This window comes from Lonchura striata, chromosome 1A (assembly GCF_050655825.1).
Source record: "Lonchura striata isolate lonStrDom1 chromosome 1A, ASM5065582v1, whole genome shotgun sequence".
Taxonomy (NCBI): Eukaryota; Metazoa; Chordata; class Aves; order Passeriformes; family Estrildidae; genus Lonchura; species Lonchura striata.
Window position 1 is genome coordinate 43941615 of NC_140741.1, and position 72089 is coordinate 44013703.

The 72089-nt window shown below is 38.1% G+C and overlaps 2 protein-coding genes across 5 annotated transcripts; one reads left to right on the plus strand and one right to left on the minus strand.

The window, feature by feature from the left end:
• Positions 1-17973: 17973 nt before the first annotated feature.
• Positions 17974-38070, minus strand: RPAP3 (RNA polymerase II associated protein 3). Of its 3 annotated transcripts, none has more exons than XM_021547383.3 (17): positions 37935-38070; positions 35724-35882; positions 35006-35146; positions 34474-34596; positions 32873-33000; positions 32164-32285; positions 31762-31832; positions 30620-30751; positions 29127-29254; positions 27420-27541; positions 25923-25993; positions 25644-25760; positions 23707-23915; positions 21734-21929; positions 21045-21142; positions 19555-19655; positions 17974-18465 (listed from the first exon to the last, which is right to left on the minus strand). In XM_021547383.3, exons 2-17 carry the CDS (start codon positions 35874-35876, stop codon positions 18374-18376), a joined length of 2004 nt encoding a protein of 667 aa, XP_021403058.2. In that variant the 5' UTR covers positions 35877-35882; positions 37935-38070; the 3' UTR covers positions 17974-18373. The 3 variants fall into 3 exon arrangements, with proteins under 3 accessions (XP_021403058.2, XP_021403057.2, XP_085425504.1); XM_021547382.4 differs by lacking the exon at positions 37935-38070 and adding an exon at positions 37649-37873; XM_085569378.1 differs by lacking the exon at positions 37935-38070 and adding an exon at positions 37293-37704.
• Positions 37824-44236, plus strand: ATP23 (ATP23 metallopeptidase and ATP synthase assembly factor homolog). Of its 2 annotated transcripts, XM_085569379.1 has the most exons (7): positions 37824-38040; positions 39257-39302; positions 39420-39501; positions 39774-39911; positions 42214-42297; positions 42819-43018; positions 44027-44236. In XM_085569379.1, exons 1-7 carry the CDS (start codon positions 37857-37859, stop codon positions 44097-44099), a joined length of 807 nt encoding a protein of 268 aa, XP_085425505.1. In that variant the 5' UTR covers positions 37824-37856; the 3' UTR covers positions 44100-44236. The 2 variants fall into 2 exon arrangements, with proteins under 2 accessions (XP_085425505.1, XP_021403062.1); XM_021547387.4 differs by lacking the exon at positions 44027-44236 and having other exon boundaries at positions 42819-43355.
• The last annotated feature ends 27853 nt before the right edge of the window (positions 44237-72089 follow it).

A 72089-nucleotide genomic window follows, 5' to 3' on the forward strand; every position in this document is an offset into this window, starting at 1 on the left:
CATCGTGGGAGTACAAGAATTAATAAGAACAATTTTAGACAAAGAATCATCCATTAGATCAATCCCTCTATTATGTAATAGCTCTCGATTGCTTTTTTTTTTCCTGTAGTTTATGTCATGATATATCAGAATAAATTCAGTCCAACCTGCATGCTGATTTAACTCACTGTAAGAGCCACCAGCAAGTTGCACTGGAGTGATGGAGGGTTTCCTCCTCCTCTGCTGCCACCAGGTCTGCCATGGTGCCAGGCATTTCCTACCAGATGGGAAATAACTAGGGATCTCACTGCTATTTTTTTTATTTTTCCCTTCACTCTGTGAGTGTGGGTGGTGATTTGCACGTACTCAAGCAGGTTAAAATGCTATGGTTGTGTTCGGTGCCTATTCACTCACCAGCCCCTCTCGTGGCCATGCCACCTCTATGGCAACAAGTGAACCATGTGTGTAGCTCCAGACTGTCAGCCCACACAGCCAAAGCAAAGCTTCTCATGGGCTGTGTGAACATGCCGTTCTGGAGGCTGAAGAGCTTCAGGACCTGCTCTGCATATGATGAGATGCTCCTGCTGAAAGAGAACTTTGTCTAATAGCTCCTGGACAGCATTATCTGAAGTCCTTTGGAAATAAGCTCTCCATCCTATTGATACTCACAGAGGTATCACAAATGTTGGCGACATTTTTTTAACAGTTTATCAGGTCTGATGATCTGACTGGAAGAAGTTTGGTAGCACATAGAAGTTTTCTGGCTTCATTTCTCATATTTTACAAGACTGACATCCAAATATATTTTGTGTTGGCACAGCAATACATTACTTGAGAGCAAACCTGCTCACACTGAGACCATTAAAAATTCTGAGTTGTGGGGAATAACTCAGGAATGACATTTACTCCTTCAATAGTATGCTAAAAAAGTTGCAATATGAGGACTGAAAATAACTTTCAAAAAGTCAAAGCAATGGCTATGGAATTGCTTAGGGTTTTTTGGTCAATGTTGCAGATTCTCCATCTAGAAAAAATACTAATCTTGCAGATAGTTTAAGGAAATAAGGTTTCAGTTTTAACAGCATAATATTTCAGTATAATTTCTGTAAGGCTCCCTTCACAATTTATTTCTGCAAGATTTTTGACATGAAAATAATATACAGAGAAAGTGTCTCTGATATGTTTTGGGAGCTGTTTATTTTACTCTGTTATGTGAAAATTGCTCATGAAGTAATCTGATAGCATCACATATAACAGAAATGCAAAAACACTTCTAATGGGTAAACTATGTGTTGGTGAAGGGTAAGAGGTACAAATCAGATCTAGTGACAAATTTAAGCCTACTTGCTTGTTTTGTGGTCTGGTTTCTTTTTATACCATTATCTGTGTCTGTGCTTCCAAATTATGTTACTTTAATTAAGCAGAACTATTCTGTTAGAAAGCAGAGGGTTCTTAGCCTGTCTCAAAGTCCTCACACCCAAAATAACTGAGTACAGTAGGATGCTCTTCTAAAAATACTCTTATGAATGACTTTTCTTTAGTGAGATTTTTCAATAATTACTATATTACAGCACTAAGTATATGGAGATGTCTTAGTGAGAAATTTGCTCTTGTGATGAAGACTTGAACAAATATATTCAGTTTCAGGTCTTATCGGGGAGTAATGAATCATCTGACTGGAGAAAAAACTGGAGAAAAGCTCCAGCCAGGCTGGGAAGCATGCAAAGATGACCTTATCTTCTTTTTTTTTTTTTACTCAATTTTTCTGAAGTGAGAGGGTCACACGTCACATGAAATCTCTAGACTACTCCCTGTTTCCTCTGAGGAAATTCAGTTTTCATATCTCATCTGATCATCTTTTTCATATCATTTTCATATCATCTGATCTGAACTATGAACCACCTTGACAAACAAGGCAGAGAAGGAGGTTCCTCATCTCATTTTTAACTACATCTCATTTCAAAAAGTGTAATTGAAGCTTTATTAAATGAAAGGAAGAGAGAACAGTTAGACAACAAGTAGGATATTGACCTGGAAATTATGAGAAATTGTTTTCAATCCTTACCTTGCAGGCCAGAGGGAAGATTCTAGATTCTGCTCTGCACTCCATCCATAGAAGATTGTGTGTTTGTCTTTGGCATGCCTGTGGGAAAACTCTTGTAGGCACCCAAGTCTGAATGAAGCTCATGGTGAGGAAACCAAACCTTCAAATGGAAGGAGAAGGAGTGAGAACAGAAAAGTTTTCTTGGTCTTTTCTGTGGCTACTGAGGATCCCTACCAACCCTTTGCAAGGCATTGAACAACAAACTCGATTGGAAAAAACCTGTAGTTTTTCTGATGCTAGAAGAGAACCCCAGTAAAGTACTGTCTTTTTCTGGGTTGATTAATGGCATGTAGTTTAATTGACACAAAATGTGTGTGTCTTTCCAGTACTATCTTCAAAAAGAGAGACTGAAAACAAAACTTTTTGTTATACTGCTTGTTTTGTGGATAGGCAGAGTTAGGGTTACTGAACCTGTCCCTGAAGTGTGTTATTTTTGTGCTACACTCAGTTTCCAAAAGATTGAGGAGACTACCAAGGAGGAACAGAGCTATGTAAACACAAATCTGGCTTTTGCAGTGCCCCCAATAAAGATACAGAAAAGAGCCAAACAAATCAAGGGTGATAATGGATAGCTTGTTACAACTTCTACTTCCATTTGCAAGAGCACTCCAAACTGAGTGCTTGCCTGAGCTTAGCTGCTGCTATGGACCATCTCCTGAATCCAGGAGAAACATCCCAGCCAGCCCAGCTCAGCTCAACACAAACACATGCACATCCACACCCACACTCACATCTGTGTGGCACTGTGCATTCAGATAGATTTCAGCCAGAAGACTGTGCCCATGCCAGCTGGCTGTTCTTGCCAGTGAAGATGATGGTCTGGGCTGCAGAGCCAGTGCTATACATTTTTGGTGTTTGCCTGGTCTCTGCTAACACACGGTCTGCTGTCCTGCCCTGCAGCTTGGTGTGGTGCAGCTGGGAGCTAACCCCACCTGAAGAGACACAGTGATGGCTCTTAGTGTGGAGACAAACTCAGCACAATTCAGATTATAGACACACTGTCCCATGATATATGTCAGCTGTGCATCTTGTGAACCAAGAGAGATGTTTAAAAGATAGGCCTCACACTAGTCCTGAGGCTTTTAAGATTGAATGCAACCAAATATGTTTTAAACTTTATACCTTATTTAATTTCTCATCTTATATTCTCATACAATAAACTCAATTTTCTCAATGGTCTTTTTCAACCTAAATGATTCTATGATTCTATGCTCCCTGACAAGTAAATCTATATGTTGAATATCAAAATGTTGTGGTGAAAGAAGCGTTGTATAGAAACACTGTAGAGTGCTCTGAAGCCTTCCAAACTTGCTAAGATAGTCTAAAAATCACCAGTAAACACTTTGGGGAGATGAAAATTACAGGGACTTTAGAGTTCATGAACCTACCCTAATAAAACTAATAGTGGAAGTTAAGCTGTACTCCAGCTAGAGCTTAAGTACTACTAGAACTTAGGAAGTAATTTTAATAATGAACTGGAATTTAGAAACCACAACCAAAGAGCAGGCAATTCTCTCTCTCCTGCCATCTCCAGATCACATCCAGATGCTGTCATCTGCTCTGTCTGAATGTAATTATTGGTCTTGATACAGAGACAGGAAAGATAAATCAAGTTTCCTGCATATGGGATGTCTCATGGGGTGATAGGAAAAACAAGAGCAGTTCTGAGGCACACAGCTGCAACCTCAGTAGTTGAGATTTACTGGAATGAGGTGCAACCTTGGGAGGAAACTGAGAAGAAACTCCAGCCAGATGTGATGATGGACATGGCTATGTAATGGTGCACAACAAAGAGATAGACACTCAAGCCTACAGTTAGACTTGCTGAGAGAAATTTGGCAGCTGCCTCTGACTCCCTGGGTCAGAGTGCTGTACTTACACAGCTTCAGGAGTTAAGGTAGCACTTTTGGAAAATACTCATGTGTCTGGTGACTACCTTCTTTAAAAAGGTCAATATTCCCCTTATAGTGCAAAAATTAGATAAAACTAATCTTGAATTTATATTGTTTATCACATGTAAATAGAGATTAGAAAACAAATTTATCTAGCAGTAAGTGAAAGTCCTCTGCTTATTTTTCATACTCAGTTGATGACTAAATTTCACCCACAATCCTATATGCATTTTTAGAGGGGTGACAAGTAATGGTGGGCAAGGGGAGAAAGAGGCTGGATGTTTTGGCTACCACTGCTGTTTAGAGCCATTCTTCTCTCTTCACAATGGGTTACAATGGATGCACATGGAGCAGAGCATGCATTTTTACTAGGAGGGATATATTCTTGCCTCAATACATTTGTATGTGATTTTTTTTTCAATGCAAACTGCAGTGTGTGCCTAAAAGATTAATCAAAAAGATTAAGTAATTCTAGCATCCATTCAGGAAATACTACATTAATCACATATTTTTATTTACATTACAAAAATAAATTGTCTGAGACCTGACTTTAGGCAATCAGAATTTCATATATTTGTTGCCAACAGTCTAATAAAAAGATCAAAATTTGTTATTTTTTTTTCCTGTTTTTCCATGCCAGTTTATTTCCTCAAGGCAGTACCTGGTTCTTATACTTAATATCTTGTATTTAAATGAATATTTTTGTTCTGCTTACATTTGAAATAAAATATTCAAAGACTTGACCTATTCTTCTGCAAAATGACTGCTTCAGATGTCTCTATTAAAATATTAATAAAAATATAACATTTTCTTATAACTATGACTTTTGTCTGCACTTTTGATTCTAATTAAAAACAGTAAATCTGCCAGAAAAATCTTATTGTATAATTCTAGAATAGTCATAAAAGTGGGAACATTTCATACCTCAATATTGTTTTCCAGAAATTCAGCTTTAAAATAGGAAGCAAAATAGTTTTAAAAGACATCATTATGAAGAATTAATGTTAGTTCTGTTCTTAAGAGTTCATTAATAGTAGTTTTGCATATAAAATCACCCGTGGGTTTTATTTGACACTTTTTTGATTAAGTTTGTCTATCTGAGAGTGCAATGAATTGAGGCAAAGTGAAAAAGCCCAATGTGTCCACAGTAGCCATAGTCAGTGAGGTTTTAGATAATATTTTCGACAAAACTTGAAGTAAACCATTCATTGTACACAACTTCTATGATGTTTGAGGGGAAAGGTGCTTGGCGGGAGAGTTGCTTCTCGTGCTACCTTGTTTTGTTGCTGCTATGTATTTATCATCTCTGACTCTGGAGAGTTTTTCAAAGCCAGAAGGGTAGATGTGGAGCAATACTTTCTAGAAACTTGACACAGAATCATAGAATTATTGGAATGGAATTATTGGAATGGTTGGAAAAGAACTCCAAGACAATCAAGTCCAACCTTAGATAGAACACCACTATGTAAACTAAACCACAGCACTAAGTGCTGAATCCAGTCATTTCTTGAATACCTCCAGGACAGTCACTTCATCACACCTGTGGGCACCCTTTTCCAATGCTTAATCACCTTTTCAGTGAAAAAAAATTTGTCCTGATGAGTTCAAGTGAGTTATATCTACTTTTGAGGCACATCCCACTTTTCTGGCCTTACCATTCAGACTACACCTCCTGAGTTTGGCTACAAGGAATTTTGTATTCTCCACATCAGGAAGTCTGACTTCAAGAGAAAAAATGGAAATTTCATCTTCCCTTCATGAATTTCTCCTGTTTCTTTTAGTCTTTATTGCAGATCTCTTACTGTGAGTGTTGTAGCCTCACAGTCTGATATAAAAGGTGACTGGCAACATAGATTTTTGCTGTAATTTTTGAATGAAAGAGACTGTGATTCTCTGCTGTTGCTGTAAATCCAGGGAGGTCTAACTACACTTACAGTAGTAAAGACATCTGCTCACTGTGCTATATTTGAGCTATATTGAGGCTCTCCCACGCATTGAACATGGCTTTGATGCTGTGGTATTTTCTCTCTCTGATAATTTATGTCTATGCACAGATTCCTACTGTGCCTACAAACACATTGGACAATCCATATTCTTTCTCTCCAGCATCTTGTAGTTTTTCATCAACCCTCTTCCTTCACTTCCTCTTTGTGTTGTTGAACCTCCAAAAAGCTCTCTTCCCATCATTATTTTATGTGGAAAACCCAACAAGACTGAAAACTGATTTCTTCTACTGCTGAGAATATACATATATCATACCCTTCAAATCTCCAACATGATGTGGGACTTGCTAGTTGTAAATTGCAATCATTTCAATAATTAAACCACAGAATTATTAAACAACTTGAGAGACTCCAGCAGGAATTTTAATGCCTCAGGATAAAAAGCCTTTTTAAATGAGGATGTGAAATAGCAAGAGTTGTGCTCATGAATGCAAGTTGTACAAGTCAAGAGTGTAAAACGGTTTGAAAAGGAAAATGCCAGACTTTATTTCTACCTTCATTTGCATTCAAAGACTGGGCTTTTGGGCACACTGTACAGTGCTCAGCCTTTTTATTGGTTTTATTGCTGTTTTCATTATGCCAGTTTTTCTGCTGGTGCTTTTTTCTTTTATTTCAAGATCAGTTTTTTATTGGAAATTTTTATTTATTATGTTTATCTTCTTATCTATTTCTTGAAGAAGATTTAGAAAAAAGTTACAGGCTACAAATGTAATTAGGAGGCTGGCAGTCAGGTTGTTTTGACTGGACGTTCCTCTACACCATAGAGAGTTTATTTTCTACACCAGGGTTAATGTTGGCTTTTCCAGCACAGCGTAAAAACCAAATAGAAAGTCACAGTGCACTTGGTGTGATTACACACACTTAATCTCATCTTCCTCTTTTAATTTCCCTTTGGTGGAAGCTTTTTGAAAGTGTTATTCATTGCTTTGCATTTCTTCCATTAATGTTCCCACATAAAAGAGCATTATGAGAAAAAAATCAGTGTTGCTCTAACCTTGTTTTTCTTTGTGTTGTGAATAAGACTGCAGTGTGAAGTCCAAAGAAGCACCAAAGAGTCATGAAATATTCATATTTGTCATGTTTTCACATGGTGTCTTTAACTGAGAAAAAGTGATGTTAAAGCCAGAAGGAAAATATGTGTGTTGCATATGTTGTTGGAAACTCTCAGCCAGTGGGGGAAATGGCTGACACAGCTCTATACCTGAAAGCAAGGTTTTCATTCTGTGTTTCACAAACTCACCTTTGCACAGGAACAATTGCTATGATTTCAACAAGTTGTGGGGTACAGAAAAGGTTGGACACTTGCTGCCAAAGAGAGGGTCCTGATCCTTTTTTTTATCCCCCACCATCCCTTGCCTTCTGTTCTCACTGCTTCTGTTCTCACTGCTACATTCTCCATACAGAAGAGCAAACACAGCCTGAGAAATGCTGTTTATGGCTTTCTTCCAGGCTCTGTTTCATGGACAATGTGCAAGAAGTGCAGAAATTTAGGAAAGGCATTTTTCAGCCCCATGCAGCTTCATTCTTGCAGTTTTCCATCAGCCTTTGCCTATTTTACATAACATTCATTCTTGTGGCATGTCTGGTCTAAATGAAGTGTATTATAGCTAAAGCCAGTTGAAGAAAACTCCTTCAAGCAATAGAACTGCATTTGCTTCATTTGCCTTGAATGAAAAGCAGGGACTTTTGCAAATCAAGCAGGGACTTCTACAAATCCAACATCCATATTTTTTTTGTCTCTGCTACACAATGACTCACAACAACAATTTCACTTGTTATTATATTAAAAGATTTTAATTTCTCCAAATGGAGGTCCATTTCTATTTTTCTTTCCCATTTTTTTATGTTAACACTGTAAAGACTTCAACATGGGATCTTTCACTGAAAAGGCATAAAAAATAAGGAAACAGTGTGAATTAGATTATTTCTTCAGTGCTCTCTTTTGCCCATTATGTTGCAGAACATAAAAGCACTGAAGAGCTATTTTGTTTCTGTATCTACCTGAAAAAGAAGGGATGGAGATACAGATGCATCTCATTTTCTGTTATTGTAGAAGCATCAAATCAACCCATTTCCCTCATTTTGCTTTTTTCCAGAAAGGACTTATCCTTCTTCTCCATTTACAGTGCCTTTCCTGTGAAGCTGCATGAACCTCCCATGCACCTCCAATTACACTAGCTCCACATCTTCCTGCCGAGCTGCCTCTTCCCTGAAACATTTTCCCTTTACTCTGTCCTCAGACATTTTTCCTTTTTCTTAGGTGAATTTTTAGGGGAGTTTGGAGGGCCATGTCACAAGGCAGAGTAGGCAGAGCCTCAGGAGGTCCCCAGGAAGCCCCTCTCCTCCTAGCACAGTATCTGTGTTTCTCCTAGCAAGGTACTCACCCGTGGCTGCTGTGTCTGAGCACCGCTGCTCTGGCTGCTTCCAGGCTTGATTTTAATTGCACAGCTCCGGCAACTCTCCAAAGGGCTACTCAGTGGAGCTGCTCTCAACCTGACTGACACAAGGAGATGTGCTGCATTTGGCTCAGCTGGAAGTGGCTTTTTTCCAGCAGTCTTTTAAGGTACTTTCACAAAGCTCATGGCTTGTTCATTAGAAAAACGTTATGGCTCATAGGCACAGTTAATTAGTACTTATGAATAAAAGAAAAGTAGGAAGGAAAATTAGACCAGTAAGAAAAACAAAAATTACATTAAAAAACCCAAAAAACAATAAAGATCTATTGGTGCAAGATGCCCAAAAATTAATAAAAAATATATTGATGTTGTAGATTGAACAGTGATTTTTCATTTCCAGTCTAACATAAAGCAAATATACATTGGCATGTGGTTCAGCTTAACTGGCACACGCACATAACTGTGTGCATGTCTGTCAGACAGGTGGTTCTCTGGTGCCAAACAGCCAGGAAACAGAGGAGTACTTAAAAGGGAGAACAGGGCAACTGTGCATGACTGTCACCGATGCTATCAAGAAACTTATAAAACTCAGCTGAGGGAGGACCACTAGTTTAATTTTACTTTGCTCCCTGTGGCTGCAACTCAGCTAGATGTTTTTGAACAATTGTATTATGAAATGCATAAAAGCATGAACTGTGCTGCAGAGAGGCCAACCTCTCAATGGTTAAATGCAGGCACCAAAAAAATCTTCCTGGAAAAAAGCTAATGTTTCAAACAAACCATCCATGTTTGCAAGATAAATACATTCTAAGCATGGCTGCTAGAAGGTAAGAAATTTGGTGAAGCATGTAATTAAATATTATAGCATCATATGAAAAATACACAAATAGACTGTATAAAGCTAAGTATCATTTTGGGCATTACTGGCAATTTGAGCCTTTTGACTTTGCCATTCTACTTCTATTCTTTTAAGAAGTATTGTTTCCACATCTGTGTTCAAACAAGATCAGGCTCAGTACAGCCAATGCATTCTATTCATTCATAAATCAACACATACTATATTGAGAGAATGAATCGGTGACCAGAAGTAATCTGCATCAGCTAGTGTGGTATCTTAAGGATTCTGGGATAAATCAGGGCAGAAAGAACAAGGAGCTATGGCAAAGATTGCTCTTTCCGTCAGAGCAGAAAGCTGGGGCTGTCTTCTGACTTTTTTATTGCCTTTGAATAGCGCCAGTTAGTAATTTCAGGAAAGAAAATCTTCCCTTGAGCCAACAGTAAGACACTCCTGTCTCTTTCTATCTGTTTATCCTGGCATTCACACCCTCCCTACATGCCTAACCCTCTTGTGCTGCTCTTTAATACCAACAGCCATGTCCCAAGACATGCTGCCCCTGGAAAAAAAAATTCCAGTTTTTACCCTACCTCTCTGGTATCTTTCACCAATACTGGATTTTAGGCAATTCCATGAAGTTTCAAAATTTACTGTCACAATATGTCTTGCTGGTAGGCTGTTAAGTAAGGAGGGGATTCAATATTCTCATTTTTAGCATTAGATAGAAGAGGAAAAAGGAGCCATAATCCTATACGACAAGTCAGATAATCCAGGACCGGATGATAAGAGACAAACGCCAGGATGGGACTGAAATAATTGAAGAGCCAAAGGTTTTCTTCACTGCCAGAAATAATTCAGTGACAATAAAGGCCTTGTGCGCTCTTTCCCTCATAGCATTTCCGTTTTGCCAAACTGGGTCAGCTTCAGAGCTTGTCAAATAAATTAAACAAATCAAATATAGTTCATAGCTTTCCCTTCACAAAATTCACTTCAAAACTAGTCCACGGATTTTCTTGACTCATTATGCCAGCTGTATAATTAGGAAGGAAAAAGGGTATTTCATGTAAATTTCATCAAATATAATCTTCAATGAGTAGCCCTCCTAGCTGTAACATGAGCCCAAATGTTGCTCTAAGCTTCTTCCTTCTAATTCTCAGAGGCCAAAACTCTCCCTCACTGAGAAGTTCAGTGTACCTCCCTTTGCCCTGGGCCTCCTGCAGACCCAGAGCTGCCTTCCCCATCAGAAAACAAAACATTTTTACCTTTTCCTGCCAGTGAGGAGAATTTAATCTCTACATTTGGACAACAGTCTCCTAATTATCTCTGAAAGCCTCAGATGTTCCACCTAAGCTGGTCAGAGCATGACGCTAATAACACCAGGGTCTTGGGCTCAATCCCCTTATTGGCCATTTGCTTAAGAGCAGATTTCATGATCCTTCTGGGTCCCTTCCAATACAGACTCAGATTCTATGATAAATTTCACAGGTGACAATGTGCTTCTAATGGAGCAGGGAGAGCACACAAGTACAGCTATAGTGACAAAAAAACCCCCAAAAAAACAACAACAACCCCCCACCCCCCCCAAAAAAAAAAAACAAAACAAAAAAACAGGTCTTGAAATTACAGGACAAACTATTTCCAGGGAGGAACTTGCCTGAGATATGAGGCTATGCAGAAAAGTGGGACAATTCTCAAAATGAGGCAATTCCCTAAAATCACAGAATATAATGATGAGTGGCTTGGTCTCATCACTCACTTCATTGCCCAGTTTCCCTTCTTTTCCCAAGGACTGATTAGTCCAAGTGTGCCTGTGGCCTGCAATAAAACTGTAAACCTGGATGCAGCACTGCTCCCATAGGCTCCATAATGCAGCTGTTTTTTCCTGAGTTTTAGAGGCACATGGACATTTCATTGTCACATGTCTTTAGCAGTGTCCCAACAGATGTTCATCAGTTTGGAAGTATCTATCTTGTTAAGTTTTGAAATTTGTCAGTGTGCATTACTGCTCATGGGGGAATCTTGTACACAAGGATATTGAATACATTGAGGTGCCTGAGAATACTCTTTGGTCTATTATTCTGATTTAATTCCACCCATTCAAAACATCCTCCTTGCTCTGACAAACACATATTGTATTCAGTCAGGAACTGGCAGTGACAGAGAGCACAGGCAGGCTGAAGTATGGCAAATTATCAGCACAGGGAATTAGCAGGGAAAAGTAATGAAGACTAGAACAAACTCTGTTTTATGCATTAAGCAACTGGGAATGATAAACATCCTTTATCAACCTTTTTAAGCTTGAGGTCTGAAGATAAAGAGCCATATATTGTAACCCCAAGTAGCTGAACAGGAACAAACAATCCCCCTCATCAATCTCTGAGCACAGCAGCTGATCCCCGTGATATTTTGCATTGGCATTAGTGCAGTTGGAGGAAGGAGCCCTGGAAGAGCTTGGAAGGAAGGAGCTGAGACTGGAGCTCTGGCTGTGTGGTACCATGGCTTCCTGTCTCTACCAGCACAAACCAGCTAGGAGTACAGTCAAAGCCTGGCTGCTTTATATGCAGCATGTGGGCATTCTTATTGAGCAAAATTTCTTTGCATCTGAAGCAGCAGAGCTGTCCTGATAAAGTCCAGTAATGGGAGCACTGACTGCAGGAATCTGTCCTCAGTACTGTTGGCTTCACATAAACCCAGTATGTGAAAGGCACAAGCACAAAAGGACAAAGACTAAGACAAAATGTAATTCTGAGAGGAAAGATAGTGGAAGTTACTAAAAAAGGGTCAGTGGAGTTTGTTCTCCTGTTCATAGCTTCTCCAAATTCTATGTTAAAAACATTCATCAATTTTTAGATTTTACTGAAGTAGAGAGAAATGTTGAGACTGAAATTCTGAAAGCTTGAAAAAATATCAAGATCTTGAGTCTTGTGAAAGGGAAATTCACTTATCCTTCAGCTGCCAGTCACTGAGTTCTTCAATTACATGGGAGACTCTACATCTGCATCCCAGATGACATGTGTCAGATGATGGATCTGTTTCCATGAGAGCTCAGAGAGATGTCCACTATCTTGCCTTTCTCAGGTCAGGGGTGTCCTGTATAATGTTTTTACCCTTCTTTTGAAAACACACACACTTTCACTTAAATACTGCATTTAGTATGATGTAACCTGTAATAGCCTGGCTAATTTTCACAGCCACCAGAATCCAATCACAAAAAACAAAGAAATCTGAACATTAAGGACAAAATTGGACTCCTCAAGCCTCACATACTACAGTGTTACACACAGGCTCTGGTGTACAGCAGTAGCTCATTACTTTTTGTTTGAAACATCTGAACTTCAGTCTATTTTAGAAAGACTTAGCAGCTTTTTCATTTTCCAGTGAAGGCTCTGGAGTACATTTTTCTCAAGTCAGCAGTGTTTACTGATTCTTCCAAAAGTGATAGCAATTCATTTTAAACCACTCTCTGTTTCAACACTGTAGACCATCCTCTACTAGAAGGCCCCAGAAGTCTGTAGACCATCCTCTACTAGAAGGCCCCAGAAATGTGTCTGGAGGCACTTCAAGGGTCTTTGGTGGTTTTATGACACATCACTGTTTCTCACAAGTCTTTTCCCTTATCTGGCTCAAAATCCAGCTTGTTGCTGAACAGAAGTTGGTTTGTCCTGGTCACCATTCTCTGATGATGGATAGCACCCTCTTGGTGTGTTATAGGTCAGAAGTTTCCCACCACACAGAAAACCCTCTCTCTCCTCCTCCCCTTTGGTTGGGGATACAAACCTGGCCTCAGCAAAGCACCCTTCCAACTGGCCAATTGTTTGAGCCACTAACCAGTAACATTTCAGTCTCTCACAGGGATTTCTGTGGATATCCTCACTTAGACTGATCTGATGCTTAGCTCATTATGGAAGACCTGTCTATATAAGGACTTAAATAGTTTATACAGAGCATTAATTTATCTTATCAGGCATCAGGACAAGGAAGACTTTTGTATATTCAATTGTTGGTTAATGTAACACTATTCATACTTCATGGTACATTTCTTGCTTTAAAAACCAGGTAGACTCACTTGGGACAAGGAACCAAGTCCATCTTTTACGCTGTCAGCTTAAACTTCATTAATGCAACTGCCAGAAGAGACTGAAGGTCTGAAGTTTGAAGAAAGCACTATTTTCTGCTATTATTAAGACACCAAGAAACTTTGAAGCATTCAGCCACAATTGAACTCAGCAATCACTTGAATAGAAAGCAAAAGAAAAAAGGAATTTGTTTGGGGTTTATTGCTTCAATTTATAAAGCCAGACTTTAGAGTGGAATATTTCTACAAAATGGAGCTTGGAGAAGCAAGGTGATTAGAAGGAGCCTTCAGAAACAAAGAGCTTTGAGCAGAAATATTTAAAAACTAGAAGGGGCCTTCCAATGACACTTTCAGAAGCTGAGTTGCTTGCAACTAATGACAGGAGAGAGGAGGCAGTGAAGAATACAATGTTTTGAATAGAAAGGGCTCAGTGAAAATGAAGATATTCAGAGAGGGAATCAGCACATAGTGACAGATGAAACAAGAAAGATCTGATACAAATAGTTATGTGAAATATTACAAAGAAAAAGCGATAGATGCACGAAACCCAAAAAACTTTTACTATTTCAATCATTCTGAACTGCATGCTGAAGAGAAGACACAACAGTGAAAAATACACGTCCACCTTTTATCATAAAAACTGTACCTTCCCTAAGCCTAACCAGCAAATACTAAAATTAAGTCAGAACAATCACTAATGCAATTCCAGATCATTTGACAGATTTGCATGAAGACTAGATTCTAGCTAAGAATGTGTTCCTTACAGGTCAGGCTAGTTTCCTGCTCTCTCAAGGATAATCACTAACAAAGGATTTTGCAGGGAAATAGTGTCCTCTGAATAACACAACCCTTAGAAATTCACCTAAAGGAAGTCAAAAAAGCATCATGCAAAACTAACAAAGATAGAATGCAATTCAAAACACTAACTGCTCTCTAAGACATGAGAAAGTGTGGCTTGACAGCTGCTCCAAAAGAAAAGCTACAGGGTGAATCTTACCTGGGGAGAAGTAAGAGCCAATAAATGTGCAGTATTATGCTATTATTAAGGTCCTTTTTGCTACTCCTAGAAAAGCATGGATTTACTGAAAACAAACAAAACCTAGTGCCAGAAGAGACTGGCACAGACTCCTTGCCTCATAGTTGCTCCTACATGGGACACAGGCAAAAGAGAGAAAAGAGTATGTATATTTAATGCTCCACACTCTTGGATTCTAACACTGAGAGTAGAGCAATCCCAAGCTGCCTAGACACCACAGCACCTAAACACAACTTAAAAAACTTCATTTCCTTCATCTTCTCTCTACTTCCCCTGTTTTAACATTGCTTATTAAGGTTTCATGGGAGGAAAGTAAAAGGGCTGAACAGGGTACACTGGAGTTGGCAGCTAACAAATAATATCAAGATAACAAGCTCAAATTATAGCAATGGAAAGGATAGAAAGTGTGAAAAGGGACCAACCTGAACAACAAAGAGCTCTTCAATGATCTCAAAAGAGAAAAGCATGCAATTAATAGAAATCAGGACAGATTGTTTAATAATTATTAAGCAGCAGTAACACGAAAACATAGAACCATGAGAGGAAAACAAAATAAGCAGTAGTTGACAGGAGTAAGAAGAGACTGCACTGGCAAGTGCATTAAAACAAAAACCCACCCTGAACAATGGACATGTTAGTCATGGAAGATGGAAGAAAACAAGTGACAGCTGATGACACTGGTAATGAGCTGTTCAGTATCTGTTTCCATTTCAGTATTCCCTAGTGATGGCAACTACAAGCAATTGCATTCACATCACCAACAAAGAAAGATCTCTGCTTAGTAAAGGAGAAGAATGAGCTAGAACCGACATTTTCTAAAACTGATATTCACATGTTCTCTAGACCCCGAAGACTTATACTCTTAAATATCAAAAACTGGTGTGTTAACCTTACACTAATATTAAAGTTATTAAAATGATATATAAATTTATATAAATAAAATTATTTAAAAAGTAGTTTCAACAGTAACAGCAGTTGTTCATGTGAGAATTGGCAAGCTGAAATGTTTATTATTAAATAAAACAAAAAGGAAGAAGAAAGAGAGCAAGATCTTCTTGAGCAGTGTCACAATCATTTTCAACCCTAGTAAAAAATCCTCAGAAATATTTTGGAACACATACTCAAACTATATTCATTTATACTTTACACAGTAACTGACACAAGTACTGCCATGTACAAGTTATGTTAAAACCTTTTTTTTTGACAGCAGTGTAATAAAAAAGCAGTAAGTCAAGTGTCTTTGTCTTGAAGTGTGATTATCACTGGACATACCTATAAGCAAGACAAACACAGCTCAGATTAAACAATTACTTTATGAATGCAGATCTAACCAGAGTTGCTGGAAAGCAAAATAAAGAAAATAAAGTCACAGTCTACTGTCAAAAGGGAAAGCTGTAAGGATGTTCTACAGAAGTCCAAGGATAAGTTCCCTCAGTATTATAACAACTTGGGTTATGGAATCAAAAGACAATATGGAGTTTGACTGTCTTGGAGATCTACCAGAGGGCAACATTTAAATTACAAAAATTATCTTGAAGAATTAGAAAGTTATCTAGAAAAACAATTGGTGGGTAAAAGTATAATTGGTGAGTAAAAGTATAATTTAAAACTCAAGCCTGAACCCATCACTGCAGCAAACATGATCTCATTTTTGACACCTTGAATGCTGTAACACAGCAAAGGGCTATGAAGTATTTCAGTTTATCTGCTACACACTATTTATGTAATCTTTTTTTTTCTCCAACACAGTAGGGTTATAACCACTGTAGTGTGTTGGATCAAAAAAACACACACACAAAAAAAAAAAAAAAAAAAAAAAGGAGAAAAACCCACTTCTCTCCCCAAAAAAGATTTTTTACTTGTTTCACATCTATAAATCTTCTCCATGTTTTATCAAATCCTACCATTCAGAAATTTGGCAGTCTTAATTTAAAAGGGAAAAACACTGCCATCTCCTGGAGCAGGTGAAGTTGACAGTTCCGTGAATACCTGCATTCTGCTCTCCATCTTGCACTGTTTTCTATGCACTGAAAAGTAACTTCAGATGTTGCAGTTAAGAATGAAAGCAAAAGTCTACAGTAGCATATCATCTGCAAGATTAATCTTGGCGGCCTAAATTCGGTAGCAAGATAAAATCAGGTTTACTCATCCAACTCATCAAGTTCTACATGACTGGAAAACTTCATCAGCCTCCTTCAACATACAGAAATCTGTAAAAAGTAGCAGTTTGGACAAAAATCACCAATGACAGCTTATTATCATTAAGAGCACAACATGTGGGGTTACAGGTGACTCTTGGCTTACAGTTTCAAATCCTTCTGCCATGATCTTGCTTTTACTTTTGAAGGTCCCTATTCCAATCACCTATTTTCATACAACATCCTTCAAAAAGCAGCCTTTGAGAATGTACTGGATTGTTTATTAGTGTAGCCTAGTCAAGCAAAACACCTTTGCTCTACACTGAATAACTTGTAACAGTCCATAGGAAGGTACACTGTAGCTACAAAATCTGTACCTATAAAATTATCAGGTAACTACTCCATCCCCTACCATTTACTAGTTACAGCAGTATCCCCGATACCTTATCCAAAGTGCTTTACAATAGGGGGAATAAATAGCCCGTTATCAGTAACGAGACACACCCAACAGTAACAATTGTTCCTGTAGGCAGCCTGTAAGCAGTGTTATATAAAGGCTCTTCCATTCCCCAGTCAAACTGCCTGCTCTGGTGCCCATGAAGCTACCTTAGGGCTCCAGTGCGAATGTCATTCCTGTCAATTGCTACCAGGCATGAGGATGCAGCTCAGTTTGTTTATTTATTTCTTTTTTTAAACTGGATTATATCTGAACTGGGACATAATGTAGCTGCAAATGTTTTAAAATTAGTTTTCTAATATTGACTGTGTAAAACACAACATTTACACCTTTTCCTACTTATCCATGTTGGGAGTTTTAAGTCTTTTTGAATGCTGCAGTTCTACAATATAATTTCTCTGAAAAAAGCACTACTACCAAACCAAAACTTCCAGAAAAGCATCAGCACAGCACAAGGGCTGAATCAGGATGAACGCAAACTGGCAGGATATTGGCATGTACAGGATGGAAGAGACAGCAGATAAGCTTACACAACCACTTGGATACTACAGTTAAGAGTATACTCGACAAGTGCTGTTATTTCCCCCTGGTCATGTGAGCAATACAAGTAATTTATCATGCCTCATGTTCAATCTTATCTAAGAATTTCAGTTAATTTCATGCTTTTACCTTCTTCTACTGTTGAGGTATTTTGCTTAGCCTCCTGAGTCATCTCATTCCAGTCAGGAATAACTGACCCACAAGGATTAAGTTTCACCAGATTGTTTTAAAAGTACTCTGGAAAGAAGACAGAAAGTGTATTTCTTTAAACTTTTAGCTTAATTCTGCAGTATTCATCTTCCTTCTATTCTGCAATTACAGTTGAGGTTCACAGGAATAGCTTCAGAGGTTCTCAGCTACCAGTGCTAAAACTTCACTTTTAGATAAACTCAAGTAAAAATTCTGGAATTTTCTTGCCATCATACTGTAGGTTCACTTTGCACAGTAGAAGTTCTGACGTGATGGATCTTTACAGAATAGTGATTTAGGCATCTTAAAAAAAAATTCTCAAAAATATATAATCTTCAACATCCAATTTATTTTCTAAAATAAAAAAATCCATGCATAATTCTAATATACAGCATTTGATTCTTACCAAAGACATGTTTATAAATATTTTCTCCCTTTTAATAAAGATCTCTATCTACAGTCCAGATCCCTAATGCCAATCTGCCCAACTGTGTTCCAGGCAAACAGATTCCACTGAAGAAAATGTAGATCCATATTGTTTCAGGTACTGGAAAACAAGTGTACTTCAGAACTAAATAATGATCTCTTCAGGCACTTGCCATTTGGCTAACCCAAGCTTAAGAGTTTCATTATTCATAAAAGGCAACAAAACTGCAGTCTTTACAGCCTTCTTAGCTAATTTCCACATGAATAAAGGTGCAAATCTAGACATTTACATCAGCAATCTTGCTAAGAGAAAATACCATATTTCTTCTCCAATTCTTCAACAGAAGCATCTTTTAATCCCATGTGGTTCACATGATTGAATAATACCTGTGTAACTGAAAAAAAAAAAAATCCCAACATGAATTCTTATTTTTGTAATTCACACTCTTACAGTAAGTTAGTCTAATTCTTTCCTTGGTGACAGTGAGGGGCATATGGATTATACAGTTGAAATACTAATACATTTTTGAACTACTGGGAGGATGAACAGAAGTAGCAAATCAAAACCCTCACTTTGTTTTGATGCCCAGGAGCAGTCTAACAACACTTCCTTAAACAGGTTTATAATCCAGGCAACAGAGAGCTTTTAGTTTCTTTAGAATCTTAACACTATGCCACTACATGCAGAAAACAAACTATGCCAATGGCAGATAAAGCTTACATCAGGTAAAGGCATGAATGCCATTTGTAAGAGGCATTGCACTTCAGGAAGTCAAGTTACTTTATTTTAAGGATAAACATTTCAAAGTGTTTTAAGTATAATGGCAATTAGTGAAACTCAGCTGTAGATAGTGAATTTAAATTTACATGATCACAGAGAAATTATTTTCTTTTAAGAGTCTCACTATTACATTGTCTGGTGTGCTAAATAAAGAAAAAGTCTGAGACAAAACCCACTTTTATAAACCATGAATTCAAGTCAATGTCAACACAAATTGCAAGCTAACATGACTGATGCCTCCAGAACAGGACAGACAACTAGGCTGAGTGCTTAAGAGATTCTGTTTTCATTCTTTTGCCAACAGAAAAGTCAGGATTTGTGAAGAAATAGCTGTAAATTGTGGAAACTATAATCTGGATACCCTGGATGTCAGATGTAGGACATCGCACAAATTCATACATTTGTAACATTACCAACTACAAACTGACAAGCTGGCAAAGCTTATTTTATCACAATAAAATGCAGTAGTATCACTGATTAAAATAAGAGGATTTAGCTGTAGTTTTCTAGTCTGAACAATGAATAAGGAATCAAAAGATTAAGAAAAATTACATGACATTCGTATTAATTTCTAAAACAATAAAAAGCTAGACAACTATAATGATTATTACATAAACAGGAATAATGCAAAGTTTTACATATTTTTTGCCAGATTCTGCAACATCACAAAGTAAGCTTACAAAGACACTACCAAATTACTTACTTTTTTTCTCTGAACCTGACATAAACATTACTGCCATATCAAATCTTTTTAATTCAGAGAGCCTCTGAAGGATTTCAAGGATGAGTGATGGCTCCTCTTTCCTGAAAAAGATTATTACAAATATAAAAATATCCACTGTTGACTTGGAATATTAAGCAGCTGCAAACAATATTGAAGTATTCAGGAACAAAAATTAAAGGACCAATAAAATTCCCCTCACTTTCATACTCCCTATCTTTGTCTTTCCATTTGTCCATTCACAAAGCAAAAGGTCAATATCCAGAAATCTTTACGTAGGTATTATTGTTCTACTGAGCAAGAGTGAAAAACTACAAAACCCTAGAGTGATGCAAATTGGCTGCTGGTCATGTATAGAATACCTACTGTGTGATTTAAAGCTTACACCTGGCCATAACATCACTATTTTTATATGTATCAGGTAGTCTGAAAGTAAGCAGCACCTGTGGCCATAAGGCTCATTGAAAGGGTGAGCCAATTACAGCTGCCTTGAATTTCATCCATACAGAAAATTCCTAGATTGTGTTCTTTTTACATTTTTCTGGTCAACAGTAAACAGGCACTGCCTTTGTTACAAATACTAGCAAATTGTTATTTTTCTTTCATAATTTCACATTTCTTTTGGAGGGAGACAGGACTTTTAACTTACAGCAAACAATTTCAGCTTCCTAGCCTTTTTATGTTATGTCACCAAATGCAGGACTCTAAGACAGTATTCTTCACCCATTTGATGGGTATTTTACCTTTTAAGGAAACCAAGGGAAAGGCAAACATTGATTTATGCTTGCTTATCTCCATAAAACACCGAACAACACTGAGTGTGTGCTTCTCAGACAGTGTAATTCAGAAAAGCAGTACAGTGCCTCTGATAAAATTAACTTCAGGACTCAAATAGTAGCATGAATAGAAATTTCAAAAATAACTTGTCAGGTCCTGTTTTATCAGAACCTCAGTCTCCAATACACATTTGCTACAGGCAACTGCAAAATGCTAGCAGATAATTAAGTCTGAATGCATCACAGAAAGTGTGGCATAAAACCAAATCCTTATGAATTTCTCAGGTTTAGAAAGTTAAAATAGAAGACAATGTGCAATTCTATGTTCTCTCAGAATACACACACAATAGTATGGAACAAAAGTTATTTCATACAAATTAATTCAAGTTTCTGGTGCTCTGTAGCAAAGCACAATTCAACAACAGTTAGTAGAAGTACTTTTTCACTTTTTTCTACCTGTTTTTTTCATTATGAGTTTCACTTCTTAAGAAGCAACTATTGACTAATTCCAATTATTTCCTTATGCTCATGTAATGCTGTGTACTGGAAACAATTCTGTAAGTCTGAGACTGGGACTAGAGAGAACAGAAAAAAACCCCAAACACAAAACAAAAAAACAACCCCCCCCCACCACAAAAACCTAAACCTTCCAAAACACCAATAAGCAATTTAAAACAAAGGAGGAGTTAAACTTACTCAATGTAGAAGTCATGTAAGATTTTCAGGATCTGGTTAAACAAGTCTGGATCTAAGGACTTCTGAAACAGCTTTGCATAAAGTGAGGGCTCTATTTGCTATAGAAAAATTTTAAAAGTTAATTTTACACAAAAAGAAAAAACCCACAACTGAGTCATGAGAATTCCATGTGCATTTTTGGAAGGTCATGAACAATGCTGAAGTGCATGAAAGCAAAAAAATCAAATCACGCTATTTAACATCCAACAACCATTTTCACTTGTTTGCTTGGGTTTTTTTACTAATGGTAATTTCTAACTTCTCTTAAAAATTTTTAAGTGACTTTTTTTTCAAAATATATGTGAGTAAAAACACGTATTAAGTAGATTGCTGTGTTTCAAGTATTTGCTCAGTTTAAAAATGTCACTATGTCTAATTACCCTAGAAGCACTCATTTGAAAAATTAGAATTTAATAGAGTTACAAATGTAAAGTCTTTAAAGAAGGGTCTATATTTGAAAAAAAAAGTAGAGACTGTACTTAAAGCAAATAAAAAGGTGAAAAAGTATGTGAAGACAATTAAGTAAAGGCATTCTTGTACACGTAAGACACTCCAAACATACATGTGTATTCCTTCTACCTAAGGGTACTGTTTCCTTAACTGATGTTGAAGAAACTGTCCAAACACTGTTGATACTCTATGTTTCCTACCTTCAGATATAAGTACATGTTTTCAGGGCAGTCTTTCAACTTTCTGAAGTCAGATTCAAGCTGGAAAGAATTTGTAGGAATGGGAGGAACTGAAGAAGCAGACATAAATGACCTTCTGATTTCTTTTTCTCTCTGTTTGCTTGCAGGAAAAGATGGATGCAATGTTGATGAAATTCCTTTGACATTTACAGGTAGCCTACAAAGGTATATGGAACACATAATCAAATCAACTTTTAAGGAAATTCTACAGTGAGACCTAATTGGAGATCTCTCTAGTCATTAAAAGCTAAAATACTGAAAACTTTCTAGAAAAGAATGTTTTTTAGTTTAAGCAGATATTTCTAAATTCCATCAAATTATACAGGCTTTATATTTGATTCATCTTTTCTTAAAAAAAAAAACACATCTGCAAATACTCAGCCTCTCTCTACTTTGCTTCTGGAAATAACTGCATTTTATAGCAGGTTTCTCTCATATATACGTGACAAAAACAAAAACAAAATCTTATTTTCTGCAATTTCATAATGCAAAGCAGAACAATGTCAAATGGATAAACTAGTTTCAACACTGATAGCAGCAGATCTATTTTTTGTCCTATAATTTGCCATTTAAGTCCATTGACTTTTTAGAATTTAAGAAACAGCCAAGAATATACTTTTTTCATCAACACTTCACAGTAAATCCATCTAACTGAGCTAGAAAAGGTGTGTGAGGCCAATGTTTCTCACAGTTCTTTGATAAAAATTCTTTATATCAACAGAAAAAAGCAGTGCCGATGCAGCAGACGAGTTCTAAGACTGAGCAAGGATAAAGCTTCTGTACTTCAGCCTAGTTTCAGCAAGACAGACTTCAGTTTTTCCTAAGACACGTCTTAGAAACTGAGCACATCTGAAGCTACCACCTGCCTCAGCAGAGGAAAGGGTGGTGACATTATCTGCTCCTCTTCTCTCACAACTGGGGTACAAAGAATGCTTGAACTCTGTTCAAAATATCTTCTAAAAAAACCAAATAAGAGTTATAAAAACAGCTAGGGAAGACGGAGTGCCCAAGCAAGAAAGAGTACAGCATGCAGGAAAATATTAATTCCTTTATATTTGCAATGTAATTCTGAGTTTTTCACCTTCTTCCCTCTCTCAGGGTTCCTGAGGTCAGGGTGACCCCAAGAGAGAGATCCTAAAAGAGTCTTTTCTTCCCTAGCCCGAACACAGTTAAATGAGGAGTCTTGGAATGTTTCCAGTTGTACTTTCAAGGTTGTTTATTTCGTCTTATCTATAATATTTTCTCTCTGACCTGCCAAGCTCTGGCTAGCAAGGAGGCCATAACATTCTGCATGCTCTCTTGGGCGGTGTTTACCTTTTATATCAAAAGTTACATGCACTATGTTTACAACTTATTACCAATACCTAACATTTATGTTGGACAGTGTGTCCCTAGCTTAAACCAACAGAAAAGTGTCACTATCACAACAAGACGAGGAGGACAAGAAGAAGGAGAAAAAGGCTAGGACACGCCCAGATTAATCCGTCTTGTACCCCTGAGTTACATTCTAAAAAAACTCCAAAATACTATTTTTCCACCCTGTGTTAGTTCACATGTCACACGACTAAAACCCTTGTATGACTTGTAATTCCTCACCCAGAGCTGACAGCCCTCCACAGGCTACAATTGAAGCCACAGATATTTTTGACCTCCTGCCAGGGTCTTGGAGACCCCCGCCAGGGGCTTGAGTCATCCAGGGCAGCCAGAGGGATGTCCTGGACTCTGACACTACCTGACACTAAATAGGCCATATTTGTCTCAACCACTGAGTGGTCAAAAAGGCAGACGTGCAAGAACTGCAGTTTCTTTCAACATTTCTTTTTAAATTCAGACTCTCCAAAGTATCTTCAATACCTCACCACATGCAGACATCTGGAGATTATATTTCAACTACATTTACCTTTTAAAAAGAGGATCAGAATTATTATACTTACTGTAATAGTGACGTATCACTGATTTCTTCTATTTTCAAGTGCTTTGCTTTTGGAGTATCAACTGTAGTCAACCGATCATCCTGATCTAGAGCTTCTGTTGCCTTTACACTCACTGAATTCCTCCAGTTACTGACTAAAGTAGTACTGGGCAAGTCACCATCTGATGTATCATCATCAACTTCTTCAATATCTATTCTTTTCAATGGCTTCTAAACAGAGCAAAGACCTCATGTCACATGTGGACTCAACCTAAGTGTTTAAATAGACTCCAGACACAGCTGTGTGTAACTTAAAATAATCGTATGGTAACAAGTTACCTCTGCAGTGGTGCACAGAGAAGACACTTTGCATAAAGGTAAATGGCAAAACCAGGAAACCATAAAAATTTACATGAAACCTGATATGATAATTTTATTGCTTTACCCTCATAAACCAATATATCCTTACCCTAGAGGATCTCTGTATGCAGTCTGTTTTCCAAGTAATAATTAAAAATGTATGCTTTTTTCACACTAAGGTTGAATAGGCATGATCCATCATATACTTTGTCCCATAATGTGGTAAAGCTTTTTAATTTAGCAAAGCAAAAAAATATCCAACAGCACAGGCCTTGGCCCACAAGTTAAAATTTTGATGTAATAAATACCTGTAACTCAGCCCTGCTGACTGACCATATTACATACATGCCAAGGTAATTAATTCCACCACATGCTAAAATGCTTCATCTTATTTAATCTCTGCATGATCCCCATTATTTTTGACCACCACCTACTACCACCATCATAGGTCTTAGAAAAAAAGCTCTCATCGCTTCTTACTTTAGAACTTAATTTGCTGAACATGAACATAGTATGTATGGCTCTAGAAATACTGATGCAAATGCACATGCTTAAACAGACTCAACAATTTAGACTTCTAGGAAATGGCAGTACTAAAAGCACAGATGTTTCATCTATACTTATTCTACCTCAACAAAATAACAAGATGAATACAACCAACCTAGCATCTTCACTTATATTTATTAAGTGTTCACTTTCGGTGCTAAATTAACTGTCCATAGTATTTCAGCTGCTTTACAATAAATTCATTTAGGTTTAAAGAAATAATGTTTCTAGTTATAGAGAGAACATAATACTCCTCTCTCCCAAAGGATCAAAATAATTAGATATTTTCTATTAGAATTATCCATCTGAATTACATTACTTATGAGGGTAAACAAAGGTTTTCATATAGTGTGAGTGCATACACATATGAAGTATGAGCACTCTTTGTATTTACACATCTCATTTCTGAATATAAAAAGATTAAATGTACTCAAAGAGGAAGCCTAATACATAAAGAAACCTGGTATTACATTTTTTCATCTATAACTTATTCATCTGACTATGACCACTGATAATTCATAGTTGAAACACATTGCTTATTGAAAACCAATATCCAACTGTCCTGCAGCTTACATGGATGAAAATGCATGCTCAAAACTCTTTGGAAAGCAGCCCTATGTGAAAACAGCATAGGGCACAAGTAGGCAACTTGTCTTATAACCACTATGGCTGCTGTAAAAAGCAGTAGAAATGAAGGCAAGTTTACCCAGAGGTTCTCAATTCTCTCTCATTTACTCTCAACTGCAATGTTACCTATGGGCACAAGACAGGGTATTGGGGCTGCCTGCCTATTCCACATTATAAATGTATGCATACAACATGTTTGCTGAGGGTAATACTGCAGGCTGAATGCTTACCCCACCACTGCTGTGAACATTAGCATTTCCATGCGTGTCTATGTTCTTGAAAAATATCAAGAGCAAATGTATGTATTTTTGGCTTTCCACAGGCAAGGCTATCTATCAGGGGTAGGTCTAAAATATAGAAAGCACATTTTAACTCCAAACTCTACTTTTCCCACCATTATAGAAAGCAATTAATGTAACAACTTACTGTTGATTTAATCTGTAATGGGTTATCAATCATTTTCACAATATTTTTGATTTCTGCTTCTTTTATCAATACTGCAGGATATTCCTTGTGAGTCTGCTGCTCTTTCTCAGCTAATTCCTGAAAAAAATGCCAAGTTGTCCAAAAGATGAGGTGTTTTATAAATAAATATAAGGTATGTTAAAAATAATTTAATAAAGAATAAAAACCTTCTAATACTACAGCCTTACAAAAAACTCCTTAACAAACAAAACCCTACTATACCCAAATAAGCATACATACATTCCTTATTTTCGTGAGTTCATTTATTGCTTGTTTATTTCCAGGTTCCAGCTTCAGAACAGCTTCAAAATCTGAGTGAAAAACAACACAGAAACTGTAGATATTTCAAGTTACAATGTACATGTGGCAGATTTTTAACCTTCTATTTTCCTTTCATAGCTCTAAAAATAATTAAAGGCAGGTAAGTGACAGAATGGCCAAGGCTGGAAGAGACCACCAATGGGTCATCTGGTCCAACCTCCCTACTCAAGCAGGGTCATCCTGGAGTGTAATGCACAGGATAGCATCCAGACAGTTCTTGAATATCTCCACTGACAAGACTCCACAACCTCTCTGGGAAGTCTGTTTCAGTGCTTGATCACCTGAACAGTAAAGAAGTTCTTCCTCATATTCAGGTAGAACTCCCTGTGCATCAGTTTTCACCTGCTGCCTCTTGTCCTATTGCTTGGAAGCACCAAGCAGTGCCCAGCTCCCCCCTTTTGACACCTCTCCTTCAGATACTGATAGACATTGGTGAGGTCACCCCTCAGTCATCTCTCCTCAAGACTGAACAGGCACAGCTCCCTCAGCCTTTCCTCATAGGAGAGATGTTCCATTCCCCTGATCATCTCTCTCACCCCCTGTGGGACCCACTCCAGGAGCACCACGTCTCTCTTGCACTGAGGAGGCCAGAACTGGACACAGCACTCCAGATGTGCCTCAGCAGGGCTGAGTGGAGGGGCGGGATCACCTCCCTGGAGCTGCTGGCAGTGCTCTTCCCAATGCAGCCCAGGATTCCATTGGCCTTCCTGGCCACAAGGGCACTACTGGCTCATGGACAGCTTGTTGTCCACCAGGTCCTTCTCCCAGCAGGTCAGCCTGAGACAGTGTTGGTACAGGGGTTGTTCTTCCCCAGGTGCAGGGCCCTGCATTTGTCTTTTGGATTTCTGAAGGTACCTCTCTGCCCATCTCTCTAATCTATCAAGGTCCTTCTGGAAGACTCACAGCACTCTGGGGTATTGGCTGCTCCTCCAAGCTTTGTATCATCACTTAACTTGCTGAGGAGGTATCGGCCCCTTAATCAAGTCACTGATGAACAAGTTAAACCACAAAGGGCTCAGTATTGAACTTTGAGGCACACCACTAGTGACAGGCCTCTAACTAGACCCTGTGTCACTGATTAAGACCCTCTGGGACCTGTTATTCAGCCAGTTCTCAAATGTATCTCACTGTCCTCTTATAAGTCATCCTAATGCCTATATCATGACCTACTTTTAAATGAGCTTTCCAAACTATTTCTTACCACTTATAAACAGCAACAGCTGTTCACACAAAACTGTCTTTCCATTATGCAGGCACCAACACAAGCGTTTTTATACATATTCAGTGAAATCCAAGAGAAACTTCTTAATTCTTAACTTTTGCACTGATAATCTCAGTAAGTCAGAACAAAAAAAGATCAGGATGTCCTTACACTGATCTATTACCTACCACATTTAGTCTAATTCAAAATCATACCTTGAATAGCTTCCTTTAACTTCCCAAGAGCAACTCTGGCAGCTCCTCTTCTGGCAAAGGCTTTAGAATAGGAAGCATCTAAGAGCAGAGCTTGTGTGCAGTCATCTTCTGCCTCTTTGTACCTCAGCAAAAGCACAGCACAAAATTAATAATCAGCTTCAAGAGGCAGTTTCAATTGAAACAATAGAGCTACCCAAACCAATTATAATATAAAGGTAAATCTTCATTACCTACATACATAAACATATCACTGAGCTAAAAGGTGAATTTAAAAACTCCCATAAAATATGGTTTCTCAGCACCTTGAAATTTAAGCTGTTTTTGGTATCTCATAACAAAGTGCTAGCTCTTTTTAGGATTACTAAAATTCAAATCCTCTGTAAAGAAAAAAAAAACAACACATTAAAGCTTGTCAGAGCAGATACCACTTCAAAAATTCAACAACAGCCTTAAAATCAAAATTAGTACCATGGCTTTGTACTTCTGAAAATGAGAAATAGCACTGCAAACAAAGAAAAGGTACCAGAGAGGAGAAGAAACTAAGCATGAGAATAAATTTCTCTACATGGAATTCTGTGACTTGTCCTTAACTATTTCAAAATGAGAACTCTGAATATCCTTGCATTAATGACATTTGTTTCATTTTAAGATTAAATTTCCTCATCCCATTTATATTGTTACATTAGATCACGATTCCACTATATACTCAATAAAGTATTTTCATTCATTCCTCTTCTCCATGTTCAAACTAGCACTAAATTTATGCAAATTAATTTTTATTTGCTGTTCTCACCAACACTAGTAGTTTGTAAGAATACCAATGGGCTTTTGTTACATTTTATGTTTGGTCTTCTTTCAAATGTGAAGACCCATGATACAAGGTTTATCATAGGGAATCAATTTTCTTGGTCATTCAATTAAAATATTGCTTCCTCTGAATTTCACAGAAGATTATTTGCATTCTGATGTCTTTTAAATTACAAGTGCTGTGTCAGAAATACTATCCATGCAACCCATCTTATCCTAATTTGAGATCAATCTACTGTCTCTAGAGATATTCAGCCATGTAACACTAAAACAGATTACCCTCTGCTCTTCATGCTACCAGTTTACAAGTTTTAAATTACCATACCATCACAGAGTCAAACAAAGTTCACACCTAAAAAATGTAACTTATCTAATTTGCTGGAAAGCATGAATTTCCATACAGTTTGAGTTATTTGGATAAAACTTAATTAAAAATAAACAAGCAACACACACATCCCTCTATCAGTGAAGTTAAAAAAACATTTTAAAATGTTAAAATTTCCAGAAAAAGCTTTTATTCATTCCCTCCAAAGTCAGAAGTCATAATCTGCTTCTTTTTACAGTGCAATGGTTAGAGCACACTGGGTTTCATAGTCAAAGACAAAGTTTGAGCAGTTCCTTTCAGAAAGGTGAATTTCTAGATTTTGCACACATAAAAGAATGAAAATCCAACTTCAGAAATCATTATTTCACACTGGTGCTATTTTTTCTCACTTGCTTCCTACAAATTGCATTTTGAGATCATACATACCAATTTGTTCCATCTCCTTTACTGCCTGCAATGTAATTTACTCAATAGTGAATTCTAACAAAAATGAGGAGTGACAATAACTTCAGTGAAAATCTGCTGGATCATTATCCCTCCTGATTTACAACAAATAATACAGCAATTCCACTTACTTCTCAATCTTTAGGTAGGCCATGGCTCTGTTAGCTGGCAGTAGTGCATTGGTGCCATCTGCTGTGATACCACGGGTGTAACATTCTATTGCAGCCTCATACTTTCCTTCTTTGAAATAACCGTTACCCTGGAATATTTAGGTCCGAAAAGAAAAACACCACTGAGAAAATCCAATGCAATTAACTTTTTCTTACCCTTTTTTGCAGAGAGGGTGACAACATTAAAAGATAAATTGCAAAGAACACCCACATCAGTTACAGCATATTTTTTCCTATCTAAGTTGGGAGGCAGAATACAAAAACTATCTTAATACATTCTAATACTTCAAGGATAAAAAAGCTTTGCTGCATGCATAGCTCAAATGCAGACTTTTAAGTCTACAACTATTTAACTTTATGCTTGATGTGCAGGATAACCTACCCTGTACCTCATTAATTTAAACACAAGCTGAACATTTACAATTTCTCTTTCAAGATGATTTTATACACTTCACAAATTCATTTATCCTGCTCCATAAGAATTATCCACAAGTATTACTAGGGTCCAAATGCTTTTGTTTTCCATACAAGAAAATTACATTATTTTTTTGCTTGTTTCTGGGGGACTAAAATTACCTTCTGCTTCTCAGTACTGCTTTGAAGCTCCACATCATCTCTGCTACTACTCTACTGACTGACAAAAAAACAGAAAGGCTACAGTTCAGACTTGACAAGGATCCATGTCACCAGGAACAATCCTGGAGTCAGTCAGCTCTGCTGCCAATGAACTATTGCATTAGACTGAAATTTCTCTTCTGAGACCTAGTCAAACTCTTGCTCCTTAATGCATACTTTCATTCTTATCTGACCAATTACTTTTTTACAGCCAGTATAGCAAACCTATAACAAGTCAGTAGTTACATAATAGCTAAGTAAGTGAGCAGAAAAATTATGGTTTACTTGGTAACTTTATTTATTTATTAAAAGAGTGGTGATAGGGAGAAATCAATAATCCAACTGTGAGTCAAGACTATGCATCCAGAAATACATTATTATTGTCATTGTTGCCTGCACCCCCAAAGTCCTTCTTATAACTCCTACTCATCATGTAATCAGAGGTTTGAAAACAAAAAGTAGTCCACAACTCCCCTTGGTCAAACAAGCATCAAGTTGCTCATAATAATGGAGAAATGGAATTTTTGTAAAGGGCAGTTAAAGTTCTACTTGTCTTACCAGGTATTTGAAATTTTGCATATACAATTCAGGGTGTAAAAGCTACCCTTTTATAATTATTCCTCCTAATAAATCCAAATAGAACTCACTGTCCCACTCACTTTCCTGAAGGCAAAATGGGAAACACTTAAGGTAACATCAGTGACATTCCATATATGAAGTTCAAGGCAGTATCAGGCTTAATTTATACATCTGCATAACTAAAAGCAGCATAACTAACAGCACAACACGACTTTTTTCTTTGCTGGGTTTCTCCTGTTCCACCAGAACCTGTGACCTACCAGATCTTTTTCTGCAATTGCCTTCTGCTTGAGCTGCTGGTCTTCAATGCGCTTTTTCTCTTCATCTGTTAATCCTGTTCTGACTGCATCTTCAAACTCTTTCTGTTCTGAATTTTCTTTTAATGACAGAGCCTGTAAAAACATATTTTTTCCCTTCAGTAAGTATTTCCCGACTTAAATATTTTCAGAACATAAATTACAATAATTTCTAAACTTTTAAGATAACAAAATCTGCCAAGCTTTTTAACAGAAGTGCCTGTGTTGTAAATTAAATATAAATCGAAGAGACAATTTAGAAACAACTTGAAATTGTTTCTTGAAAATGTATTTCTTTGAGGGACTGCAAGTCAGAACAATGCTTGGGAAATGAAAAGTAGGTAGCTTCTGAAGTACACCGTGAAATGACTTATGGAACCTTTCTATACAGTCCAATTCATGTATCATTTATTTCTTCCATGACTGGAGACTTTGCATCTTCATTCTGAAAGTAAGTATTTCAAGCACTATCAAAAACACAGTTGAAGAGATGTAAGTAAATTCATACAGAAGTGACAGGTGAGCCTATATTTATAGAGGTCATCATAATAAACATTCTCCCTGTCATGAAAAGGATCTAACTTGCACTAGGAGTATTTTGTTCTGTTCTTAGAACAACTTTCTGGTTTGGTTGACCACAGCAATCGGTGGGACTACAAGCAGGACAGCAATGCAGTTTTATGGCCAAGAGAACACCTAAGTTCTCTCCTGTGCTGTGCTTCCTTATACCAAAATATTAAGTATAACTGAAAAAAGCATTAACACAGGAGGTAGAAAATTGGAGAAAATTAAAAATAAATCAGCCAACCAACCCACCAAAACCCAACCAATGAAAACTAACCAACAACAAAAAGTCCAAAAGATACCAGATGGTGCACACATGCAGTCTTAGTCTGGGATCCAATATTACATGGATCCAATATGATACTTGCACATGTGTGAGTATTTCCAAAAGAAACTCCATTAAAGATTTTGACCTTGGTGAACTCCAGATGCCAGAAAAAGCATGTGAGAATTTATTGAATCAGTTCTTGCTATAAAAATTGACACAAATATAAAATGAACAGGGTGTATTAATTTATGTTAGGGTCTACTAATCTTTTTACCTGATCAATTTTCTTCAGTTCATTTTTTGCTTCAAAGTTGTTTGCATCCAACTCCAAAACTTTTTCATAATCTATCAGAAGAACAGAAAAGTATGTTTCAGGTAGGAAGCACAGACCAGTAAGCAGAGCATTCTTTTGAGATAAACCTTTTTTGTAATTACCCAAGAAGCCTGAGATATATCAAGGAATACATCATTCTAGAACAGTTAAAGCTGAATTATTGAAGAACTACTAACATCTACCACTATAATTTGGACTTCTACTTGAATTTTACCTTGCCAGAAGAATATGCAACATAGTATTTAAATTCTTTGTTTAAAGGAAACAAAAATTAAATTCCTACATCAAAGAAGCAGATCACGTAAGTTTGTATGTATTTGAAGAAAAGAATTTAAGACACACCTTCTTTAGCACCTTGAAGATTTTTCAAAGCAAAGCGAGCGGCCCCTCTTCTCGCATAAGCCTTTATGTAATTTTTATCTAAAGCAAGTGCTAAATTGCAGTCAGATTCTGCAACAGAAAACCTATCAAAAAAGAAAAAAAAAAGTAGTCGGACACATCTAGGTTATGAACCCCAAAATTTCAGCAGTTCATCCTACCCTGAGCCTCACCAGGTTCTTGGTAACACAGGAATCTTGTATGCTTCAGAAGGGGCACAAAACAAGTACTTACACATTTCTTGATTCTGAATACATTAAAATAAGAAAGGAAAACAGTAAAGAATCTACAGCCACAGAAAGAATACCCGACTCCCCTCCCCTGTATCCTTTCTTCACCCAAAACAAATGAAAGCCTTAGAAACAGAGCTCACTGAATGTGAAACGCAATTTAGCTTTCTCTTCCTCTTTTTTCTTCAAGTCTTACACGGCTAACACAGAAGATAGTGAACTGTTAGTGTACAAGCCAAGGAAGAACTGATGAGAGAGACTACCGGATTGCTTCTCCTGGCAATTCCTATTTTACTTTGAAACTGGAAGGCAGGTTGCAACAATGGCCTTACACAGACTGAATCACAGCATAATGTATAAATCAAGAATTAAAACTAGACCAAAAATCTGAACGCAATGTTTCAAGTACACAAAAATTACAGAGTTAACAATGCAAATCTTACTTTTTCATTCTATAAAAAGCTGATGCTCTGTTTGTGGGCAATATTGGATTGTATGGATCAGAATGCATCCCTCTAGTATAGCATTTTATAGCTTCATCAAAGTTTCCTTGTTTAAAGTATTTATTACCCTGTGAATAGAAAAAAGCATTTTCAGCAAGCTACTGTACATTGGCTGACACATTGCTAATTAAAAACCCTTAAAAAATCAAAATATTCTAGAAATGCTTCAATAATTTTGTTCATCATTTCTCATTAAATACTGCTTTGTGGGTCTCAGATTCAGTCAAAGAAAAACTGAGAGTTTCTAGCCAGGCAAAAGCCTGGGAAAGAAGGTAAATAATTCTTTATCTCTCTTGTTTTTCACATTGTTTATAGTTAAGTTCTATCACTGTGCGTCAAGCACTTTGCACCAATGCTGTGGGTTGTTTTCACTTCAGAACCAATGGATTTGGTCCTTGCGAAGCTCTGTATAAAAGAGAAGTGTATTTTGAATAAATCGGAGTTTTACTCTCAGCAGCCTTGTGAGTCAAGTCTATTCATTCCTGTCCTGCCTCGACAGTGACACTGCTTTACTATGAAATACTCTATTTTATTCTAAGTGAACCATATTAATTAATTTTCATGATATATTCTGTAACATAGGGCTATTAAATATTCATTTACAGTATCTCTAGGTAGTTTCCACAAACATGTAACAAGGACATACATAGCTACTTACATTACTGAATGGGGCTTTTTCAAGTTTTTAGTAACTAGGTTAGGCATCTTAGCTTTCCAAGTCAACATTCTCATTTCTGCCTCCTCTGGGACACAACTTTTACCTCATGCACCCTCAATGACCTCACTGCAGCCAAGATAACAATAGCCAAAGATACCTCAGTTTCTCAGTGTAGACTGCAGATTACACATGAAGGAATTCCCACAGCAGCAGGAATACAACACAAATATCACCCACAAAGACAATTTAAAACAGACAACTCACCCCACAAAAACACAAACCAAAGCTAGAATTACTGAAGTCAATATTGCCTGGCAGATGGATTAGGTGATTGTTTACAATCAGAGAAGTTTATTAAAAACACAGAAGCTGCTACACAACTTAGCCTCTTTCTCATGGCAACAAAACCTGAGATAGCCTTTCTATATCCTACCTTATTAGGTAAAACTGAAGTAGTATAAACTTGCCATTATTAAAGCAATGAAGTTCACCCATCATTCCCAGATGTACTGGCCTCACAAAAGGAGTATTTTAAAATTTTTACAGATTTAGTTTGGGGCATTTAGATAAAAACAGTTTGCTTTGTATAGCAATTCTATACAGCCATTCAACTTCTCAAAGCAAATCATCACCAATACATTACATGCATACATTAATTATAATCTGCCATGCTTGCTGCTACTGACAATGAGAAGGATTAGAACTGCAGTGAGAATTTTCTGTTTTGGACTAATGAGCAGGGAAACAGATAGGAAGACTTCCAAATAGGCAATTCTTTTACCAGATGCGTAATCTCAGTAGATGATCTTTTAAAAGAAAACTGCAAATACTCCTATACTTAATTTTCTTCTTTATCAATAATAAGCATCTATAATTCTATAACCTTTTCCTTCTCTGCAAGAGCCTTTTCAGCATCTACATGAATTCCATCTTCTTCAGAGTCTGATTCTGGAGATAGAGAATCATGAGTATTATCTTCTTTATCAATTTCTTCAAGTATTTTATCCTGGAATAAAAATAACCCAAACTGTTGTCTTCATTATAATTTAACACTGCAAAATAATACAAGTAAGATTTTATTAATGTGTCCTCCAATACTGACAGTTGTGCTTAGTCTTACATTCTACTATAATTATGACCTTTTAATAGGCCTATTATTAAAACAAGTTTTTTTCCCCTTAAACTCAAATTCAATCTGCCAGATGAAAGCACAGTCAATAGAAAACCAAGTATTTATCAATATTCCAAATAAACACGTAACCTTTTTGGGAGAAAGCTACCTAATGTTCATACAATACCCATCACAGTAAGATACTGACTAGTAGACTGAATTTTCAGCACTGTAACAAAATTTTATTTAACACAGAATCAACTGGGGACAAAACTTTGGCAACAAAGCAAATCTTGAGACTCACCACATCAAGTTTTCCCCATGCTTCATAATCGTAAGACTTGATCTTGTTTTTCTTGTTTTCCTCTGAGGTTATCTTTGAAGGGACCTTATTTTTGCTTTTCTTCTTTTTCTTAAAACCCTTGTTTCGAATTGGTGGCAAATTCTAAATAAAATTAAGTAACTTTTTATAAAACAGATGTGTGAAAATAACTTGCACTGAAGAATCTACAGCACCTGTATCTAAACAGAATATCTATTTACTGGCTAGTTTTATTTTAGAAATACATCCAGCAAGCTGTTCCCATGAGCTCTACAAAACCATTAAGAGCTACAAGCATAAATCTTTCAACACTTAATAGTAAAAATTACATGCATGACTCAGTTTTAGAAGACAACTCTCTTCAGAGTATCAGTGAAGAATCACTTTAATATACTAAATGTCAGGAATAAATTACTAATACTGATGCTGCAAACAGAAATATTCTCACACATCTACCCAGAACCGATAAAAAATTTACTGGGCTCATCACCTTCAGAGGCCACTGACCCACAGCTCTGTTAGTGGTGCAGTTCACAGAGAAGTCTCTTGCCTACTTCAGGTGAAGAACACATCATTAGTTTATGCCTTCTATTCAGATATTTAAGTAAAAAAATGTAATTTTGCTAACATAAAAAATAATTATTATAAACACTATCACAGTATGAATAGCTGAGTTGACATAGGTCTTGTGTTTTCTTACCTCTTCTGGGACCCCACTCTGTTTCCTGAGTTCAGAATCCACTTCTTTAATATCTTTTTCCCAGCTCTCCAATTCTCTCACAAAATCCTGCAGCTCTTCAGCATTTTGCTTCACTTGCAGCTGCAGTTCTATTGCTTTACTTGGTGCACTCATCGTAATCTGCCAAAATTCAAGGAAAAAAGCCTTCTAAAAAGAAGTTGGAAGTATGTAGTGAAGGAAGCTGGCTACTTCTAAATTAACAAGTCTGACTTACATGCCAGTCAGACTTCCCAATAGTACAGTAGGAACATTAAACACTAGGAGACTAAGAAACAACACAGTTTAAATGTCTTTGAAAAAATAAACGGAAGCCATATCATTCAGATAAAACAAGGTATATAATAACAAACAGCAATTCACATTTTCCTAACTAAATATAAGGTAAAGCACCCAACAAGTCAGTGGTAATCCTGAAATTGCAAGCCAGTCCCTAAAACACTGTTTAATAATTAATTCTTGACTGTCTTCATAAATTTTGTTGTCTCAATTCTGTTGTCTTAAGTGAAAGAAGTTCTATTATCACAAAAATATCAAGTCACAATTAAAAAGTAACCTTAAAAATATTTTGGTTACAATTTGGAAAAAAAGAAACCCCACATGTGTACAGTTCATAGCACAAAAATCTGAAAGGATGAAGCAAACATGTTTTGAAAAGAATCCTAATTAAATAACTCATGATAAGCTAAATACAAAGAGTTATAAATGGTTGCTAACTATAACCTCTTGATGGCAAGCTTCAGGATCTGTTACAAGCCTCATGGAAAAATAAATAAATAATTTGTAGAGATACTACACATAAAGCTTTTAAGGAAGAAAAAGGTCTAGGTTATCTGACATGCTTTATTTAATGTTATTTTTCACACCTGTGCAATAACCTAGTAGTAAAACAATCTAAAAATTTATAAGGCAAAGAAAGCTAATGATTTCTGTGGTACAATGTGCCATCCATAATTACAGAGAAGGGTCTCAAAGAGATGGAGGAACACACTGCACGATTACTACTGAACTAACGCATGCTCAGGAATAAGCAGCTGCATAGGTGTCCTGCTGCAGGAGTTTGTTTCTCCCTAGTTCATGCACAGGTGGTGACATAATTATCCTGAGCAATGTGTAAGGTCTATTTGAAACAAAAGAAACTTTCAGTGAAGCCAAAAATACATAGCTTTTATCACGTTTCCAGTTAAGGAGCTTATTATATTTTTTTCCACCTTCAACTATTGTCTCATTCCGGACCACCACTGAAATATTCAGTCTGTTAATTTCGTGCAGCTTGGGCATGGACATACCAAATACTTCATACAGCCTAGCATTTCTAGGTAGTTAGAACATGATACTTGAAAATATGCAAAAAAACCCCTTGTAACCTGCTGAACTTTTCTTTTTCCTATTTCTAAGTAAAACAGTATTTTCACGCGGGCGAAAATCTAACGTGAAATCTGGCTGTTTGCTCTCTGCAACTCTAAAACATCCTGCTGATGCTATAGTCAAATTGCTCCGTTACCCACTAGCCGCACACAACTTAGTAATAACCTTAAGCCTCTGCAGCGCAGCTGTTACGCCCTTCAGGGCACTTTTATTCGACCCCCAACATTGAGCCCTTCCAACACCCTAAGGCTGCTGGTTCCAGCGACGCCTTTGGGCCGGCCGGCAGCACAGGCCCGCCCGGGAGCGGGCCTGCGCCTCCACACCCGCCTCCGCACCGCCCGCAGGCTGCAGGCGAGGCCTCGACTCCCTCAGGGTGCGCTCCCCACGCCTCGCCTCGCCACCCCGCGCAGCCAAGCCGCCCGTGGACCACAGGGGTGGGGATGGGGATGCGGCTGCGGGACGGCACCGCCGGAGCGCCGCGCCCCGCCCCGCTCCACGCTCGCCGCTCGCCGCGCCCTCACCTGCGCCGCGCCGCGGCTCCTCGCGCGCCGCCGCCCGCGCTGCCCCGCGCGTTCCCAGGCTGCAGCGCGGCCCCAGGCGGCAGGACACCACAGCGCCTGCGCCTGCGCGCGCGGCCCGGCTCCCACGTGCCGGCAGCGCGGGCGGCGATTGGCGCGGCCGCGGCCGGGCCCGCGTGCCCCCCGCAGGCGCGGGACGGCGCGGGCGGACATGGGGGAAGGGGAGGCCGGTTCGCCGCCGGCGGCTGAGAGGAAAGGGGCGGAGGAGGAGGAGGAGGATTTCGGCTACCGGCTCTTCCCGGACCGGAATAAGAAGCCGCAGAGCTTCCTGGTCCGCAGCCTCTTCACCTTCCACAATAAGTGCCAGCTGATGCTGAGGCTGACCCTGGAAACGAGTAAGCGCTCCCCAGCCCTCCCGCGGCCCGGCCGCGGCGCAAGGAGGCGCCGAGGCGGAGCCCGGGCCGCCCGCGGCCGTGACCTTGTGACGCGGTCCCGGCTCGGGCCCTGCCCCCTGCCGCAGCGCCCCCGCGGCGCCCGGCTGCGCCCCAGCCCAGGGGCTGCTGATTGAGGAACACGCTGATTTCCGTTAAGACAAAATACAACTTGGAAAGTGGCTGAGAGAGGCGTTTTTCTTCTAAGAAGGTTCTCCTGTACTTCTTTTTTTTTTTCCTGAGAAATTGAGATGATTTGTCAATTTCTCTTCATTCGTGCCCGTTGCACTGTTTGATGTGGACTGTGAGTGTTGAGAGCAAGTGATGGTCACTCTAGGCCGCTCTATTTATGTTACTAGTAATAAAATAATGTCAGGAATTACTTGATTCCTGGACAGGTTTTACTCTATATCCTGGGCTACATCAAAAAGGCCATAACTAACAGTTAGGGGAGGTCATTCTTCGCCTCTATTCTGCTCTCCTGGGACTGCAGCCAGGTCTAGTGCCCCCAGCATAAGAAGAAGATGGAGCTGTGGGAGTGAGTCCAGATCAGGGCTGTCCAGTTGATAAAGGGGCTGGAGCACCTCCCCTACAAAGACAGGCTGAGAAAGTTGGGGCTGTTCAGCCTGCGGAAGAGAAGGCTGCATGGAAACCTCGCAACAGCCTTCCAGTGTCTAAAGGGGTGTACGTGGAAGCCAGACAGAGACTCCTCATCAGGAATTGCAGTGATAGGACAAGAGTAATGAGTTCAAACGGCAACAGGGCAAATTTAGGCTAGATACACAAAAGAAATTTTTTGCTGTGAGGGTGGTGAGGCACTGGGACAGTTGCCCAGAGAAGCTGTGGTTGCACCATGCCTGGGAGTGTTCCAAGACCCAGTTAGATGGGACTCTGAGGCACCTGGTTGAGTGGAACATGTCCTTGTCTAAGGTAGGGGAACTGGGACTAGTTTATCTCTAAAGTCCCTTCCAACTCAGACTATTCTATGATTCTATATCACATAGCCTGATTTGTAACAGATGCCAATTGCATTGCAATAGGTTCAAATACAGCAAAGTATAAATTTGTGTGTATAGACATTTTCTTATTTGATTTTTTCCTTGACTGTTTTTATATTTTGTTTATAGATGATTTTCAATACTTTTGTCTAGCGAAATTGATTGCAGCAATGTTTTTCTAGATCCATATGCTCGACTTCTCCTTGAGGCTCTGAAGCAATCTGGTTGGTATGTAAACTAATTAGTCTTGTTTTGTATAGTAACTTTTGTCACTGTCACCGTGATAAGTAGCCACTCAAGTTTTTCAAATTCTTTTCTGTGACTTTGTTTGTTTTGGCCTTTCAGCACTGTCTTCAATGACCGGCACTTTTCTTGTGAAAACTGTGATGGCTGTGTCAGTGGAGGTTTTGATGCTGCCACATCTCAGGTAGGTGCTGGACCCTTTCAGAGGACTGCAATTTTTTTAGTGTTTTGTTGCTAGGATTAAATCTACCCATAGTGATACATGAGTTATTCATGAAGACAAGATAAATGAAAGATGTTCCATGGCATCGGAACTAGTAGGCTTCAGTATGATAAGGCTGTTAATGTTGAAAATCACCAATCCAAACACCCTAAATGCTGTCAGTGGTGTGTCTCTGAGAAGTAAGGGAGGTGTTGAAACTTAGTGAAAAGGTACCTATATCTCTTCTTCTGCAGATTGTTCTGTGTCAGAACAACATTCGCCAACAATCCCACATGAACCGGGTGGTCACACATGAATTGATTCATGCATTTGATCACTGCCGTGCACATGTTGACTGGTTTAAAAATGTCAAACACTTAGCATGTTCAGAGGTAAGCTAAAATGCTTCTAATGTTGTCGTTTTATTAATTATTGCTGGTTATTAGGGCTGCTTTGTGTTACATGGTCTGTTACACACAATTAATTTGTTTTAATCCTGTTAATAGTTTTTGTTCTTTCTGTCAGGTCACCTAAATAGTTTTGTTTAGAAAATAAATACTTAGTTGTCATAAATATTAGTTAATGTCATACTAAGTAGAGTGTAATCACTGTGAGTGTTACAAATGGTTACTGACAAATAAGAGAGTTGTTACAAGTGAAAACACATTTTCACATTAATCAAATGCTTATAAAATTATTTTTATCCCATGGAAGTCATGGTATGTTGGATAGTTATCACATTAACCTTGGTTTTGCTTAGGTTTTTTTGATTAACAAAAAACCTGTCTTTTCCTGTAGCATTCATTTTTTGAGTCATTGTGATATTGCTGCTAGTAAACTACTTATGAATCCATCACCTTTGCATAAGGTTCTGAGCAACCCGGTCTGTTGGAAGGTGTCCCTGCCCATGGCAGGGAGATAAGAACTTAATGATTTTTAAGGCCCATTACAAGCCAAACCATTCTATGATTCTGTGGTTTCAGAAGACATTTGAGTATTAAAGGCCTTAACACTTGACACTTTAGGAGGTGAAATTAAATGGAGCATAGACTGGGAAGGATTTCTCCTGTGTATGTGACGCGGGTGTTGTGTGTATGAATCTACATACTTTTATTGATTTCTGATGTAATCCATATCATGTTGTCACAGAAAAGTCTATCCCAGGCTCAGCTTCACTCTTTCATTTCTGATCCTTCTATCTCCTTCCCTGCCAAGTGGCACAGGGAGCCCGGGAATGTGAGCTGTGGTCAGTCCATAACACTTTGTCTCTGCTGCTCCTTCATCCTTGCACTCTTTCCCTGGTCCAGCTTGAGGCCCTTCCCTTTCATGAGCTGCTTCAACATGAGTCTTTCCCTTGGGCTGCTGTTCTTCAAGACTTACTCCAGCTTGAGTTCTTTCCACATCATACAGTCTTTCAAGAATGGACTGCTCCAGCATTGGTCCCCCAAAGCCCACAGTTCCTGACAGAAAATGTACTCCTGCATGGGCTCTCTATGGGCTGCTGCTTTTTTCAGGGCATATTTGTCTCTCGCTGTCTTCCTTGGAAGTGTGGATATCTGCTCTACAGTGTTCCTTCACAGACTGCAGGGAAACAACCTCTGTCTCCATGATCTTCTCCTCTGATGCCTGCAGCACCTCATCCCTTTCCTTCCTCAGTGTCTATGGGGCTGTTTCCTTCACGTTTTCATCATTTCTCTGTCTCACAGCTGCCCTGTAGGTTTTTTATCCTTTCTTGAATGTGTCATCACAGAGATACAATCAGCACCACTAATGGTGGGTCTATTTTAAAACCAGTTAAAACAGTCTCTGACATAGTCTCAGACACTTCTCCAGTCTCACAGAAGCCACCCTGGGAGGCCCCTCATTTTGCCATGTAAACTCAATACAATAATTCTTAACTATCATATACTTTATTTTTTTGTTCAAGCATTTCCACAGTGCAGAATAAAGCCTGTAAACCTCAAACATAAGTTTTATATAAATCAAGATTGTGCATGTTCTTGCTCTTGTCAGGATTATTTGTTCACTTCAGGTCTTTTCATTACTTAATTATATGGTATTTACATTTTTTGTTGATGGCTTTTTTAATTGTTAATTTTTCATGCATTTATTTTCACTCTGGTACTTAATTATAGGAAATCATTATTTATTTAAATTTCCTAACAGACTCTGTAGGGTATAGAAGATTTAGCAGACAGAAGAAATTCTAGTGTACCGGACAAGACAGGCTAAACCATACATGCTCATTTACATGCAGCTTTTTGCAAAACAGATGGGTTACTGCTCTTCAGGTATTGCATCTGTAATCTTTGAAAGGTATCTGCCTTTCTTCCTGACTGCTGTAACAGATTCTGATATAGATTGGGGAGAATATTACTTTCCATGTTCTTCTACAGGTTCATCTATATACGTACACACATACATTTAATCTCTACTGCTCATTTATTTAAACTTTAGGGGTGTGTGAGAGGTGGTTCTGGAGAAACTTGAAGGTTGTTGTAGTTCACTGAGGCTGAGATGGATGTAAAGGGTTTGGTAGTAACAGGTACTTGAGAAGTTGAAGTGGCCTTGGGAATATCCTCTATCAGCAGTTACCAGAAATATAATGAAGAAAAGCATTTGTTAAAATTTATTTGACTTTGTATTTTCATGTGTTTCTCTGATCTTGTGATTTTTTTTAAATTTTCTGGATAGATTCGAGCTGCTAATCTCAGTGGAGACTGTACTTTGATGAATGAAATAGCCAGGTTTAAATTTGGATTGAAAGGGCACCATCAGGTAAAAACTTTGGCTATTAAAATCTAATAATTTGTTATGTTACCTTGCAGTTAGCTTGTAGGTGGTGTTTACATATTTTTTGGTCTTTCAGTAAACAAACTGTAAGAAAAGGTTGCCATAAAGAGAAGTATCAAAATGAAGGCCAGTAGAGAAGTCATTCATTTGTTTTACAGCATTTCAGTTTGTAAAGAACTTATTTTTATCTATTTCTTTCTGACGTTTTTTTTTGTGTCCAGGTCAAATTTTACAAATATGTAGTGCCTACAAAAATGCCAAATTGTATTTCAATTCCTGTTCTAAGAATGTCTTTTAATTATTTCATAGTTTATGTGTACATGGAAAACTAAAGCACATAGTTTACACAGGATGGAATTAAAATGTTCTTTAATGCTTACTACAGGTACTGATTGACTATTCTTTCATACAAAATTGTCGCCTATATAATAGGCGTTAATACTTGACAAAATCTGAAAACAAATTATGCTAATAATTACAGATTTATTTTTTTTTCCCCACTTTAGACTTGTGTACGAGACAGAGCAATTCGTTCCATTCTGGCTGTTAGAAAAGTTAGCAAAGAAACAGCAGAGAAAGCTGTGGATGAAGTTTTTGATGCCTGCTTCAATGATCTTGAGCCTTTTGGAAGAATCCCACACAGCAAGGCAGATGCAAAACGTGCTTACAGAGACTTTCAGAACAGAGATCGCTATACTGCTAATTTGTAAGGGAGGGGGAAGAAAAGCCATGTGAGAAATTGTATTAATACCTGATGGTTCAGTAACATGTGGAGTTATAGTCTATGCCCACAGTGCTTGTGGAAACAGCAAATCTGTTAAATATATAAATTTTTCATGAGCCAACTTCTGTGGAAGTAAATGGGGTAAATGAACACAACTAAAGACAGTGTTTCCTCACCTTTTATTCCAGAAAGATAATTTAGAATGCCAAATGACTCTTCAAATACAATTCAATGTGCTTTTAATTTTTTTCACTCTGTCTGACTAGGACTTGGTTTCTGAAAATTTTGTTGTCACTGAATAAAAATTTCCATAAAATCATTTTCCCTGTCTTTGATATACAGTAATGAACTTGATAATCTTCATCACTTGATTTTAACAGATGGGCATCTGAACTACAGCTCTAGACTTAATAACTATGGCTAAAACCAAAATTTAGTAACTACCACATTTGCTTTTGAGTACCTCCTGGTCTAACATTTCCAGCGGTGGGAAAGCTTTTGTGACTTGAGTCCTTTGTGCCCTGAACATGCTACTCATGTCCTCATTGTCTTTGGTATTGGAGGGCTGGGTAGGATGATCAGTGTTGCCTTTTCCTATTCTGTGTTCCAAAATGTTTTGTGACAACACAACTGTCAAGGTATGAAGCTTTTTCTGACAGTATGTAATTTGACTGTAATGGAGCAGCAGACTCTGTGAGGCTTGAGCTGCAGTGAGGCACTGAACTGCTCAGGAAGGGAAATGTCAACACATGCACCAATTTCAAGAGCCTGACATGCTACAGCTAAAAGGGGGAGGTAATCCCAAGTACCTTCAGAATTGGGCAGCCTTTGACAGGGCCCTTGTTTGACTGTAGACTTGGGCTCCCACAATCCACCTATTTATTTCACATGCCTGCAATGTTTTGGATATGACCATCATTCTGTAATTTCCTCCTGGGAAGTATTCAGTCATATGATAAATCTCCAGCCCTGCTTCTAAGTGTCTTTCAGGAACAAGATGCCTGAAGATGACAACAGCGTGTTGCTTTTTCCCGATCAGCGGCAAACACTCGGAGAACATTAAAACCTAAGCACAGTCCTCACAAAGGACAAAGCAGAACACACACAAAATGCCTGAGAGAGCTGACCAAGCATGAATTGCCTGAGTTCTGTTTGTGTTGGACTATGTGTGGGTTGCATTTAGTTCCAGTTGTAGCATAATTCATACCTACAGGAAGATCCCCTGTAGCATTGAAAGTTATCCCCGTTGTACTGGAGGAAGTTAGGTCTTGACTAAGATTCTTCAAACATGTGCTTTCAGTAGTTTTACAGAATTTGAAATGGAGATTTCATAATCATATTTTCCTGGGGTAATTCATCAGTGACTGACATAATCTCATGGCTGAACATCTGAACAGGGAAAAAATAGGTATAATAACCTAGATACCTATGGAGAAAATTACACATTGAATTCTAGGCTTCCCATTTTCCCTGTAGTCTCTATAGACCTGCAGTTTCCAAAATCCTCTGAGAATCAGAGATGCCTTGAAATCTGCATAATAATATCTGTTGATATTCCCTTAACCTTTTACTGTTCTTCAAGTCACCGTTTTAGTCAGTATGGTGTATGATACTGGGTTTTTTATAGTTGTGACATATTCTGGCCAATAATGCCTTCCCTTCATTATGCCTTATTAACCAAAATTCTGCTTTAAAGTGTGTGTGTTTGCATTTATATTGCATTTTGACCAATACATAGTTTGAGTATATACATTTGTCTTCTATCTGGGATAAACTTTATGAAGTCTACTTAGAAAGGAAAAATATAGCAATAAAATCTAGAAAATGCAAGCATACAAACTGCTTTTTTATTTTTCTTTAACATTTTTGATAGGTGAACATGATGAAAATCTTGGAAAGAAAGCAGAGATAATCTGCAAGAAGTATTGCTAATAAAGTGGACATTGGGCTATAGAAAGACACGATTCTTAACATATATATGTATGAAACAGTTGGAGACCATGTTGAGCAGTGTAATCATAAAATGTTTGATTTTGCAATTCTTAGAGAAGTAAGGAGGGGACTTGGCAGAGCTGCTGCCTTTGACTTCCGGAAGGCAAACTTCATCTTATTTAGGAACTTGGTTGTCAGGGTACCATGGGAGGCAGCCCTGAAGGGCAAAGGAGTCCAAGAAGGTTGGACATACTTCAAGGAGGAAATTGTCAAGGGTCTGGAGCAGGCCTGACTGAGTGAACAGAGAGCTTTGGCTGGAGCTCAGGGGAAATAGAAGAGTTGGAAGAAAGGCCGGGCCTGTCAGGAGGACTACAAGAATGTCATTAAGTTTTGCAGTGAGCAAATTAGAAGGGCCAAAGCCCAGCTAGAACTTAATCTGGCTATTGTGTAAAATAGCCAATAAAATGTTTCAATCAATACCTTTGTGACAAAAGGAGTACTAAGGAGACTCTTGATGCTTTCTTGGATGGGAGGGGAAACAGTAACAATGAGGAAAAAGCTGAGGTACTCAATGCCTTTTTTGCCTCAGTCTTTATTAATAAGACTAGTTGTTCTCTGAGATCCCAGCCCCCTGAGGTGGGAGAGAGGAGGGGAGAATGAAGCCCTCATAATCCAAGGGGAAATAGTGACTTGCTATGCCATTTAAATGGACACAAGTCCCTGGGACTGGTTGGGATCCAACCATGGATACTTAGGGAACAGGCAGAAGTGCTCACTTAACTGTCTTCCATAATTCAGCAGTCATGGCCTAATGGGAAGGTCACAGTTGACTGGAGGTTAGCAAATGTGATGCCCAGTTACCAGTAGGGTTGAAAGGATCCAGGGAACTAGAGGTCTGTCGGCCTTGCCTTTGGGGTGGATGAAATCATGGAGCCATAATGTGGCACATGCAGGACAACAAGGGTATCAGGCCCAGCCAGCATGGTTTATGAAAGGCAGGTCCCTCTTGATCAACCTGATCTCCTTCTGTGACCAGGTGACCTAGTGGATGCGGTCTATCTGGTCTTTGGTAAAGCCTTGGACACTGTCTCACAGCATTCTCCTGGAGAAACTGGCTGCTTTTGGCTTGGATAGGTGCACTGTTCAGTGGGTTAAAAACTGGCTGGGTGGCTGGACTCAGAGAGTGGTGTGGATGGTGCTACATCCAGTTGGCTGTGGGTCATTCGTGATGCTCTCCAAGGTTCAGTATTGGGGCCAGTCCTGTGTAATATCTTTATTGATGAGCTGGATGAGGGAATCAAGTGTACCCTCAGCAAGTTTGCAGATGACACCAATCTGGGTGGGAGTGTTGATTTACTGGAGAGTAGAAAGGCTCAGCAAAGGGATCTGGTCAGGCAGGATTGATGGGTCGAGGTCAACGGTATGAGGTTCATCAAGGCGAAGAGCCAGGTCCTGCTCTTGGGTCACAACAGACCTGTGCAGCACTACAGCTGTGGGGAGAGTGTCTGGAAAGGTGCACCTGGGGGTGTTGGCTGACAGTTGTCTGAACATGAGTCAGTGCGTGCCCAGGTGGCCAAGAAGGTCAACGGTGTGCATCAGAAATAGTGAGGCCAGCAGGACCGGGGCAATGATCATCCCCTTATGCTCAGCATTGGTGAGGCCACACCTTGAATCCTGTGCTCAGTTTTGAGCCCCTCACTTCAAGTGCTGGAGCATATTCAGAAAAGAGAAATAGAGCTGCTGAAGCATCTAGAGAACAAGTAGTATAAAAAGCAGTTGAAGAAATTTGGGATCTTTATCATGAAAAATGGGGGCCTGGAGGAAACTTTATCTCTCTCTATGACTACCTGAAAGCAGGTTGCAGCCAGGTGGGTCTTGGTCTCTTTTTCCCAAACAACAAGTGACAGGACAAGAGGAAGCAACCTCAAGTTGTGCCAGGAGAGGTTTGGATTGGATATTAGGAGATACTTCATGGAAAGGGTTGTCAAATATTGAAAGAGTGGTTGAGTCACCATCCCTGAAAGTATTTAGAAGACACAGAGGTGTAGGTTTAGTGGCATGGTTAGGTTAAAAGTCGGACTCAGTGATCTTTCCAGCCTAAATGATTCTTTGATTCTATGTAATAATTTCTATGAAATAAAATTCCATATCCAGAAAAAGTCAGTTTAAGCAACAGATACTTTTCAGTTATACCAAGTCAAATTATGTCAGAATATGTGCACAGCAAGTCACCTGAAAGCAGTCAGGGCAGTCTAATGGGCTTCTTCTCATTCCCTGAGAAAAGGAGAGGCAATAATTACATGGAACTTTGCACACACTGGTTATCAATTTGAGCAATCATTTCATTGCTTCAGGTGCAATTTTAAACTGCATCTTTTTTTTCATCAAAACAGAGGTTAAAAAAACCAAGTAAAAACTCCATACAAATATGAAACATTGGTGAATCGATTAAGCAGCAGAGGGAGCTGAAGTACTGTGGAATAGCATGCTGCTGTGGAAAATCAGCTGCAGACTATATACAGCTGCTCTTCAGTGAGCAGTTCACTCTTAGTTGAAATTTCTGTTTTAATCAAACTTGCATAACTTTAATATTAAAAGAGGTTCAAAATTAAACTATATTTCAATTCCTTTTTTTTCTCTTTCTGAAGAATATTTGCTTCCTTTAGAAGAATACTTCAAAACGTGTATGGAAATACTTTTGCCATCTATGCTGTTTTGGAGTGCGATTGTGTTCACAGGGACACTTAGATAAATGCTTGGATACATGTGGCAGACCAAAACGTTAAGCTGTAAAGACCCATCACTGGTAATCAAAATTATGCAAATTATATTAGCTTAATTCCTTATTCCTTATGCCTGAATTTTCAGAATATTATAATTTTTTCTCTTAAATCTGAAAGATTTTCAAGTTTTGACCAAAAGAAAAGAGCATCATTGTCCAAATAGTAAAGATACATAATTTTACATAGAAGAGTAGTTTAATAAAGGGTCTTCAGTTATTTTATTTCTGCTAGAAAGAAAGTGCTAGCTGCAATATACCTCACTGAATAGCTGCTTGGTAGAATTCTTTTAAAGTTTGTAGCACCTAGCTCTCAGTTGCATGGATGTATGTGAGTTACCACAGGAGCCTTCATATATTGATTGTAGTTTTTAAAATATGTTTTAGAGACTATAGCAATTATAAGTGAAAACAACAAAAATCATCAATAAATGGTAAAATCCAACTCTGGAATACGGAAAAGTTCAGAAATTCTCAGGGCATGGTCAGGGAGTCTTATTGTATGCTAGATTAGAAGAATTCAGCACCAAGAGGGTGGAAATCCACCTAAATTACCTAAGAAACATTTATCCTTTAGCCTGCCTGTATGCCTGATTAAAAAGAAAACTAGAAAACAAAGATTTACTTGTGGTTTTTTGTTTGGTTTTTATTTGGTTAGTTTGGGTGGGGTTTTTTTGTTTGTTTGATTTTGGTTTTTTGGGGTTTTTGGTTGTTTTTTGAGAGGTTTTTTGATATTGTTGTAGTTGTAGCTCTTTAATGGGTCATGGGAAAATAATTCAGAGCTTAGGAGAGAATTATAACATTACTTTCACTTTTCTCAAGAGAAAAATGAGAGGAGGAAAAAGGAGAAGATGAAAGTAGGGAAAAGAAGAAGGGCACACACAAAGCACTCTGTGCTGCTGAGTAAGGAACAAATATATGAAGAGAGATCTTGGTTTGAGCCCCAGTTCTAAGCAAAAGGTTCTGAAGTACTTGCTGGTTTTACACGTGTGCTCTCCGCTCACAGGTCTGCTGGGGAAATGGCTGCAAACAAGGCAGGCTGGTAGCAGCTGGGCAGCACGCTGCCTGCAGGGCCAGCAGGAAGCCTCTGGTGTCCAGGCACTTTGGTTAATTCCCCTCGCTCCTTCCAAGTACAAAGTAAAGCCCTTAGGGGCCACCTGCCCCATTCCCAGAGTGTTTCACTGTTGAATGATTTTCTTTCATCTCCACTTTTTACCCTGCTGTTTTCTCTTTGAAAGAATTACTTCTCCATGAAACATTACACCTGTTCCTCTTTCCTACTCAAATTCTTCCTATGCATGTATATAATGAAAGAGTGCTTAAAGATTGCTTAAAAAATTACCAGCAAAGGCATCAGTAAGAGCAGGTTTAATATAAAAGTGACAGCATGACAAAATTTGTTGACAAGGTTTAATCTACTACTTATTAGATGGTTAAGGCACACCGAGGAAAAACAACAACAACAAAAAAAAATCCGGAGCCAATCAATCCAAACCCTAACAGCTCAATAGCACTTAACAGCATTTAAATTTGATAGTACTTAAACTTAACAACATTTCACCTAATTTACTTCATAATTTAAACAATTTGGCAAAGAATTCATATAGGATTTACTATATCACAACAGTAATTTACTTACAGGCCTAACTTCCTTACAAACCTAAAGTACTCAAGAATCAAGGAGAGTAGCATTTCTCCCACATTTGATATGCATGCTTGCATGCACACAGGCATAAAGAGTCTGTACAAGGTAACTATGAAAAATTACCCTTGAAGGTAGTGGAATACTCACTTCAGATACCTTTTCATCCTGTCAATGGGTGAACGGCTGAGCCTTGGGGAGTAAGGGTGTCAGGTCTATTGTCATTTGGCAATCCTTCAAGTACAGCAAACCTCAGAGTTTGCTGGCTCTGAGAGGTGTTCTGCTCAGAGGGAGGTTGCTGCTCATAGCCTGCTGTGGTCCAGGGCAGATCAAAGGGTCTCATTTTAAACCACTGTTTATAGGACCGTAAGACAGTCAGCTTTAGTCATAGCAATGTTTCATCTTGGCTGCACGTCAGATCAAAAACTTTCTTTGAAAGTATGAGAACAAAAATATAATTTCACTTGTTCACATTATTCAGGCAAAAAATGCTTCCAAGGTTGTTCAAAAATGAGGGAGGGGAGCTCATTAGGCAGCACAGGTTCCTGGGAGCAGATGGTATTTCTGATAGGTGCTGTTGGTCAGGGCCAAGGCTTGACAAGCATTTCTCAGAACATATTGAGGCCTGGAGATGGAGGGATGCACCACCACACTTTGCATGTGCAAGCAAAGGATGGCCTTTCTTCTTTTCCTTTCATTACTAGCTACCTCCTCCTTGTTCTGCTGTGCATCTCCAACATACACAAGGGAGAGGATAAATTAATTTTTTTCTGGGGAATGAATCTGCTGTTTCATGTATGAGAACAAGGGGTATTTCTTCCAAGAGTCCTCTTTTAATTTCTACTTCCTAATGCCAGAGCACTAGATTTTACTCTGATAGCTTCAATCTGGTCTGGGGGTTCCCAGGATCAGACTGTGAGTGAGTAGCTGAATCCCCTTCCCCAGGTCCTATTTTACTTCCTGAGAGTGAGAGTTTCCTTCTCACCTCTGGTCATATGCCCATGAATAAACCTGGATACCTGTAGGCATCTTGACAGTGTCTCTCCCATTCTTCCTGTGCTCCAGCTCCTGTTATTGACCTTCTCTGCTCCTCAGCAGCCCTCACACTTCCTACATCCATGCCAAACTGTTGTTGGTGCCAAAATGTGGTGTCTTACCACATTTTAATATCTTGATTTGACACTTTACTGGAATGCACTTGGGAAGCCATTGGGGAATATGTTTCTTTACCATAGGAACCTTGGCAGGGTATGGGGATTACCTGTCAGACCTCATGCTGATACTGAATTGAATTTCTGTCAGGGCTGAATATTCATTCATGGGAACTGGAGCATTTCTTGGTATCACAGAATATATATTACCCTCAGGTTTCACGCCTTCTGCCTTAGACTTCTGGTATGAGGAGTAGGAGACTAATTACCTGTAGGCCTGGGAATACAAGAAAAGAAGGTCACAGGTACATATTTCCATCTTGATGCATTTTCTGACTGCTGAGTAAAAGCAGACTTAAAAGGACAACTTTGATATAACAATCCTTTCCTGTTCTTTGGATTTCTACAGTAGAGCAATTTTTTCTGCCAACCACTAACTGAAGTGAACTGGATATTATGTCACCTCTTTCTGGCTCCTGCATATTTCTACTTACTCCATGCAAAGAAAATATACCAAGGGTGTCCTCCTCCTTTTCTTTACAATACCCATACTCTGACATAATATTCCCCAAGAGGTGACACGTCTAGGTTTAAACCTTTAAGACGTCTGTTCAGAAATAAAGAGATGCTCTGTGTTTCAGACACATGGGCTCAGGAAGTCTTCCTGAATTCAGTCAATGAACCTTGTATAGCTGAGTCTTTGATGCAGTTAGGCTTTTAGAAATCTTACTGTTCACAGGCCTTTTCAAATGCCTATCTCACAGAAAATGCACTTTTCTGAAGATATTTTCTAGAAATCTGCTAACCCCATTCAGTGAAGGCTGAGCATGTAAATTCTACACTGCATATATCACTATGAAGTAAGGCATCTACTGTATGTGCAGTGCTACAGTCTTAATATGGAGGAGAAAAAAGTAAATGTTAACACTTTCTTTAACATTTCTTTTAGATTTCATCTTAGATAGTATTATGTTTAGGAAGTATTAGTATTTGTTTAGTTACTTTTTGTCTTGGCACATTGGCCTTTGTAGACCTTTATTGAGACACATAACTGTCACCATTTATGACATGCTTAATGTAAGCAATCTAACTCCAAATGCTGACATGAAAGGCAACAGATCTGGTCCCAGAGGCTGGGTGTGTGAGAATAGATAGTCCCTTGTTGTCTGAGGGTGACTGAAGAACTTGTGGATGAACTTTAGGAAAACACTAGGATAATGGATTTTCCTATTCATAATCACCCTTCCCTGTGATGACCCTCTTTCTTGCTTCTTCAAGACTCTTGGACATGCTTCTTATCTCCCGGGTTTCTCATCAAACTACTGTCCACTCTCTCCATTCCCTACAGCAGCAGTGACTGTGGCAGCTATCCATCTTCAGGCATATTTGCTTCCACCTGAGAAATTCTTGAAATAGTGTTTAGAGTAAACTTCCCTCTTGTACAATCTTTATTGCAAGACTGGAGATGTCTATGGAAACCAACATCTCTATAGTTTTGTTAATAGCTGTGTAGAAGTCTTTTAGGGATCTAGGTTTTGTCTAAATTTCTTCTGATATGTTTTAAGTAGGATTTTTGGTGCTGTTTGTCTTTGTTTGTTTGTTCTGTTTTGGGGGGTTTTTTGTTTGTTTGTGGGGTTTTTGTTTGTTTTTGTGGGGTTTTGTTTGTTTTCTTTTCTTTTTTTTTAAACAGAACCCTTGTCCTCTTCAGCTGTAGTCTCATAAAGCAAACTCTAAAGGAGTGGGTGAGAGAAGGGACTAAATTACTTATTTCTGGCCTTGTAAATTGTGCCAGTGAAAAAGCCCAAACCTTTTTACTGTTCTATTTCTTTTCTTCAGGAATCCTGCTTTCAGGATGCAAATGTCAGACTCTCAGGGACACAAACTCTTTTACGCAGCTCTGGAAGTTCTGATCAGTAAAGCACTTAAAAACTTACTTACATTTAATCCTGTCATTTTTACAGACTTATCATTTGTTGCCTTGTGAACCACAGTACTCAGCACCTTGGAGAACAGTGCTCCATGTGCATTAAGTACACTTGAACTTGCTCAGAGAGCTATTGCATGTACGGTCCCCTCAAAACACAAAAGGAAGGCCATTAAATTGATGTGACACACTTCCTAAGTAGTATGTTAACTTCAGTGATGTCTTTGCATTTCCATTTAAAGTGTTATTGTCTGCCTGCTGAGACTTCCTGCTTTATAGCAGCCATATCTTGTACTAAAGTGAACTTTACAGTGTATTGTTAAAAACCTTTCACAACAGAGGCTGCTGGTATTCAGGGGTGAATGGTAAGATTCATGTGTGTAATTAGTCAAGTTTTGAAGCATTTGTGCATTCTTTGGCATGAAAACTACTCTACAAATGTAAGATCATTATGACTGTGACTTGTCTCCTTGGAGAGAGAAAAACATGACTAGTCTAAAAAAATCTTAACAACATCCTCTTAAGGCCCTAGGTTTTGTTCATTCAAGTCACAAATTTCTCAATAGAAGTGGAAATAATAGGATACTGATGGCAAATTGGTTTATTCCACATCTTGACTATAAATAAGTTGCCTAAGCCAACTTTTCTAATCCAATTTCTGTATGAAAGTTTGCACCTAAGTTCAATAGAAGAATGATGCAGAGTGACTATTGTTCCTTATAACTGTTCTTTGATTAATACTTAGATCCCATAACTTATAATAACAAAAATTTCACACAGATTCAGAGCTACAAAGAAGGCAGATATGTAACTTTAAACTGTAAAACCTACATCAAGGGCAGAAGGGAGATCACTTGTAGGGCAAGAGCCATGCTTACAGTAAGGCAAAGTATTTGCAGAAATGCTTTTGTCTTCAAACGAAAGATTTACTTATGATTTATTCATACTTCTTCTTGTATCTGCCTTATTTTCTTTCTCCCCATAAATTTAATATTTACAATACTGTATTTGTGAAGGTAGAATTTTATGGAGCAAGAGAGATTTTAGATGAGGCAGTTGTGTAAAATTAGGTGAGCTACTCAGAGAACTGAAGCAATAAAAGGTGCTTTAGGTGACTAGACACATTGTATCCCAGAAGCCAAAGTGCATTTGCGCAAAGTATTTATTGAAGAATTTCAAATAGAAAACTACTTTCTGCTTACCAAAGTACATATTTTATCTCTTGTGAGTGTAGAAAACTTAGGTGCATGTATTGGTGGGGTGGTGCATTTTCTGATCTTGCAATGGAATACTCAGAGTGACACCCCTCTTACTACCATAGAACAAGGACAGGGTGGGACTTCAGGAGGTACACACCGCATCTGTTGTCAATGTTGTCCTTTCCCTGTAATTTCACATTTCTTCCATAAAGAGAAGAATGGGCCACAGAGATTTGATTCTTCACCTGAATATTTTCCTATTTTTAACTGTTTTGTGAGATTGAGATAAATAAGTTAGCTGGGGATTTGGCCTACAATATGATAAAGCATGTGTAGCTACTGTCAGAATTCCCTCCTGAAAAGCACATTACAGATTTGTTGTTATGTAATAGAGTTTATAATAAACGGATAAACATTGCCTGGAAATCTATTTTCCTTCTCATTAAGACAATTCCATGTTTGCATAATTTTTCCTTTTTCTTTACTAATCCTGCATCATAATGGTTAAAAACCACAGCTTTTAAATTTCTCCCAACTCCTACACATTAGTAAGATCAAAGCAATAGTATGATGAAAAACAAATTGTGGACCTAAAGAACTTCACGTACTAATGAAAAATATACCTTATGTTTGTCTATTTTCTAAAATCAAAATTATACATCAGTGATATGTCTAATTGAATGTCACAATATTAGTAATTGTACTGTCTATGAAAGAAATTTGTTCCAAAGTCAAAGTGTCACCTTGCTGTCAAATAATCCCATAGATTACCATAAAGAGAGCTAACAAAATTGTCTTGTGACTGAAAAGATATGTGATGTGAATCCCAGTCATTACCAAAGACATGACTTCTATTGTAATTATCTGCCTACCACAACAGCTTCCTTCTGCCAGCTCTTGCTTACCTGCTGCCACACAAACTCATTAACATTTCTGTTGATGCAATACCATTTGTACAGTTAACCTTTGTGCAAAGTGGGGGCATTTCTTCATTATGATGGATTCTGTAATATCACAACAACTTACATTGAGGATTATATTTTTCTTTTCTTCATTTATGGTTAAATTAGAAATTAGTCTAACAGCTGGGTTTCATTACACTGAGCTGCCTTGTCATCTGTTGAAAATGCAATTTGGTTTACAGGTAGTTTCAGTGTTCTCCATCTAATAAGGGATTACTGCTGTTGCTCAAAGTGACTTTTAAAGGCAGGTAAATTCTTGCAGGTTTCATCAAGTTTTTGATGGGAAATAAAAAGGAATTTTTCAAAGTAAATAAAATAATTGTTGTTTAATATTTAGATATCAGATTTCAGAAATTACAAACCTTTTCCTATATCTAGACTTTTAACAAAAATGTTACAGTCACTTTTCTAGATGATTTTAGGTTAAAGATTGACTTTATTCCAATTTCATAGTAACTATCTTAAGTTTTTGTCTTCTTTTTCATGGTCTGCAAGCGTAGCTTCTTTTTGCATTTGTTGGATCATTGTAAACCATAAATGTTTCTTGTAACACCTATAGAACACTTTCCATAAATAATTACTTGATCTGTGTAAATTTAGATTAGAATTTTAATTGCCCAACTGTTTTAAGATTGAAAGTAAATACTTTTTTTAATTAACCAGTGCTGAGAAATATAAAGAGTGGTTTAGTGCTAGACAGAAGAAATGTATCACATTTCAGATGTTGGGTGGATCTGTAGAGATTTTTGCATTTAGTTTAGGTTATATATCTTAAATTTCATTTAGCAATTTAATGAAGATTATTACTCATCTGGTATTTGAATTATTTATATACTTCTCACAGTGATGTTGTTTGTGAAGCTGATGGTGAACATGCTGCTAATTTTACATTTGTGAGTTCTATGCCTCACACGGAATAGACACTGAGCTTTCTTGCTGATCATGTCTTTCTCTCCTGACAGCTCAGAATCTTTGACACCTTCTGTTCTTTCCACTATCCCATTCCTAAAACCTGCTTAATTCCATTTCTTGTCCTATTTCTGCCTCACATCAGTTTCTTTTTAATTCTTTCCCAAGGTTGCCTGGATTATGTATCTTTCCTTTACTGTGCAAATTTCTAGTCCCAGTTGATGCAGCAGCAGGGAGGCAGGTCTCTCACAGACTCATCTTGGAGACACAAGAGGACTCCAGGCAGCAACTGGGTGTGTTAGGTCAGGATGTGTTGTGCACACTGATCAGAAGAGCTCTGTAAAATTCCAGACTCTGAAAATTTGCCAGACAATAATTCAGTAGGGGAATTTGATACAATGCAGACTGTTCTGGAGCAACCACCACCTCACAAAATGAAAATAAGTTCTGGGGGGTTCTAATGAGCTATAGTGTAGTTACAAAACATACACTTTGTAGACCTGCAATACAGTATTAGCATTGTTTGTATCTGGCTACAGACTTTGAAATGAGTTTGCAAGGCCCAGAATAGAGGTGCATCATGTTTGCCCTCTCTGAACTGTTGTTGCTTTACTTGGGTTGGCTTTAACACTTTTAAATTTTTCTATTGACTAGATGGTTGCCACTAATTCATTCTACTTTCCTTTAACCTTGTGAAGTATTAAATCATAGCTTTATTCAGATAGCAATAATAAGCAGTTGTTCCATGTAGAATGATACATTTATGGCTACCATGAATATGTAGTATACAGAAATACTGGCCTTGTTAGATAGCAAAGGCATCAAGAATTGGAAATGCAGAATGCAGAACAAAGGAGGGCAGATGTGCCTGCCGCACAGGCTGACACTGGGGCTGCTTATGACACAGGGCTGTAAACAACTCACCAGTGGTCAAGTTAAGGAAACAATATCTGGAACCACTTTTAGGGGTATCCCCATTTTTTAGGGATAACAAAGAGAACAGATAAAATATTATACTATACAGGTAAAAGGCACTGTATATAGCTAATTTGGTTGTAATGTGGAGCTTCAAATCATTGGAGAAAAAAGAAAGGGTAAAAAACATGTTAGCAAACATATAAAAATATTCTCAGGCACATTAATTATTGAGAGAGAAGATACCACCAATATGAACATCATATTCCTACTGGTTAAATGCTCCAGATACTGACACTAATCATATAACCCATCACTGCTGCCAGGCTGAACCATTGACTACAGGATCTGCACAAGTGAGGAGAGGGCATTTGTAATACTAGCAAAAGGGGTAGAAATCAAGCATATGACAAAGGTTACTATTATTTATTAATCTTTTTACTACTATTATAACAGATACTTTTCCCCACAAAAAAGTAACAATTAGATCAAAACTGGAATTTTTTTCTTGGATTACACTGTTGTAGTTTTGAGCAAATTAATGACTTTCATACAAGATATATTTTCCCTTTGCTTGTTGACAAAATCTGGAACATAGCAAGAGTAATTGCTTGAAATGGAAAAAGACCACAGGCAGAATCTAAGGAACTAAAGAGATTTTGTCTGCTTATTTCCATAGCTTGCTAAACAGTCAGAAGCCAGTCCACAGACCAGCTTCAAGTGGAAGGACAGGGTTTTTTTCTGTGGGCTGGTCACTGGAATAAATTGCCTGAAGATGTCATGTCCCATCCCAGGAAATGTTGAATAACAGTTTGTATAGGGCTTTGAGCAACCTAGTCTAATGCAAGCTGTCCCTGTTTATGCCAGAGGACTGGAACTAAGTGTTCTCTAAGGTCTCTTCCAACCCAAACCATTCCATAATTCTAGGATTTTCTGTGGAACACTACATTGTCATTAACCTATACTCTATCAATCAACCATAACTTCACTGGGGCCATATATCCTCCTTCAAAACCATACTCATGTCAACACTTGAAATCAAAGGAAATTGCCTGACTTTAGGTTTCTTAAAATCAGGCCTATGATATGATTTCAGGTTATTCATACTCCTAGGAACGAAGCATTTTGTCTTTTGTGTAACAGAGTAAATGTCTCAAGTGTGTGGTCGCTCTCAGCTAGAAAATGACTACAGACTAACACAACTGCAGGATATTCTTCAATATGAGCCTTAGGATATCTTTGAAACACTGTAAAAGGGACACATTCACTTTAGCATTTTCAAATAAATGAGACAGAAACAGAAGAAGGAATATTTAGTATGCTATATTTATATATAAACAAGAAATGTATCTTATTTCTCACGTAATAAGATTCGCAATGTGGAAGGCTTTCAAGAGCTTCCTGAGCTTTTGCAACTAGAGAGGGAATTAGATATACAATGCCTGAAAAATTCACCTTTAGGAGTAAAGTAATATCATTTTCCAGTGAAAAGAAACAAAAAAGACTAATAAGTGAAAAATAATATTAATTGATTCTGATTATGCAAAAAAATAAAGTAGATTAATCAAGAGAAAGACATAGAAACATTTTATTGCACAAAGAGTTTGAAACGTTTTATGATTATGGGTGCAAGGGTTAAACCAGATGGCATACATTTTAAATAGGCACTACAGCAACATGTCAAATATGTCCATATTTGCATATACTTTATGTTAAAAACATGCCAGCACTGTCTTATATATTCAGAGCCTAGCAAGTGGAAGTCAAAGAGGTCACCTGTGCAGCTGGTGCAGGTAATGGAATTCCCATCAGGCAGATTTAGAAACTCTAAAGAAATGTGCTAAACACAACGCTCCATCTGTTTCTAAACTATTGAGACAAGCATGCAATTTGAATACTTTAAAAAATAGATATTATAATTTTAGTATGTTATTTTATGTGTGCTCTAATACATTTCAATATGTGTCACTTCTTTGGAGAACATACAAACATGCACATAAATACCTATACCATTGTTTCAGAGTTTGCCATACCAGTTTTCTCCTGATTTAAAAAAAAAAAAAATCACAATCATCTTAATGCTTAACTTAACAAAGCAAATGCTGAGAAATATTTTATGGCCATACTGTGCCAGGTGGTTGCTACTAAGACCTGTCTAAGAGTGAACACTAAATAATATGATAAAATAAATCTGAGAAGGAGGGATAATAAGGATGAAGATCATAAGACAAGATCGTACTTGTGAAAAACATAATAGGTCAGATTCCTCCCTTAGACAGGCATGAAGGTCTTTAGCAGGATGCTATGCAGTAATTTTGCCACAGAACAGAATTGATAGCAATGATTCTAGTATCTACTTTTTCTCTAAAGCAAGAGCCCTGGTAGCTTGACTGGACACAGGACTTTGTACTGTACAGTAATTACTGCAATGCAATTTTATAGTGTCCTGCCTGTAACTTTACAATGATCCTACCCAGGTTGCCTCAGAAGCAGATGAGGGAATACACACCTGCTAATGTTGCTGCTTTTGGCAGTAACTGACTGCTTTTATGTCTCACCTCCTAGTCTCCTATCAGCATTAGCCCTTTTCTTGGGGATTTCTAAGTGCCCTCAAACAGAAACAGGACAAATGACAGCTGTCTGTGTCCAGGTCATCTATATTTTGCATGCTTGATTAGTCCAATCGACTGCCCTTGGGTAGGCATTTGCTTTCTGAACGTGTTGACCAATGTGTAGGTGTTGCAGAGACCGTCTCCTCACACATTGTGGATCTCCTAAAACTGTCCTTACCTAAATTTTTTAGACACATCTTGAATAGCTGCACAGAGTACCTACAAAGCTCTCAGGATGTCTCTCCTTATTCAAGCTTTAAGTTGCGTAACAAATTGGAGAAAAAGTGGAAAAATTCATGCCATAATGATGTGATTCAGTTTCATCCCTTTTTCTACTCCAGTCTTTTCCCTTGTTAATAACAGGATATTGCAGTTAACACCAGATTTTATTGTGACATGCTTATTTAAAAGATATCTGTGGGTCTACATAGGCAAGAAAAGGGTTGTACCATCAAGTTGGCAAGATGCACACACCAAACTTTGAATCCTTTCAGGAGTTTTCAGGAGTGGCTCAGCTGGGAGCCTGGGGATGTTAAGGATGCTGGTGGAGGAACAGGATCTGAGAGACCTCTGAGGTACAGGTGTGTTATGGTTTGACACATTTTTTCCGGAAGGAAGAGGTCAATTTGGATATTGACCAATTGAAGGTGGACACGCCTCTGAGAACACAGAGGGGTTAAAAGCAGAATTCCCAGGAGAACTGGCTCTCTTTGGTTCCGCTCAGCCGCAGTGCAGCCTCTCCCCTGCCCAGCCATGGCTGGGTGGGGAGGGGAAGGCCCATGGCCTGACTGAGGTGGGCCCAAGGGTGGAGGGACTCGAACCCCCTGCAGATGGAAGGGTGGAGAAATCTGGGATGTCTCCATTCCCCGCCAGAGTTTCTCTCCCAAGAGGGAGAGAGAAAGAGACAGTGGAAGTTCTGTCAGCAGTTTCACCGCGGGGAAGGAGGAGGGCGGGGAGCTGCAAGGTGCCCAGTGCATGGGAGCTGCCGGAGTCTGGGCATCGAGCTAGTTCAGACTTTTAACCCTTCCTTGAGAAATGAAAGCTTTGTGAAATTTTTCTCCTCCATAGTTTGAAAGAGAGGAAGAGAGACAGCTTGGACCCTGGGATGTTGGAAGGAGAAATTCTGGATGGGAGGGGGACAGGAGTGGCTTTTGGCTGGACTTTTCCGTGTTGGCCACAAACTGAACCAATCTTCTCCTCCAAGAGAGACTGTGTTTTGGGAGGATGCCAGTGAGTCAAGAGACCTGCTTCAGCTGGGAAAAGACAGAAGTGGAGTGAACAGAGAAAAGTTAGGGAGATTTGTGGTGATGCCCCTTGTCTTCAGAGAAGAAGAAGAGAAGAAGATCTCTGTTCTTGGACCCTCGGCCCCAGGGGAAAATGGGGGGGGGACTGTGGTCCCAAAAATGAAAAACTGAACTGTTGTTTTTTCCCCTCTTGGCAGGGCATCCTTGAAAGGAAAAATCCTAAAAGCAGTCTGTCCATCCATGCATTGGTGGTGAGAGCACTGTGCATAGAAAGGAGAAGGGTCACCATGGCAAACTTTTTCTCCGGGCGGTGCCATGTGTGACTTGGAAACACAGGATGTGGCATCTGTGTTTCTTGGGGGGTCTGTGGCACAGGAGAGACTCTGTTCCCTCGATGGACTGAATATCAATTGTCTGGAGGGTAGAAACCTGATTGGGGTCCAGGTTTTGTTCACTGTGGTTTGTTGGAGTTGGGTGGTGGGAAAAGGAATGCTTTGGAAGGTTTTAATTTTGAATTTTGTGTGGTTTTTTCCTTTCTTTTTTCTTTTATAGTAGTATAGTAGTAGTAGCTTAATAAAGTTTATTCCCTTGTTATTAAGCTTGGGCCTGTTTTCACTCTGTTCTCGATTGCATTTCACAGCATTCAATTGAGAGGTTGCATTTTCATGGCGGCGCTGGCATTGTGCCAGTGTCAAACCATGACAAGGTGTTAACCTCTGTTCTGTGGATACCTGTAAAATATTGAGTGGGAAGTACCATCCAAGCTGGTTCACTAAGGAAATATGGCTTACCATGCTGCCAATGTGACTGCCCATGGACCCTTCCTATCCATTTCCCATGCTACCCAAATGTGCAGTGGGAGAGAACTGGGAATACCAGAAGTGGCTAAGTTTGGATGGGTGACAGGTATTGCACTGAAGGTCTGAGGGTGTTGTAGTGGTGTTGATGGAAGAAGATGAAGAAGCTGAAAACTGTGGTGAAGGGAGAGGAGAGGTTAATAGAAAATGTGGAGAGATATGTTTTTGTATATTCTAAATGACATGAAAAAAAATCTTAGGAATCAAACCTTCACCCACTGTCTGCTTTACATTAATTACCTTCTTTACAGACCTTTAAGCTATGCATGCAGTGTTTTAATTAAATAAAGCTTAATAAACTGGCAAGGACTTAGTCCCTGTCAATAGTATCTTCTGATCATATTTTGTTGATTTAGTAACTGGATGAGTAAATTTCCTGTTTCCAATGGTTATATACTCGCACCAATTTTTATTTCTTAAGGCATCAAGAAAGTTATAGATAAAAAATACTCTTAGGGCCAAATGTGTATTAGTTCAGATGTATTAAAATCTCTTCTTTCAAGAATATCTTTTAAAGATTATCCAAATCTTGCCTTATTTTTGAGATAACTAGCATAAATGATGAATAATTTTAATAAAGTACTATTATCTGCCTTGTACAGGGGTTTAGACACATTAAAGTGGAGTATGAATAATTTAGTTTGAGCTGTTACTTGATCCCAAACCCTGTAGCTTAACACACATAAAAACACAGTTTGTATTGGTTTTAGTGTGTGCTTAGCCCGCTTCTGATACAATATTTACATCTGTTTCTATACTCTTAATAAAAGTGCATTATAAATGTTCATCGAGTTTACTGGATAAATTCAGAACTGTTTCTGAGATCTTCCTTACCTTAGGGTGCCTGGGTATTCCTTCATTATAATTGTTTCTTCTTTTTTTTTTTTTTTCCCTTTCTTAAAGCAAAATTATATACTAAAAAATCAATAAAAGCTATCTTTTTATATACCAGTATATATTTCATCCTCTAAAAGTTGGTTCTTGGGAGGCAGAATGCTTCAGTGGTGAAGGGCTAAGGATGTGAGCTTGGGCTGTACTCCTTGCATGGCCCTGACTTGTTAATGGGTTATAGATGAAATTGTAGATGGAAAAGGCTGTGGAAGTGTTCATTATTAGAAAAAGAAAGTCATACCTCTAAAAGTGGGTCTTCTCTCCTAAACCTGAAGATTTATTAATGAAATTAGTAAACATAATTTTAACCTTTGTCAATGATTTCTTGGAGAGTTGCTTTGGCAGTGTTACTTTATTTGAAAAAAAATTAATGAACTAAGCTTTTATATAATTGGTGTAATATGGCAAAATATTCCTAATATTCAGTTAAATAACCTGTAGATTCCAGTTTATATAAATAGGATATGAAGAAAGGGTACTACTTGTAATAGCTCTGTAAAACAGATGTATCTTAGAAAAGACAAAGAGATGACCTTATCCAAGTTAGAAATAAAAATTCTCAAGGACTTTAGCAAAATCCAATTATTAATTTCAAATAACAATAACAGTGTACCAATTTCACATTAGAAAATAATCACAGCTCTCATGTATTAAAGTAATACATAAGATAGAAAAAAACCAAAATAATTTAAGACACATATCCAACAGCCACAATTACTGATTTTTATATCCTCTATAAATCCATATCTTATTCTGAGGATAATAAATGTCTTTAATGTCTTTCACTCTCACTGTGCAAAACTCTTCTGAAACAGCATTTGCAAATTGTGTTTATACTACTTCCTTCAAATATTTTCCTTTGTTACAAAAAGAAAACAAGATAACTTCCTTGGTGGGGAGAAGGAATATAATTAATATTGAAATTAAACATCTTGCTACTGGTACTGTCCTGTGTGTATCTTTGGTCCAGAATAAAATATTGTCACTCCTCTGGTATCAAACACGTATTTATATACCAGGCTCTTTTTCAGGCTGTCAAATAAGTAGCACAATGTCACCAGTTTTTAAACTGTCCTGTACTATATCATATGTACCTGTTATTTTATATGCAGGCATAAGTGCATGCACATATACATTCTACTGTGGACATGTCCACATAAGGTCTTTAAAACATTGAATTGGGAGTTGGGTTGAAGTTATAACTTGTAATACTAATGATGCACAATTTTGAGCAAGTGCTTTTGTGTTGGGAAGGATGGATAAATATAATTATTCACAATAGTACAGCCAGGATGAAAACAATCCTCCCTACTGGGTGGACAATACCCTTACCTACAGATAGGTCCAAAAGTCAAATGAACTGTTCCATCTCATCCCCCAAAATGTATGTTCATCCCACACCTATAACCCTCCCCTGAAACATCAATTGTCTGTGACCCCATTGGCCCAAGCCTTGTTCCAGCCCACCTTGAAGCTCCCTGTTAAGGGGTCTCCAAAGGCCCAGACGCCCTCTTGGAACTTCCCCTCTCTTGGATCTTCCCCCTCTTAGAACTCCCACCCTCTCCTAGAGCATCCTCTCTAACCCTTGTCTCTCCCCTCCCCATCCGCTCACGCCTTGCCAGGTGCTGTGTCTGGCAGCTCCAAGCAGGACCTTTCTCCATCCCTAATAAACCTTATATCCCAAGAGCAGCCTTCAGAGATCTTAGTCTACATTCATCTAAACTGTCCTGGATCTCAGCACTCCCTACACTTTTGAATTTTCAAATTTTGTATTGAAACAGAGGCTTTTGGTGATAGTTTTAATAGCATGGGAAAAAGTATACTATTTCTCTGCCTGCTACATAGGACTCTGGGCTGAGTAAATTGTTAATATAAGCATCTGACTAAATACTCAGTGAAACTGACACCACCTCCTTGAAATCTGAATGTACGCAGGCAATATGCCTAGAGCATTTGCCTTAACTCCATTCCAGTTGTTGTCATATACTATACCTAACTTCTTAATTTTAATTTTGCTTTTAGAGGGGAGCAATACAGGGAAATCAGCCAAATGCTCTTTAAAACTCTGCTGGTCCTCTTGGGTTTGACCTGCTTCTTCATGGAGAGAAAAAAGAAATCTTCAACCATCAACACCTATCATCCACAATTAATTGTTACTTGCAAAATATTTCCATATTTTTATTCCATTTATTCCTTTATTATTAGAGTAGTTAACATTGTTGACTTAATTCTTAGTCACCTGATTTATTTACACTGGAATAGATAGCTGAATAGTTGTGTTAGGGGGTTTTTGGGGGTTGCCTTTTTGCTATTTTTGTTTTGTTTGTTGGGTTTTGTTTTTTTCTTTTAAAATTTTTTTTTTTTTTGTGTGTGTGTGTGGAGGGTTTTTTTGAAAAAAAACAGGCCTTATGCTACATAATAGTCTGATCTGCCACTGACACAAGAAAGCAAACAAAGTTTACATTCCAGGTAGTGGTGACTTCTCTTTTGCTTTTTGATCTTAAAACCTCCATTATATGCAGAGGTGACACATAACTTGCACACCTAATTTATAATCCTTTAATCCTCAAAGATTTTTCTCATTCTAGGAAATTGAATGTTAGATCAATGTCTAGTCTATATTTGCTCAAATATTGTCTAGTTGACCTTTATTTCACACTTTACTTATCTGAATATTATGCTTGATGTATGTTCTTGACAAGGAGCAGCAACAGATACACTTATAATGGCCAGATATCCCAGACATCTTGTCATTTTCTACATAAAATGTAAAAAAAAAAAAGCATTGAGGCAGAACTACTCTTTTGTCTTCAGTATGATATTTCAAGGTCAAAGAAGATGTGTTAATGGAGCAATTTAACATGTAATAAATAATGCATTTGCCATTGCATGGGTTATATTTCTGCTACTATCTAGGTTTCTGTTTGCTGCATTTTCAATCCCACCTTTCTATGAATAGCAATATTCTAGTCTTTAAAGTAAAGATGAGTGTGTAAGTATATTTTCATTTCAAAACTACCAATCACGTAGAATATGTTATACTTCTCATTCTTTTTTTTCATTTTTTGCTACAACATCTGAAAATGGAATACATCAAGGCAGCTTTTCACACATTGAAAAAGCCCATATATATTGACAATATTTGTAGATGTACAAATTTTGTGAGGCAGCTTTCCAGCTGGGTGGCCCACAGCATAAAAGGAAAGGACTACACCAAGCACTAGTATTCCAGGTGAAACGACTGTGCGCTTCACTGTGTTGAACTTCAGGAGGTTCCTGCCAGACACTTCTCCAGCCTGCTGATGTCCCTCTGGATGTCAGGATGATCTGGCATATCAGCTTCTCCTCCTAGTTTGATGCTGTCTGCAAATTTGCTGAGGGTACACTCTGCCCCACCATGTTGAATAGAAGTACACCCAGTGTAGATCCCTGGAATATATGACCACAGACTGCCCTCCAGCTAGATTTTGTTCTGCTGACCACCGCTCTCTGGACCAGGCCATTCAGCCAGTTTTTAGTCCATCTCACTATCTGCTCATGCAGAATGTACATCCATAGTTTCCCTGAGGACCATAAAGTACCTGGAAATGTTTTCCAGGATTGGATGCTTCCTCAAGCCTTAGAATTATGTCCTAATAACAAAACCTACTGGATCCAAACAAAAAAACATTCATTCTGCCTTATGAGACTAAAGTTTTGAATACACACAAGGGAAAAAAATCACAAGGTTTGAAATATGTGAAAGAGGGCATATTTCTATGTAAGTCATCTACAATTTCACTACAGGTGAAGCAGAACTGCAGTTCTGTTCCCTCTGTCTGGAACCGAGTTTAATTTTTTTCTATGATCTATTGTAAAAATCACTTCTTTTAGGGGCCAAATTGCTCCATAGATGTGCTTAGCTCTAGATATTAGTTGTAAGAAACAAGTGGGATGCTCATTTCCTGAGCTAGTTCCTATAAGTTATATACCTGAGATAAGTGGAATGACTCTGGGTACAAGAATTTTGTTTGCAGTTTTGAAGCTTCAGCCAACTGTTTCTGATGTGACAACTTTCCTTGTTTTGAGGAAATAATTATTAACAACATATTTAAAGTCCTTTTTGATATATCACATCAGCTATTTGTTGTTCAGTTTTAGGCACCTAGCCTGTTCCCACTGACTTAAGAAAACATGGGAACAAGCCTTCCAGACCCCAGCACTGCCAACTCGAGTTGAGGCAACAGCAGTGGAAGGGTGTGACAACTTTCCATAGCAGATGCAGAGGAGATGGGCAAAGTACAGTGTTCTCTTGCAAGCCCAGATGTCTTGAGAATTCTGAGACTTTAACAGATTTTATACCACACTCACCAGCACAAATAATCCCTGCTTCTTCTCAGTTATCTTTCACTCTGTGTTTAGTGGCTCTTATCTCAGGACAAGACTGTCTTTTCCATCAATCTGTGGAGTACCTCATAATTCCTAGAGGGTCTCTCGGTCAATATAAGGATGCACACCCTTCTTTTTCCTTTAACAAATACAGTGTGAGTAGTTTATAATGTCTGGGCATTTTTATTTCCTGATAGAGCTTGTAATTTCATACCTGGTTGTCACTCTGTCACATTCCAGAATAATACTGAAACTTATCTATGTAAGGAAATGTCTGGTCCAAAATTCAAACTGCAAAATGAAAAGTTACTCTTAACCATGCTTAAGCATTACTGCTTATCTTTCCTGAGATTTGTTGCATTTACTGTTGCAAAGACTTTTCAAAACACATTAGTTAAATGGAGCTGAAAATTATTCATGTATATTTTATGGAATAAATTACAGATATATCTCCAGTTTTAAGTTATAAAACATGTCTTTGCTTGGACTACTAAAATATTCTGCCCCATTTAAAATAAGCTACATAATGAAACTGATGTGCAGTAATAATTTTACAATTCTAATTAACATAAAGTGTTTTAGCACAAAATGCGTTTTGAAAATTTTAATGCATAAATTCTAGCACTTCTGTTCAATTCTTCTCAGCAAATACTGAAATAAAGTTATATACAGTTACCTAAAACTGTGAGAAAAATGAGAGAATTTCCATACTTTTTTAACAGTCATGGAGATTTATGCCATATTTGCAAAAATTAAAGAGGATAGGATAAGCTGCCTGGAGCAGAAAGAAGCAAGACAAAGTCATACAATGAAAAATACCATGTACAAAGTCTATGTAACAGATTTTTCAAATATATGTTACAGAGAGAAGGGAAATTTTGGAGTGCTTAATGTCTTAAACTGCCAGCTTATGTGATGAAGAAAACACGTTGCTGAGACTGAAGTGGAGCTTTTGATCATCAGGAAGAACTTGTATCAGTTCTGTTCTTGTAAAATCACAAGGAGATTTGTGTGACTTATCATCATCATTTGTAAGGCTCCAAAAAACTTCCTTAATGAGACTTTTAAAAGGGCTCATAGTTGTTCATGTGCTCTGAATCAGATGTACAGGAGAAACACCGACAAGATGTTCTCAAGGGGTCAAACCAATAAAAAACTTTACTAGCAATTTTAGAAAAATCAAAGTACATTGACAAAAGGTTTAGAACAGCATTCACTCAACAATAAAACACTTCCTACAGCATTAGCTTAGTCCATTCAACTTAGCAAACTCTAAGCCTGGTCGATTTTAAGTTACTCAAAAATTACAAGGGAAATAAAAGAAGAGAAACAGGAAAGGCATTCAAAAGAGCAAACATAACCATCATTCCTGGTTCCAGCAGCAACCAGCTGATAGAACTCCCAAGAGGAGGGACAAGCCATGTGCTTGCTATGGGTCTTGCATTAAATAATCTTTGTCCATCCTGGCCCTTCCCCAGGTGGGAGTTCTGGTCATTTGGCCGCTCAGGAGCTGGGCTGGGGCTCCACAGGAGGGAGTGGAGCATCGCCTCCAGAGAGCCGGGGGCTGGTGGCCACTGCAGGGCTGGGGCAGAGGCACAGGGGTGGGGTGTCAGGGCAGGGCATCACCTCACCAGGGCAGGACCTGACCTGCTCCTTCCCCCACACACGCACCCAAAATGTTTCAAGCCAACAGTCTTGTTATTAAATATGTATCATAAAGCATGTTTTTTTGTATACCAGGAATTTAAATTTTTTGAGTACTGAAAACATCACAGAGTAAGTTGGCTTGTTCTGCTCCAGATCTAGAATAGTTAGCTCCTTTGGGTTATTTAAAATGAATGCAATTAGCTGACATAAAATTCCTCCTCTCAATGCAACAGGTTTCTCTTGTACAGGAGAAATAACCTCTCTGAATGTTGTCTTTGAATGGGTTGAGGGAAAAATTTGTTATCTGTACATTGCGAAGGAACACTTTAGGGGCTGTCAACTATAAACAGAAGTTCAGCCCTGGGTTTTTAAGATTTCCCTAAAAATAAGTGTTCTTCATGTAAATAATAATACTTCAAAAAATTTTGGGATTTTTGGATTTTGTTTTTTTTAAATTTAATTGGGGGAAACCAAAGCTGAGGTGCAATAAGAAGATTAAAAGCAATAAGTATTGATAAAATAGGCATGAGCAATAAATCTAAGGGAGCTGTAGTTGAGAAAGGTTCTCTGACACAACTTTCAAGGCCTGAATGAAATGCAACAAATCTTGGCTTTTTCGATATCTGCTGAATCCTAACAACTCAAAGTTGCCTTCTCTAAACCACTGGTTACAGTGCCTTGCTCTGCTGAATCCTTCATGTTGCTGCATTGAAGATGGAGCCTTTTACATCTACTCATACTGTGTCCATAGAGCCTCTGGTCTGTGAATGAACTGGTCTAGACACTAATTTCCGTTTCACTTTAATCTTGTGTTGACTAGACTTCACAGTTTTAATACTGAAATATCTGCAGAGCAAATTGTCTACTAAAACAGGAGTTGAGCAGAGTTTGGAAAATAAATTTTTTTAAATCTTAAGAAGTCAGACCATGTCTTTGGATCATTTCCCAGCCTTGCTGGTTAATATAGCATGGAATTTTACAGCCTGAATTAAAAATAATTACTGGAATCCTGGAAATCATATGACTTCAAGTCATATGTCTTGCAAATCAAAGCCTAATTAATTATGCCATTAAACAATTGTTATTGTCTAGTGAGCAGCAAATGTATATTTTGAAAATCAAAACAAAATGTGCTTTAAAATGAGCTTAAATTCTATTAGTTGCATTAAACAATGACATATAAACTGAAAAATGATGTTTTGGCTGGTTGCTGTGAAAAGAACTACAAAACTAGATTTATAAGCCAGCAAGCTTGCTGGCTGGGGATGGCTGCCAGCAATAATTTTGAAACAAGAATTTGAAATAGATGCAAATAAGGTCCAAATACTGCAGACTACCCATTAAGGTGTGATAGAAAATGCTACAACATGAAGAATGTTATGTCCTTATCTACTGGTTTAGTATTTATTTTGTATAAACACACACAAATTGTGCATGCACTTGAGGAGATTTTTGTCAACATTATATGTTTCTCAGCATTCACTATTTTAAAAACAGACTATAGCAGTCCATTCTGACCACATAAAGAGATCATTATGAGGCCTTACCTAAACCTGCATGTCTTTTAGCAGGCAGGAGTTTATATGACTTGTTTTCTACAAAAGATAAAACCTGAACCTGAACCTTCATTTTCAAAAGACTCAGCTACACAGATACATATAGACAAAGGTATGGCATATTATGACTAAATTCTTCTGTAGAAAAAAACCCTGTTTTTCCAGGTTTGGAAAAATCCTGGCTCAGACTTACCAGTCTGAAGAAACTATTGAAAAAGACAGATCACTAACATGAACATTTAATACAATTATTATTTTTTTAAATAAGATTTTGTCTGACCTTCTATGTGAGTTTCTTCCTCTGCCGAGTTGTCTGGGCATAAAGATAACCCTGTGCTAATAGGATAAGAAACACTTTTTAACCCCTTTCAACGATGTCTTCAGAAACTTCATCTTCTATTCTTCTATATTTTTCCTTATTATTAATTAGAATAGTTTACAAAAAAGCCAGGACTGTAACTTAAGTTCTGACTGGAAATTCCTTTCCTTCTGGTCCAGTTATTAAGAAATTTTTAAATGTTAGCTTGGGATAGAGAAAATGAGGGTAGAGGAGCTCTGATGTGGCCTGGAAATGAAACAGTTTGGTGAGCAGTGTCCTGTGTTGGTTTGTAATCAGATGGGAGGAAATTAGTAAGGAGAATGGTCTTTAGGAAGAGGAGTACTACACAAATATTGTGGTACCCCATAGAAAAGAGGCATATTTTCTGTGGGAAGGCATATTGTACCTATGGATGAGCTGCCCTTTACTGATCTCACCTTAAGTTTCTCCTGCTTGTATAAATTTTTGTGTTTTCCAGAATTGCTTCTGAAACAGAGTAGCACAGCATCATTCCAGGTTCTAGCCCCTGCTGTAAAAACACAGTCACTTAACACTTAACAAAACAATACAATATATATCTACTGTGTGATGTTGAAGCTTGAGAAGGACAAAGATCAAAATGTGTTACTTTCTTGAAAATCCATTGGTATCATCCATAATGCCATGTCCTCAAGAAGTCTGCAGTCTGCTGACTAATGCCTTTGTCACTTACCAATCAGAAGTGCAGAAATTTAGTGCAATGGGACATGGAAGTAGTTTTTTGAGGCTGTGGCAAACATGTGGGACAGCTTTTCTAGTATTTCAGAGGCAATTTGATTTCCATGAGTGTCCTCAATGTGCCTTTCATGCCACAGTCCTTCCCATTTTTGTATATCATTTACTCATTAGGCCAAAACTTGTTCTTTAAATGCAGAGTCGCAGTCTGCTCCATACATGGTGTGCTGGTGGGTCTCACTTCCTGCCCTAGTTGCTACAGGAACCTTTATCCTAGAATTATTCCCTTCTGTTAACACAATAGGTGCAAGATTAATTGGAATGAGGAATTAAAAATATCCCAAACTGTTTGCTGGTCTTAGCCAGGTGGAACATGGCATCTAGGCAATTAATATAGTAAAATGTTTCCTTCACAATGTCTGTCTGCAGCTCCAGTAGGTCCAGGTTAATTCCATGAATGGACCAAGAAAGGAAATATAAGAGGTGCAGCTGCAGCCTTTCCTTCTCTGTCTGTCAGATGTTTATCTTGAACAGTTAAGCTGAAGCTTCATGTTCCTTTTTCACATTTTGCAAACCAACATGTTAAAGAACCTCTCTACAGATGCATGTTAGGCAAGTAACTTTCTTGTTGGGGAATAGCATGGTTGCTGTGTTGAATCATTTACTGGGAGACTCCACAGAGAGGTCATGGTTCAGCTGTTCCTCTAGCAGTGTCCTCTGATTTCCTTCTTTGCCTCTGGCAAGATAATATCTCACAGGCAGAAAATATTTTATTCTTCACTTCAGAATAGTAAGCACATAAATATGTATAAATATGCCATCCTTGGTGCTCAAACCATCTGTACAAGTGTCACCACAAGAGCTATTGGTAGCTTTTTTGCATGTCTCTTTACTTATTTACAATCTGAATAAAGCATTAAATTCCAGGTTCTAATTAGCAGAGCAGTGGTTACTCACCTTGGCCTTGGCCTGGCCTGTTATCAACTTAGTCCTGATACAGTAAAACCATCTGTGGATGTACCAACTTACCAGCCATTGCAGCTTGCCAGGGTGTTGCAAGGTATTGAAACTCATCTTTGAGGAGTCTGTTCAAACTTAGCCCATCTTTGCTGGTTGTCAATTTCCAAGCAATATTGATAGTGGGCAGTTTATAAAGGGATGGCTTGATGAGAAGCAGAAGGATATCACACACAGTTCCCGGAGGCATTTACAAGCCTTGATCTGGAATGATTTATGTTAAGTGTTCATTGTATTAAGTCTGTCACATTTGGTTTTAGGTCATCTACTGAAACTATCCCTCACATAGAAAATGTACTGTCACAGACTGAGCTTTTCTTAATCATATTTTAAAATTTACCCATTTATTGTCTCTTTGTTGTCATCTGATGCATTTACAGATTTTTTTTTTCCAATTTATATTCTCTCCCTGAAA

Bases quoted from the DNA above. Each gene is read 5' to 3' on its own strand.
- ATP23 (XM_085569379.1), top strand. From the start codon at position 37,857: ATGGGGGAAGGGGAGGCCGGTTCGCCGCCGGCGGCTGAGAGGAAAGGG. The intron at 39,912-42,213 runs GTAAGCTAAAAT...TTTTCTGGATAG, and splicing joins AACACTTAGCATGTTCAGAG to ATTCGAGCTGCTAATCTCAG. The intron at 43,019-44,026 runs GTAAGGGAGGGG...AGTGTCTTTCAG, and splicing joins GATCGCTATACTGCTAATTT to GAACAAGATGCCTGAAGATG.
- RPAP3 (XM_021547382.4), bottom strand. From the start codon at position 37,858: ATGTCCGCCCGCGCCGTCCCGCGCCTGCGGGGGGCACGCGGGCCCGGC. The intron at 35,883-37,648 runs GTGAGGGCGCGG...GAATTTTGGCAG, and splicing joins GGAGCCGCGGCGCGGCGCAG to ATTACGATGAGTGCACCAAG. The intron at 18,466-19,554 runs GTAAGTAATTTG...TTTTTTTTTCAG, and splicing joins GTCAGGTTCAGAGAAAAAAA to TTACACAGGTATTATTCAAT.